The 64360-nt window shown below is 43.0% G+C and overlaps 1 long non-coding RNA gene across 1 annotated transcript; it reads right to left on the reverse strand.

Annotated features, from left to right (window-relative positions):
- Nucleotides 1–24298: 24298 nt before the first annotated feature.
- Nucleotides 24299–59637, reverse strand: LOC147360646 (uncharacterized). The gene is made up of 3 exons (XR_015139308.1): nt 59545–59637; nt 31923–32019; nt 24299–25082 (listed from the first exon to the last, which is right to left on the reverse strand). It is a non-coding gene; the product is annotated as an uncharacterized LOC147360646 (long non-coding RNA).
- Between the last annotated feature and the right edge of the window lie 4723 nt (nt 59638–64360).

A 64360-nucleotide genomic window follows, 5' to 3' on the forward strand; every position in this document is an offset into this window, starting at 1 on the left:
TCTGGCTTGAAGCAAGAGACTCTGGCCTTGGGATTTCCATCTGGAAATCAGGGAGAGGCTGAGTTAAGAGAGAGGTATAATCTGAAGGCAGAGACCTCATTATCCTCTCTTCTCTGAGAATCAGGCTTTTACTCCACCAGGCAGGTAACTGGAAGGTTTCTAATGTGGGAAAAATGAGCAATCCAAGAGAAAAGGCCTCCAAGTACTCAGAGTTGAGGCTTCCCTCAAATAAACAGCCCAGCCAATCAGGATTTTCCCAATCATCACCTTTCTCCTATGCATTTATTTACATATATAATACTTACAACGTGGGCAAGGCTGTAATTATCCACATTGTTCTGACACTTGTTTTCTTAATCTAATTATATACTTTGGACACAGCCTGGGTATGTTGTACACTTAAGCATTTATGTGCAATAGACTTATATGTATGAAGAACAGGATAGTCATGCAGTCTCCAAATGTCACTGCAGAGGTTCCTTATTTACCAAAGTTGGTGGGGGGGGATCTTTTCCAATAAGAAATCTGATGAACCCTGGTTTAACCAAAAGCTCAACTTTGGCATCACTGATACCACGTGTCTTTTTATGTGTTGCACGACCAAGGACATATTACTTCCAAGTCTTTCCTACGGAAAGCACACATCCTGAACCTAACCCAGAGGAAACAGATAAATCCAGAATGTGAGAAAGTCTCCTAGATGCTTCAAAAAAGTCAATATTATGGGAGCAGGGGGGTAAAAAGTTGGAAATCTCTTTAGCTGCTGCCATCTAGATTGAAGGCAACTAAAGAGACTTGGCAACTAAATGTAGGGGAATTTTAGACTGGGAAGAAACTAGCTAAAAAGGAACTCTGAGGGACAATTGGAGAAATTTGAATATGGAATGTAAAGTTGAATATAGAATGTATTAATGTCGAATTTTCTGAGTGTAGCATAAACGGTGAAACCAGGTAAAAGATGAATGGGCATTCATTATACTTTTCTTTCAAGTCTTTAGTAGGCTTGAAAATTTTCAAAATAAAAAGCTGGTAGATAAGGCAGTTGACTCTGGAGTCTGATCTACACGATCCATTTGGGAAGGTGACTCAACTTTTCCAAGAGCTTCTCTGTCACAGGGTGATAATAATAAAACCTACCTCATGAGCCTGTTGAGTTAAATGAGATGATGCCTGCAAAGTGTTTTTCAGAGTTCCTGACATAGTAAATGTTAACTGTCATTATCATCTGCCTCCTTCTTTTTAATGGATACATAATTCCATTGTCTTGAGTTTCTCTTGATTTAGCAGGAAAGTCATCACCCAGCTAAAGAGTGCTGCTTTCTTGTCAGCACAAGGTAAGGTGGTCACAGTTTGTGCTGTGGGGTGGAGCAGAAGGAGGTCTCACTCCAACTGTTGAATCTGGGTGCCTGACTGCTGGACACCTGTGGTTTAGGGCCCCTTCCTCCACCTGTTTTGATTAATAAAAACCCGTTTATAGCTGGGAATCAACTCAATGTGATTTGAGTTGGGTTAACCCTGCTTCCTCTACTGCTACCAGAGCAGCCACCCACCCAGGTTCACATAAAGCTCCTTCCTCCAAGCCACAGTGCTTACTTTAAGGATAAGAAACATCTTACCCAGGGTTCTTCCTGGGAAACCTTTGCCGCCACAATCCAGAAAACACCTACGGTGACCCAGAAATACAGAAGTGGATATATACCAGCCCTGGCCCCAGTATCCCCTTGAGTCTAGAAGTGGAGACTGACAAGCTGCAGATCCAGCTCTCCAGAATCCCAAATCCCCCAAATATCAATGGCTTTCACTTCTTTGTCATTTTTTCAAATGAAGCAACTGGATTTTGAACTTCTCAGAAACGGGCTTTATCGGCAAGGCAGAGATTTAAGGTTCCCTCCAGAAGACCCTGAAGGTAATTTCCTCCCAATTACCATGAGTTTCTCCTCAACACCATTCCCTTGGGAGGCATTACTAAAGGGGAGATGGTACCGGATGATAATGTCAGAGAACCTGCACTATTAAATAACTTCTGAAAATTCCCAAGGTTTAATGGCAATGCTTTTCCTTTGAACTCCTTACTTCTTTTTTTAATGCACTCTTCATTTTATTGTGTTCAGGCCATCCTTTGACGCAAGTGGAACAAATATAGTCATATCCGTTCCTCTGAAAGCAGAGAGGATAGTGCAGTGTCGCAGAGGGAAGCGTGGGCTCTGGCGTCAGACTGCCTGCAATCACTCTTGGTGCTGACAAGTAGCAGCTTTGTAATCTTGGGGACTCTTTCTTTGAGCCTCAGTTCCCTGATCTATCAAGTCAGGTGAAAAGTACTTTCTTCATAGTGTTGTCATAAGCTCAAATGAAATAATGAATGCAATAGCAAAACCTGGCACACAGCAAGGGCTCAATAAACAATAGCTATTACTATTATTGTTCTTACAGACAGTCCTGGGGTGACAGAGGTGGACGAGCAATCGGGGAGATCTGCATGTGGTGTTAGACATGGAGATAGACACAGAGGCAAGAAAACTGTCCTGCTCTTAAGGATCTCACCTTTAGATTAGGGGAAGGGCAAATGCAAATTAGGGCAAAATGCAGCAGGAAGCAAAACAATAATGCAAGCAATTAAAAAGGAGTCCCCTATAAAAGATGTTTTGAGGTAGCACTGATGCTCATGCAAATAGTAGGCGTTGGAGTGAGCTTCACAGAGTGAGAATGGAAACCGCTGCTGCTGCTGCTGCTGCTAAATCGATTCAGTTGTGTCCGACTCTGTGCGACCCCATAGACGGCAGCCCACCAGGCTCTCCCATCCCTGGGATTCTCCAGGCAAGAACACTGGAGTAAGTTGCCATTTCCTTCTCCAATGCATGAAAGTGAAAAGTGAAAGTGAAGTCGCTCAGTCGTGTCCGACTCTTCGAGACCCCATGGACTGTAGCCTCCCAGGCTCCTCCGTCCATGGGATTTTCCAGGCAAGAGTGCTGGAGTGGGGTGCCATTGCCTTCTCCAGAGAATGGAAACTAATTCATCTCTAACTGGGAATCAGCCTAGAATCAATCTCATGCTGATGCTCAGGTGAATACAAAGACATCTGTTACAGACAAACATGTTTTGAGATGTGTCCTGCCGAACTCTCGCAGGAAAGTAATGTTAGAGATCATGGAATTGGCCTGGTCTAGAATTCAGATCTACCTGATGCCAAAGCTCCTAATCTTTCTATGACATCCCATTGTCTTCACTGATTTCTCTCTACATCCTCACAAGTTCTGAAGCATAACAGCTGCCCATCCTATATTGGTGGAGAGGATGGAAGGATGGATAGATGGTGTGTGGTGGGTAGATTGTGAAGAGATGGATGGAACATGAATAGGATGTAGAGGAGAGATGAAGGATGGTAGATAGATGGATGGATGGTGGCTAGATAGACGTAGAGTGGATGGATGGGTGGATGGGGGCTGGAAGAATGGTAGGTGGATGCATAGTAGGGTAGTTGAAAGATAAATTGATGGTGAGGAGATGGATGGATGGAAGATATGTGGACAGAGGCACAGACTTGCTTTGTACTTATAAGCTCATGACAGTAGCCCAGGGTAAAGTGCAACAAAGTGCAGCCAGGTACTTAACAGCTCTGTTGCTCCTCGTTAAAACAACATCTACTTAATGGTAGTTGATAAATACTATAGTTCAGTACTTGCTATGTGCCAAAACCAGTGTTAGGCCCTTTACAGAGATCATTTCACAAACGTCCTGAGGTCATTAATATTATTCGAAAAGGAACTAGAGCTTACAGAGCTGCTCCAAGATATACAGCAAGTAGCTGGCAGAATCAGGACTCAGGCTGCTAAAAACTCCAAGCTTCTGTTCTTAACCTGTGTGGTCAGTTTCTGTGATAGACTTTTTCTTTATGAGGAAGCTCATAACACCGTCTAGGAGTCAGGAAATATCTATCAGAGAAGGAGACACTTGAGCCAAGTCTTAAAGGCCAGGAGAATAAAGGGCTTTCAAGACAGAACAGAGAGCCTAGTGCTGTATCAGTTCCTTCCTACAGGTGATAAGGAAGCAGGAAAAAAGACAAGATAGAAAAGGTAGGCTAGGACCAAGTCATGGAGGGTCTTTGAATGCCATAGACAGAATGATTAATGGTGATATTAGTAGCAATGAATGCTATGAGTCAAGCTCTTTGCTAGCTGCTTTTACTTGTATCCTCTCATCTTAACCTCTCAAATATGTGAGACTAATTGCTACTTTTACCCTAATTTGCAGCTGAGAAAGCTGAGCATGTGATTTAATAACTTACTAAAGGTTACATAGCTAAAATGGCAAAGTCAAGACTTGAACCCAGGTCTCTCTAACTATAGAGTTCATGCTTTTAACCACCATGCTATACTGCCCTGTGTGAAGTTGAACTTTATCCATTCCATAAGAATTTTATTTTCATCCTGTCCAATGGGAAGCCATTGAAAGCTTTTAAACAGGAAACTACCTGAATAATGTATGCATTAGAAATATCCCCTCTGATGACTATGCAGGTTGGACAGAGTAAGACAAAACTGGTCTCTTCTGTAAGTCCACCTTTTCTGCATGCCTGCCTTTGCCTGCTGCTGCTGCTGCTGCTGCTAAGTCGCTTCAGTCCTGTCCGACTCTGTGCAACCCCAGAGATGACAGCCCACCAGGCTCCCCTGTCCCTGGGATTCTCCAGGCAAGACATGCATTTTACCTCCCAGGTCCCTGAGTCTGTTTAGTGACTGGATGAAAAGCCAAGACAGCTAACTTGCTGTGTGACCTTAGATAGCACCTGACCTCACTGGACCTCAGATTTTTCACAGGATAGGAAGGGGCTGGCTCATAGATTCTTAGGGCTCTCTCCAGCTCTGACATTGCACTTCCCTCTGTTCTCTGGGATTATGTGACTAAATGTGCCACATTTTGCCACTCATAACAACCTCAGGAAAGTTGACATCTGCAATTTTTTTCTGCACTATCTTGAAGTTCCAAAGCATAGAAGAGTTATTTTTGGTCACTGTTCAATATAAAGCTTTGTTCTCCTGGCCCTCTGACGTCATTGCCAGCTTGTCTCTACACAATCCTCTTCAAGACACCTTGGCCTTCCAGACCCACTGACTCCAAGGAAGAAGCTATTTATAAACCTCTGACAGGGTATAATTGCTAACTGCATCTAGCTGAGGAGTTACCAACAAGTAGCATTAGACCAGAGATTGGCTCCCCAAATGCCCACAGACGTGTCAACAGTCACTTCCTTGAGAATTGAGGAAAGTTCACACTCCATTTAAATGCAGTCTAGGAACTAAGCTGGAGAAGGCACTGGCGACCCACTCCAGTACTCTTGCCTGGAAACTCCCATGGATGGAGGAGCCTTGTAGGCTGCAGTCCACGGGATCGCTAAGGGTCGGACATGACTGAGCGACTTCACTTTCATGCATTGGAGAAGGAAATGGCAACTCACTCCAGTGTTCTTGCCTGGAGAATCCCAGGGATGTGGGAGCCTGGTGGGCTGCCATCTATGGGGTCGCACAGAGTTGGACACGACTGACGTGACTTAGCAGTAGCAGCAGCATCAGGAACTAAGCAGGGTGGGAGGATAGTTGTAAACCAAATAATGAACACGGCCTCTGGCTTGTGCCCTGAAGAGTACTTGAGTAGGACTGACCCCTCAGTCTTAGTGGAAAGACAGGTACTAATGAGCGTGGGACTAGAGTGTGGGCCTCATGGATGTGGACTTCGGAGTCAGACTGCCTGTATCCCAAGCTTGCTTCCAGTTCTTACAGGTGATACAACCTTGAGCAAGTTACCTAACATAGCTGTACCTCGGTTTCCCCATGTGGATGTGGATGTGGTGTGTTTGAGTGAGTCATTGTGTGTGACATCATAAGAACAGTACATAGTACTTAGTACATAGTACATGGTACTGTACATAGAACTTAGTACATAGTACATAGTACTTAGTACATAGTACAGTACAACAGTACAAGTACATAGTAATTAAAACTCAACATTCAAAAACCTAAGATCATGGCATCCGGTCCCATCACGTCATGGCAAATACATGAGGAAACAATGGAAGCAGTGACAGATTTTATTCTATTGGGCTCCAAAATCACTGTAGATGGTGACTGCAGCCATGAAATTAAAAGATGCTTGCTCCTTGGAAAAAAAGCTATGACAAACCTAGACAGCATATTAAAAAGCAGAGACATTACTTTGCCAACAAATGTCTGTATAGTCAAAGCTATGGTTTTTCCAGGAGTCGTATATGGATGTGAGAGCCGGACCAAAAAGAAGACTGAAGAACTGATGCTTTTGAACTGTGGTGTTTGAGAAGACTCTTGAGAATCCCTTGGACTGCAAGGAGATCAAACAAGTCGATTTGAAATCAACCCTGAATAATCATTGGAAGGACTGATGCTGAAGGTGAAGCTCCAATACTTTGACCACCTGATTCAAAGAACTGACTCATTGGAAAAGACCCCGATGCTGGGAAAGATTGAAGGCAAGAGGAGGATAAGATGGTTGGGTATCATCACCAACTCAGTGGATGTGAGTTTGAGCAAGCTCTGGGAGATGATGAAAGACAGGGAAGTCTGGTGTGTTGCAGTCCATGCAGTTACAAAGAGTCAGACACAACTGAGCAACTGAACAACATAGTAATTGCTAAATAAAATGTTGGATTATCATTATTATTGGGGCTCCAGGGGCCATGAGAGTCCCCACTAGCCTAAAGAAATAAGTATACCATAAGATTGTGATCCTCAAAGTGTGTTCCCATCCCAGCCTTACCAAGCTTGTTTCTAACAAGGCAACTTGTTAGAAATGCAAATTCTCAGGCCCTACCCAGACCCACTAATTAGATGCTCTGAGGGTGGGGACCACAGATTTGGGCTTTAACAGACCCTCTGGGTGACACTGATACATGATAAAATCTGAGAGCTGTAAGCATGCCTCCTAAAACACCCCTCATGGTGACTGCTTTAAGACAGACAAACATAGTTGCAGTGGCGATGACTCAGGTGGGTCTTTCTCTCGCCTGAGCCATTGTAAAGTGTAAAATGGATGAAATGGGTGAAAACACAGGGTTGTTGTGCAGAGCCACCGAAGTCAGGGAAATGACAAGCCTGTTGTTGGCCCATTCTACCTGCTTTGTCTTCCTGGAAGTCCTTAGGAAAATGTCCCTGGGGAGGTAAGGTAGTCCCCTGCTAGTTTAACAGTTTAGTTCACTGGCTTTGGAAACATGCATATCTTTATAGTAAAGGGAACTCCAACAGAGAGGAAAGGCTCTGAGTGACTCCTGCAGGTGGCTTCCTCCTCTCTCAGCTCCGGTTCCTCCCAGCAATTTATAAACCTGGGAGCAGAGGACCTCCAAACCAGATGACTGAGGGGAGAGGAATGGCTTCCACATGACCAGAACTCAAATCTTGGCTCCAGGTGAGTGACTTGGGAGCTTTACCACACCTCTCTGAGCTTTTCCGTAAAGTGATTATCATCATCTTCCCCATTCAAGGTTGTGGAGACAACTAACTGAGATCGCTTGCCCAAGAGACTCTTATTAAGAACCTACTATGTGTAGGCTCTGTTCTAGCCCTTCAGATACAGTGATGACAGTGATCATGATCTGCCCTCATGGGGCTGATGTTTTAAAGAAGAAGATGAATATTCCATGTCTAGCTACAAAGTTAATTTTCTTATTATAATTGTGATGCAAACATGATGACATAAAGGGACCTAGTCTGATATATTGGAGAAGGCAATGGCACCCCACTCCAGTACTCTTGCCTGGAAAATCCCATGGATGGAGGAGCCTGGTAGGCTGCCGTCTGTGGGGTTGCACAGAGTCGGACATGACTGAAACAACTTAGCAGCAGCAGCAGCAGTCTGATATATGGGGTAAAGGGCAGGTGAGGAAGTAACGTTTGGTCTGAGAACAAGCCCGACCTTAGCAAAAATATTCTACAGCAAAAGTATAGAATATTTAAGGCCTCTTTGAGAATTTTGAGTGATAAGCAATAAAAGATTTCAGCAGGAGTGTGAAGTGATCAAATAAGAATTTTTGAAAGAATCCTCTTAATAAAAAAAAACACAATAGACCATTCCAAGAGCTGGTAAGGATGCGGAGCAACTGACCTCTCATACAACTCTGTGCAAATGATCACAACTATTAATACTTTGAAAATCATTACACTGTACACTTGAAATTAATATAATGGTGTATGTCAATTATACTTCAGTGTAAATAAATAAACAAAAAATAAGAAAAGCAGTTTGACAGTTTTATATGAAGATAAAAATACTCTTACTATGAAGCACAGAAATCCCTCTAGGTATTTACCAGGTGAAATTAAACACATGTTCACACACATCAAAAAAATAATAGAGATGAATGTTTGCAGTGGTTTTATGTATATATAATCACCAAACACTGGATGCAATCCAGATGCCCATTTACTGATCAAGGGATTAACTAACCACAGACAGCCTTTCAATGGCATGCTCCTCCACAACAACAATACACATGACAACATGGATGAATCTCATAAGAATTATACTGAATGAAACAGACTCAGAAGAGTACCTACCGTATTATCCTATTTACAGGATACTTCAGAAAAGCCATAACTACATGGATAGAAAAAGGATCAGTGGCTGCCAGAGAGTAAGGGAAGAGGGTGGGGTTGACTGAAAAGGATCATAGGGGAACATATTGGCTTGACAGAACTGTTTTATATCTTGACTATAGTGGCAGTTACCTGACTCTGTGTGTTTGTCAAAATTCACAGAACTGCACACTATTTAGTGTTCAGTGAATTTTATTTTCTATGGATGTGTGTGTGCTCAGTCACTCAGTTGTGTCTGACCCTGCAACCCCATGGACTGTAGCCCAGCAGGCTCCTCTGTCCATGGAATTCTCCAGGCAAGAATACTGGAGTGGGTTGCCATTTCCTTCTCCAGGGCATCTTCCCAAGTCAGGGATCAAACCTGCGTCTCCTGCATTAGCAGGCAGATTCTTTACCACTGAGTCACAAGGGAAACCCTATTTTTTTTAAATGAATAATACCTTTTAAAAATAACACATTTGCTACCAAGAAGGAATAGTTCGGGTTGGAGGACAATTAGAAGGCCTTTACAGGTAAAAGATGAGAAATGATGGTGCCTGTTTTGGCACGTGGTGGTGAGGATAGAGAAGTAGGCAGGTTTAAGAGCCAGTTCAGGCTGCTCCTTCCAGGTCAGCCCACTTCCATGTCACAGGAGTGTACTCTGCTCTTTTTAATAAAGGATTTGTCTGCTTGAGCTGTAACTGAGCTATAACTAGTCTGTTGTTTTGAATCCTTGCTATGATAACACAGGAGCCTAGGAATCCTGTCTGAGCTGTAATTAGTCCATCATTCCAAATCTCTGTTACAATGAGGCAAGAACCCACGGAGAGAAATATACTGACCTGATGATAATAATGTATCAATATTGGTTCATTGACTATAATAGATGTACCATCATTCAGTTCAGTTCAGTCACTCAGTCGTGTCCGACTCTTTGCAACCCCATGAATCACAGCACACCAGGCCTCCCTGTCCATAACCAACTCCCAGAGTTCACTCAGACTCATGTCCATCGAGTTGGTGATGCCATCCAGCCATCTAATCCTCTGTTGTCCCCTTCTCCTCCTGACCCCAATCCCTCCCAGCATCAGAGTCTTTTCCAATGAGTCAACTCTTCACATGAGGTGGCCAAAGTACTGGAGTTTCAGCTTCAGCATCATTCCTTCCAAAGAAATACCAGGGCTATTCTCCTTCAGAATGGACTGGTTGGATCTCCTTGCAGTCCAAGGGACTCTCAAGGTCTTCTCCAACACCACAGTTCAAAAGCATCAATTCTTCAGTGCTCAGCCTTCTTCACAGTCCAACTCTCACATCCATACATGACCACAGGAAAAACCATAGCCTTGACTAAACAGACCTTTGTTGGCAAAGTAATGTCTCTGCTTTTCAATATGCTATCTAGGTTGGACACAACTTTCCTTCCAAGGAGTAAGTGTCTTTTAATTTCGTGGCTGCAGTCACCATCTGCAGTGATTTTGGAGCCTCCCCGCCCCCCCAAAAAAAAAGTCTGACACTGTTTCCACTGTTTAACTAATGTTTAAAAAAAAAAAAAGAGTTAGAAGGGGAGGCAGCTGAAGGCTGGCATCTTGCAGGCTCATTTTTGTTGCTCTCTTTGTATCATATATATGAGCCATAAGCATACAGAGTTGTTTAATTGTTAAGTCACGTCTGACTCTTTTTGACCCCATAGACTCTAGCCCTGCCAGTCTCCTCTGTCCATGGGATTTCCCAGGCAAGAATACTGGAGTGGATTGCCTTTTCCTTCTCCAGATCTTTCTGATCCAGGGATCAAACCTGCATCTCCTGCTTGGCAGGTGAATTCATTACCACTGAGCCACCAGGGAAGCCCGTAAGTAAACATAGGCAGCTTTCAAATGTATACTTACAATTCCTGTAATTTAGAGCATGCTAAGGCCTCATGCTATTTCAAATCCTGAAAGATGATGCTGTGAAAGTGCTGAACTCAACATGCCAGCAAATTTGGAAAACTCAGCAGTGGTCACATGACTGGAAAAGGTCAGTTTTCATTCCAATCCCAAAGAAGGGCAATGCCAAAGAATACTCAAACTAGCACACAATTGCACTCATCTCACACACTAAGAAGGAAATGGCAACCCACTCCAGTGTTCTTGCCTGGAGAATCCCAGGGACAGGGGAGCCTGGTGGGCTGACATCTATGGGGTCGCACAGAGTCGGACACGACTGAAGTGACTTAGCAGTAGCACACACTAGTAAAGTAATTCTCAAAATTCTCCAAGCCAGGCTTCAGCAATACGTGAACTGCAAAATTCCAGATGTTTAAGCTAGTTTTAGAAAAGGCAGAGGAACCAGAGATCAAATTGCTAACATCTGCTGGATCATCGAAAAAGCAAGAAAGTTCCAGAAAAACATCCATTTCTGCTTTATTGACTATGCCAAAGCCTTTGACTGTGTGGATCACAATAAACTGTGGAAAATTCTGAAAGAGATGGGAATACCAGACCACTTGACCTGCCTCTTGAGAAACCTGTATGCAGGTCAGGAAGCAACAGTTAGAAGTGGACATGGAACAATAGACTGGTTCCAAATAGGAAAAGGAGTATGTCAAGGCTGTATATTGTCACCCTGCATATTTAACTTCTATGCAGAGTACATCATGAGAAACGCTGGGCTGGAAGAAGCACAAGCTGGAATTAAGATTGCTGGGAGAAATATCAATAACCTCAGATAGAAAGTGAAGAGGAACTCAAAAGCCTCTTGATGAAAGTGAAAGAGGAGAGTGAAAAGGTTGGCTGAAAACTCAACACTCAGAAAACTAAGATCATGGCATCTGGTCCCTTCACTTCATGGGGAAATAGATGGGGAAACAGTGGAAACAGTGGGAGACTTTATTTTTGGGGGCTCCAAAATCACTTCAGATGGTGATTGTAGCCATGAAATTAAAAGACACTTACTCCTTGGAAGGAAAGTTATGACCAACCTAGATAATATATTCAAAAGCAGAGACATTACTTTGCCAACAAAGGTTCGTCTAGTCAAGGCTATGGTTTTTCCTGTGGTCATGTATGGATGTGAGAGTTGGACTGTGAAGAAGGATGAGTGCTGAAGAATTGATGCTTTTTAATTTTGGTGTTGGAGAAGACTCTTGAGAGTCCCTTGGACTGCAAGGAGATCCAACCAGTCCATTCCAAAGGAGATTAGTCCTGGATGTTCATTGGAAGGACTGATGCTAAAGCTGAAACTCCAGTACTTTGGCCACCTCATGCAAAGAGCTGACTCATTGGAAAAGACTCTGATACTGGGAGGGATTGGGGGCAGAAGGAGAAGGGGACAACAGAAGATGAGATGGTTGGATGGCATCATCAACTCGATGGAACATGAGTTTGAGTGAACTCCGGGAGTTGGTGATGGACAGGGAGGCCTGGTGTGCTTCGATTCATGGGGTCTCAAAGAGTCGGACATGACTGAGCGACTGAACTGAACTGAAGGCCTCATAGGTTCACAAGGGGAAGGAGACAGGGCCAGTCAGGTGAATGGGCAGAGGCATCGTTGGGAACCCAGTGGAACAGAAATTCACATATGATCTCACTTGTATGTGGAATTGAAATGGTAATCATTTCACAATACATATAAATAGCAAATAACTATATTGTATACAATATATGTTGTATGTCAATTATACCACAATATATGTTGTATTAGAGAAGGCAATGGCACCCCACTCCAGCACTCTTGCCTGGAAAATCCTATGGACGCAGGAGCCTGGTGGGCCGCAGTCCATGGGGTCGCTAAGAGTCAGACACGACTGAGTGACTTCCGTTCACTTTTCACTTTCATGCATTTGAGAAGGAAATGGCAACCCACTCCAGTATTCTTGCCTGGAGAATCCCAGGGATGGGGGAGCCTGGTGGGCTGCCGTCTATAGGGTCGCACAGAGTCGGACACGACTGAAGCGACTTAGTAGTAGTAGTAGTTGTAGTAGTAGTAGTAGTAGTAGTAGTAGTAGTAGTATATGTTGTATATCAATTATATCTCAAAAAATTTATTATTTTTTAAAAGACACAACTAGGGTATGAACAGGGTCCCAAGTAATAGCTAGAGAGGGATAACCAGCCCCTGTCCATGAGTAAGGACCCCAAGAATAGTGAAATATAATGCCATAGTGAGCAAATTCATTGACATAGTTGATCTTAATAGAGACTCCAGATATGTGTCATCTCATGCCCCTGGAGATGTCTCTGCTTACTTGGTGATTGACTAAAACAAACCAAGAGCGAGCGTCATTGAATGAGACTGGGATGCCAGAGCTGGGTTTATATGCCAGAATTATATGGAGGAAGAAATTCAGAGGCACAGGGACGTGAGAAGTTTGACTGGATTTATCATGTGCAGCTGTCACACCCACCCACCAACTGTGTTCATGAGAAGGCCTAGGAGACACTGCCTTGACTAAGGCCTTGAGACGGGAGCACCTGTGTCCCTGAAAGCTCTGTGGTTGATCTCTTTGAATGATAGGTTGAATCATGGGGAATGTCACTATTGATACAGCCTCCTTGATTTCAGTCAAAATGATGGAATCCTAAAGTAGCAGAAGACAAATGGTAAGACTTAATGAGGACCAGGTGGACACATCTATCTTAAAGGGAAGGAGGGAATGTTCCAGTTATTAGACTGTCTTGGTCCACAGAGGGCTTTGATAATGTTTAATTGATCATAGAGTCCTAGGAATGAAATAGATGGGTACCCTACTAGAAAACTATTTGATTTCTGTAACTGGAAAAAGTCTAGATCCAGTAGCCAAAAATCTGACAGTCTCCACCACGAAGAATCATGGCTTTCACTCAGTTTTGAAACCTACATCAATTTACACACCAGCAGTGCTTCAATTGTAAGGGAGGCTCGGTGTTATTGAAGAGCTGTTCTGTGCCATTGTCTCAAGAGCACACAGTAAATCTTCCTCTAAGCATTCCCCAAAAGGACCTGCAGCCATCTGCTAGAGTGACTATGTTGGGAGGAAAAAGAAATTTTCAGAGATTACATGAGCTCTGAACTGATGCTAATTCCTGAGGTTCCAAAATGTTCCTGTGGCCTCAAGTGGGGGTTGTAGTGTCAAGTGATAGCCATTCAGCTCAAGTCAGACTCGTGGGAGACCCAGCTTGTTCACATCTCCACCCTGAGCTCTGTTCTCGGTTTCTAAATTTATCATTTAAGTTGACACACTTGAAAACTCACAGAACCCGCATGTTGGCTCTCTGAGTAATAGGGTGAGGATCATTATGAAAGGGAAGACTACAAAGAAGTCCTTGCAACTTTCCCTTTTATTATTGTGGTGAACCTGAAGCAGTATCACATCACTGAGGAAACTGCAAAGATGAATGTCTTCGAAAAAGTAGGAATATTGTTACTTATTTTATCTCCCATTTAGCTCTCCAGTTTCTCTTAGGCAGAAGTCATATGGATCTGGAAAAAAAAGAGTGTGAACTATTATAAAACTAATCAGGTGGTGATTCCCATTGAAGTTGCTATTTCAGATGTAGTATCTTTACTGGAACAAACCAACATTGCCCTGGCACTCAATAAGCAGCTACTGAATTGCCTAATGCCTCCCTACCCCCCATACCAAAGTACAAGGACAATCAGAAGCAGCTTTCCCTACCTAGTAGGGAAAACAGTCTACCTTCTCAGTCAAGCTTCAATACATCAATTCTCCTGTTCTCTGCCATGGTCACGTAACCAACCATAGAGATCTTTATTTGTCTTAACATTCCATGAAACATTACACTGGGCTACTCCATTTTGCTCACTGGATCTCATGAGCAGAAAGTAGCAGGTACTTTAGATGCCTTAGAAAAACTTATATGAATAAAGAGTGGGAGATAAAGTGTTGAGGAGTCAATAGATTATCAAGGAGTCAAGAAGATTATCTCCTCTAAAGTGAAAAACAGGTTACTCTACCTTACCACTTACAATGAAAATAGATACGATACTTAGTAGGCCTTTTTTGGATTTTGGAGGTGATATATATCATATTTCAGAGTCAGACATGACTGAGCAACTAAGCACAACACACAGCACAGCGTATATCACCTTTAAGTATGAGATTAGACCCCTCTAAGAGTTGCCTGTAAATCAGCTTCAAGTGAAAGCCAGAGCACAAGAAGGCTCTACAGCAAGTCTAGGCTGCAATACAAGCCACTCAACCACTTTGGCCTTGTGATCTAGCATATCCAGTAATATCTGAAGTGCAAATAGGGATGCTCTGTGGAGCCTCTGGAAAGTACCAACAGGAGAATCACAGCCCAGACCCCTAGGATTATGGAGCAAATCTATGACCTTTTCCACAGATAACTATTCTCCTTTTAGAAATAGCTTCTGACTTGCCACTGAGCCTTAGTAGAGACTGAACATTTAATTGCAGGACATGAGAAGCTGAGCTTCTCATCATGAACTGGGTGTTGCCTAACCCATCTAAACATAAAATTGTGCTGCTGCTGCTGCTAAGTCGCTTCAGTCGTGTCCGACTCTGTGAGACCCCATAGACGGCAGCCCATCAGGCTCCCCCGTCCCTGGGATTCTCCAGGCAAGAACACTGGAGTGGGTTGCCATTTCCTTCTCCGATGCATGAAAGTGAAAAGTGAAAGTGAAGTCGCTCAGTCGTGTCTGACTCTTAGCAACCCCATGGACTGCAGCCTAATTGTGCATATGCAATATAAATCTACCATAAAATGAAAATGGCATATATGAAGCCAAACTCACACATGTCCAGAAGGTACAAGTAAGGTACATGAGCAGATGGCTCAGACTCCTTTGACATAAACTTTTATTGCATCACCTCCCCTCTCTTAATCAATGTCTTTGGCTTCTTGAGTGTTTTTTTTTTTTTTTTTTTAATAATCAGTTGACTAAGGACGAAAAACCCAAATCTGTTTTACAGAGAGTATGAACAAAATTCTGGTACTTCCTGAATGTAGATAGTCATAGGACTGCAGCCCTACTCATGAGTGATCCTGAACAGCAATAATAAAGAAAAATCTTCCCAATGGGCAAAATTTCCAGTAGTACATCTGGTTGTCTACTATGTCTAGAGTGAGAGAAGGTAGACCATATGGTTTGGCCATATGGTCATGAACTTGGAAGGAACATAATTGGAAGATTGGTGACAAAGAAGTCTGAGGAAGGAACATATGAATAGACCCCCTCAGAATGGGCACGCACTATAAGGACATTGGTGCCCATAGGAAACTCTCCACAAAGAGGATCCACTGCAGAGAAGGTTCTTAATGATCAGGTAGACCAAATGATGCATTCAGTGAATGTTAGTCATTCCCTTTCCCAAAGCATCCCGTGCATGCTTAACGAGTCCATTAACAAAATTGCCATGGCAACAGAAATGGAGGCTATACATGGGATCAACAACTTGAATTTCCCCACAAGGTCAACTTGGCTAAAGCTCCTGCTGAGTGCCTGATCTATCAAGAGAAGAGATCACCACTGAGTTCCCAACGAGCATCATTCCTGGGGAAACCAGCCAAACAGCTGGTAGCAGGTTGATTACATTGAGTCTCTTTGATCTCGGAGGGAGCAGAGATCCAGCCTCCCTGGAAAAGGCACATTTTCTGAAGACACGTGTGCCTTCTCTAGCCATATTGCATCCGCTAGAACCATCATCTGTGGACTCACTGAGGGCTTTAGCTACCATTTTGGCATTCCCTGTAATATTAATTCTGATCAAGGAACTCATTTTACAGCAAAGAAAGTGCAGAAATGGAATCATACCCATGGAATTAATTGTTCTTGCCACACATCCTATCTCCTGCAAGTGGCTGGACTAATCAGAAGGTGGAATAACTTGCTGAGGGCTCAGTTACTGCACCCGTTGTGAGTCAACATCCTGAAAGGACTGGGTTCTGTCTTACAGGATACTGTATGTGCTTTGAATCAGAGACCACTGATCCTGGTTATGAAGAACCGTAATAATAAAGGGATAGACACAGAAGTGTCTCCTCTCACTATTATACCCAACAACCCACTTCCCGTCTGAGGAAACTTGAACTCTGCTGGGTTGGAGGTCTTAGTCTCCAGGTGGGAACACTTCAACCAGAGGACACAAGAACAGCTCCACTGAATTGGAAGATGAGACTGTCAACCTGGCAGTTTTGAGCTCCTTATGACACTGAAGCAATCAACACAAAGGAGGTTGTTTACAGGATGGAATGATTGATCTCGATTACCAAGAGGAAAGTAGATTGCAGCTAAAAAATGGGGACAAGAAGAACTATGTCTGCAATGCAGTGGATTTTCCAGATCATCACTTACTGTGTCCACGCCCAATAGTCAATGTTAAGAAAAAACTATAGAAAATGAACAGACAAAACGTAGTATAATTGGGGACCCAGACCCTTTGAGAGGGATGGCTTGGGTCACTCCATTAAATAAAAGAACTTTAATTAGCTCAGGCTTTGTCTGAGAGTAAGGAAAACACAGAATGTATAGCAAAGAAGGAAGCCACAGACATCAACCATGAGCCCCCGACCAAATACAGAGTGAAAGATTGTAATATGTGCAACTCTGCATATATTCTCTTTGCTTATTACACGCCTGTGCTTATTTTTATGTGCTACTTTCTTCTTATTTTTATTCCTATGTACAAAATTTTAACTTTAATTTTATATTTGGTCTTTAGGTAACAGACTTTTCAGTGGGATTGTGAAGAACAATTAATATAACTAGCAATGGACATGGAACTCTGCTCAGTAATCTATAATAATGAAAATGGGAAAAGAATTAACACATGTATATGTATAACTAAATTGTCTTGCTGTACACCCGAAACTAACACAACACTGTAATCAACTATACTCCAATATAAAAATTTAGAAAAGCAAACTAGCAGTGGATACCATGACCACAAGGCTGGTGCTTCTCCTCACCTTAGGGAGAAGGTGCGAACTTCTTCACTTGTAACAGGGATAACTATGTCTGATTAGATGAAAAGCTTAATCCTATTGGGAATTTTTGGGAGACAGTGCAGCCCTCATGTCTCAGGGTATTTCTGCACAAATTCCCATCAGTCAGTGGTTGAAAGCTGCTGGGAAGGGGGTTGTTAATGTCCCCATCCTCCCAGACAATCAGCCTGACAGCAACAGGAAATCCTTGGGCAAAGCAATGCAGGTGCCATCAGAAGTCAGTGAGGTAGCGAGAGCAGAAGGATACAGGCGAGGCCCTGAAACTGTCCACTGCACCCAAGTTTCCCTCTCTACAAAAGGTGAGGAGAATTTCTGCCTCACAGAGTTGCCTCTGTGCTGCTGAACTGCAAAGTCCAGGGGTTACTGTTGGTGACTTGGAGGCCCTAAGTGGCTGTGAAGATTAAAGGAGAACAAGCAAATATCTGACACAGAGGAGGCCCTCAGTATGAGTCCACTCCTTCCCCCTTTTCATTGAATAATTGTTTCACCATATCTGCTGGCTCAGAAGGTAAAGAATCTGCCTGCAATGTTCCCCTAGGTGGGGAACATCCCCTGAAGAAGGGAATGGCAACCTACTCCAATATTCTTGCCTGGAGAATTCCATGGACAGAGGAGCCTCAGGCTACAGTCCACGGGGTCACAAAGAACCAGACATGATTTTCACTTTTACTCTATGGAGGACTTACTTGGTGCCACGCACTATATCAATGCTACCCTCACCCATGATACAGTATTAACCAATACAGTATTAACTCTTCTGTCATATGCAGAAGAGAAACAAAGGCTCAGAGAGCTTAAGTCACTTTGGCCCCTCCCTGAGCACATAAGCACCGTGTCTGTCTGACTCCAGGCCCCTGCTCTTAAGCTCTACCTTGCCCCACGCTGCCAAGGGCTGATTCTGACACGCTGCTCAATTGCACTTATTTGAGAGCATGGATGCCAGATGTCTCAGTCAGCACCCTCCCTTGTCAGACATGACCCAGATTAGCTTTGGGAGAAGCGGCTGCCAGGAACTGGCATGTCTGCTGCTGCTCTGCCTTCTTAATTGGTGTCCCACCAAGATAGCTCAGGTGGGTGGGAGAAAGTCTTCCTCCCTTCTGCCTCAGGCTTTGCCTCTTTGGCCCACACATGTCCCAGAGGCAGGGGCATCTCGAAGCACCTGCTTGGGGGAATGAATTTTGAATCTAGGCCTCAAAGCTTGCAGAGACGAGCGACATGGCAAGGCTCTTTGTTCTGTCAAACTAGTTCATCCAAGCACAGAAGGAATTGACATCCTGCCCACTTTCTGTCTGTCTGCCTTGGAAGACCCAAGCCGTGGCTGCTCATCTTCTCCTCTTTGGGTTCTTGGTCTAGCAGGAGCAGGCATACTTAGGGTACCAGCAAAGCAGGGCACCCAAAAGACAGTAAATAGGTGCAAAGCATGGGCACTAAGCAGGACAAGTGATTCCTATATTTGGTGTGTTTCTGACATCACAGTTTGGCCCACTCATCTCCACTGGTACATGCTTTCAGTTCAGTTCAGTTCAGTCACTCAGTTCTGTCCGACTCTTTGCGACCCCATGAATCGCAGCACACCAGGCCTCCCTGTCCATCACCAACTTCTGGAGTTCACCCAGACTCATGTGCATCAAGTCCATGATGCCATCCAGCCATCTCATCCTCTGTCGTCCCCTTCTCCTCCTGCCCCCAATCCCTCCCAATATCAGGGTCTTTTCCAGTGAGTCAACTTTTCGCATTAGGTGGCCAGAGTATTGGAGTTTCAGCCTCAGCATCAGTCCTTCCAATGAACACCCAGGACTGGTTTCCTTTAGGATGGACTGGTTGGATCTCCTTGCAGTCCAAGGGACTCACAAGAGTCTTCTCCAACACCACAGTTCAAAACCATCAATTCTTCAGTGCTCAGCTTTCTTCACAGTCCAACTCTCATATCCATACATGACTACTAGAAAAACCATGGCCTTGACTAGACGGACCTTTGTTGGCAAAGTAATGTCTCTGCTTTTGAATATGCTATCTAGGTTGGTCATAACTTTCCTTCCAAGGAGTAAGCGTCTTTTAATTTCATGGCTGCAATCACCATCTGCAGTGATTTTGGAGTCCCAAAAAATAAAGTCTCCCACTGTTTCCACTGTTTCTCCATCTATTTCCCATGAAGTGATGGAACCAGATGCCATGATCTTTGTTTTCTGAAGGTTGAGCTTTAAGCCAACCTTTTCACTCTCCACTTTCACTTTCATCAAGAAGCTTTTGAGTTCTTCTTCACTTTTTGCCATAAGGGTGGTGTCATCTGCATATCTGAGGTTATTGATATTTCTCCCGGCAATCTTAATTCCAGCTTGTGCTTCTTCCAGCCCAGCGTTTCTCATGATGTACTCTGCATAGAAGTTAAATAAGCAGGGTGACAATATACTGCCTTGATGTACTCCTTTTCCTATTTGGAACCAGTCTGTTGTTCCATGTCCAGTTCTAACTTGCTTCCTGATCTGCATACAGGTTTCTCAAGAGGCAGGTCAAGTGGTCTGGTATTCCCATCTCTTTCAGAATTTTCCACAGTTTGTTGTGATCCACACAGTCAAAAGCTTTGGCATAGTCAATAAAGCAGAAATCGATGTTTTTCTGGAACTCTCTTGCTTTTTTGATGATCCAGCAAATGTTGGCAATTTGATCTCTGGTTCCTCTGTCTTTCCTAAAACCAGATTGAACATCTGGAAGTTCATAGTTCACATATTGCTGAAGCCTGGCTTAGAGAATTTTGAGCATTACTTTACTAGGATATGAGATGAGTGCAATTGTGTAGTAGTTTGAGCATTCTTTGGCATTTCCTTTCTTTGGGATTGGAATGAAAACTGACCTTTTCCAGTCCTGTGGCCACTGCTGCATTTTCCAAATTTGCTGGCATATTGAGTGCAGCACTTTCACAGCATCATCATTTAGGATTTGAAATAGCTCAACTGGAATTCCATCACCTCCATTAGCTTTGTTTGTAGTGATGCTTTCTAAGGCTCACTTGATTTCAAATTCCAGGATGTCTGGCTCTAGGTGAGTGATCACACCATCATGATTATCTGGGTCACGAGGATCTTTTTTGTACAGTTCTTCTGTGTATTCTTGCCACCTCTTCTTAATATCTTCTGCTTCTGTTAGGTCCATACCATTTCTGTCCTTTATTGAGCCCATCTTTGCAGGAAATGTTCCCTTAGTATCTCTAACTTTCTTGAAGAGATCTCTAGTCTTTCCCATTCTGTTGTTTTCCTCTATTTCTTTGCATTGATCGCTGAGGAAGGCTTTCTTATCTCTCCTTGCTATTCTTTGGAACTCTGCATTCAGATGCTTATATCTTTCCTTTTCTCCTTTTCACTTCTCTTCTTTTCACAGCTATTTGTAAGGCCTCCCCAGACAGCCATTTTGCTTTTTTGCATTTCTTTTCCATGGGGATGGTCTTGATCCCTGTCTCCTGTACAATGTCACGAACCTCCATGTGTAGTTCATCAGGTACTCTATCTATCAGATCTAGGCCCTTAAATCTATTTCTCACTTCCACTGTATAATCATAAGGGATTTGATTTAGGTCATACCTGAATGGTCTAGTGGTTTTCCCTACTTTCTTCAATTTAATTCTGAATTTGACAATAAGGAATTCATGAGCCACTGTCAGCTCCCAGGCTTGTTTTTGCTGACTGTATAGAGCTTCTCCATCTTTGGCTGCAAAGAATATAATCAATCTGATTTCGGTGTTGACCATCTGGTGATGTCCATGTGTAGAGTCTTCTCTTGTGTTGTTGGAAGAGGGTGTTTGCTATGACCAGTGCGTTTTCTTGGCAAAACTCTATTAGCCTTTGCCCTGCTTCATTCTGTATTCCAAGGCCAAATTTGCCTGTTACTCCAGGTGTTTCTTGACTTCCTACTTTTGCATTCCAGTCCCCTGTAATGAAAAGGACATCTTTTTGGGGTGTTAGTTCTAGAAGGTTTTGTAGGTCTTCATAGAACCATTCAACCTCAGCTTCTTCAGTGTTACTGGTCAGGACATATACTTGGATTACCGTGATATTGAATGTTTGCCTTGGAAATGGACAGAGATCATTCTGTCATTTTTGAGACTGCATCCAAGTACTGCATTTTGGACTCTTTTGTTATGGCTACTCCATTTCTTCTAAGGGATTCCTGCCCACAGTAGTAGATATAATGGTCATCTGAGTTAAATTCATCCATTCCAGTCCATTTAAATTTGCTGATTCCTAGAATGTCAACGTTCACTCTTGTCATCTCCTGTTTGACCACTTCCCATTTGCCTTGATTCATGGACCTAACATTCCAGGTTCCTATGCAATAGTGCTCTTTACAGCATCGGACCTTGCTTCTATCACCAGTCACTTCCACAACTGGGTATTGTTCTTGCTTTGGCTCCATCCCTTTATTCTTTCTGGAGTTGTTTCTCCACTGATCTCCTGTAGCATATTGGGCACCTACCAATCTGGGGAGTTCCTCTTTCAGTATCCTATCATTTTGCCTTTTCATACTGTTCATAGGGTTCTCAAGGCAAGAATACTGAAATGGTTTGCCATTCCCTTCTCCAGTGGACCACATTCTGTCAGACCTCTCCACCATGACCCATCCATCTTGGGTGGCCCCACACAGCATGGATTAGTTTCATTGAGTTAGACAAGGCTGTGGTCCGTGTGATCAGATTGGCTAGTTTTCTGTCATTATGGTTTCAGTGTGTCTGCCCTCTGATGCCCTCTCACAACACCTACCGTCTTACTTGGCTTTCTCTTACCTTGGGTGTGGGGTTATCTCTTCACGGCTGCTCCAACAAAGCACAGCTGCTGCTCCTTACCTTGGACGAGGTCGCCCCTCCTGACCTTGAACGTGGAGTATCTCCTCTCGGCCCTCCTGCGCCCCTGCAGCCGCTGCTCCTTGGATGGAGTACATGCTTTGCTGCTGCTGCTGCTAAGTCGCTTTAGTCATGTCCGACTCTGTGCGATTCCATAGATGGTAGCCCATCAGGCCCCACAGTCCCTGGGATTCTCCAGGCAAGAACACTGGAGTGGGTTGCCATTTCCTCCTCCAATGCATGAAAGTGCAAAGTGAAAGTGAAGTCGCTCAGTCGTGTCCGACTCTTCGTGATCCCATGGACTGCAGCCTACCAGGCTCCTCCGTCCATGGGATTTTCCAGGCAAGAGTACTGGAGTGGGGTGCAGACTAAAAACCTGGCAAGTTCAAGTCAAGGGTGCCTGATACACCTGTCTTTCAAAAATGGATGCACTGTTGCAAAGCCGGAAGTGCAGTAGAGAATGTATTTCCGTTCTCCGCTTTAGCAAGCATATGCTGTAAGCATTTGTTTTTTCCTGTAGTGGTGATAACAGAGGTCCAGCGATGGATGTTTCGTTCTGTATTACTGAGAGGAAGGTCATGCACATATGTTCTCTTGCCATCAACCAAGGCAGAGGCAGTGTGGCCCTGGAAACAACAGCAGTAACACAATTTCCTGATCTGTGCCTCTCAGCTGAGGCAACATGGTCATGGAGCCAGCAATAGGGACAGAGACTTCTTGAAATCCATCCTCCTCATCATAGAAAATTTAGAAGCTCCCTTGGTGCACCAATCTTGTTGATATATTCTGGGAGACATTCCTGAAAGTTCTTCCTAGAATTTGTTCATCCAACACGTCCAACAATCCTGCAAGCACCTAATCCCCTGTATTAAGTCTCTCTCAGCTTAACCGAGTCTGAGTTATCTGCTGCAGAATCTGACTAATACTGGGTGCTTGTGATATACCCCACCTGTGCTAAGTCTTTGTATTTAATCTTCACAGTGGCCTGAGTTCACTATAGTCCAGGACTTGGTGGCAAGCACAAGAACCAACTTTGACTAATTTAAGCAGAAAATGAACTTACTAAAAAGATATTGATTAACTCAGTGAAGTCACTGGGAAGGGGAAGCCTGGAGAATGAGGCTTGGAAACTCTACAACCAAAAATTGTGCCATAGAACTAGTCAAATGAGAACACGCTTCCATGTGGTTCCCCGTCCTGCACACTACTGCACCTGACAGAACTGCTCACAGGACACACTGCAGTCTTGGAATGCTCCACTTTCCCCAGAAACACGGCACTGTAGTCATGGCTGCCTCTGCCCCTCAGCAAGTTCGCCACCCCTCCCTCATCTCTGTGTTCCTAGCCCCTGATTCGAAGCGTAGCACACATCTTATTTCTGAGCCAGTGCAGATGCTCAAACTCAGCTCCAAAGTGCCTGAGACCCAGACACCAGTCTTTCTGGCTTCCTAGGCCATTCACAAGGTAAGCCCTGCTCTCCTTTGCTCTCTTCCACTCTACACTGCCTCATGTATCTTCATTCAGTGAGGACTGTTGTTCCCATCTGGGTTAAGCACTGCCCTTGCCTGTTGGTTCTGTAGAAATGAAAATATGCTAGATTTCCTGTTGGCAACTCAGCACCGCTTCCCCACTTCCATGCTCTCCCCCCGTGGCAGGGACTAGATGCGTAGAAGGGACATTCCCAGGACTCCCTGGCCAGCAGGTTTGTAGGTTGGATGTGCCAACAAAAGGCACTCACAGCAGTGCTGGGAGGCAGAAGAGAAGCAGAAAGCATGTGCTCCTCTGTACTAGTGGACAGAAACGTGGGCTCCAGTGATGGCCTCGCAGGGGCCTGCAGCAGCCTCTAGACTTTCTCTCACAAGTGTGGGAGCTACGGGCAGTTGTGGACCGACAGGCAAACAGGCAAGAAGGCTTACTCTGAAGGGAGTCCCGAGAAACACATACACTGCCTCATTTAATCCTCACGACAACCTGACGAGGAAAAGGTTATTCAAAACCCCATTTTACAGGTAAGTAAGTAAGGATTCAGAGAGGTTAAGTAGTTGCCCTAGGGCACATGCCTGTGTGACAGTAGAGCTCATGGTCACTTTCTCTTATCCCTGACATTCTGCCCAGCTCACCCCCATTCCTCATTTGCAAAGCAGACGGAGGAAGGTGCAGGAAAGGCCAGGGACCAGCAGGAAGGGCGAGAGGTCTAGAGCCAGGCTGTGCTCAAAGCACAGAGTATCTTTGGAATGTTGGAAAGTTCTACTGGAAAGTCCTTCTGAGCCTGAGGCACATTCTTCTAAAGAATTTTCTTGATTGGAAAAATCCTGTGCTTTGAGGATGGAATTAAATGTGTGGGAACAGCCAAAGGTCACTGGGGACCACAGCTGCAGAGTAAGGACGCAGATCAAGCTAAGGGACACCAACGAAGATTGAGAGACAGCCGTGTCTCATACAGACGTAAGCCCAAAAGGGCAGGCAGTGCTGTCAGGGCAATTGCAGCTTCAATGGAGGAACCCAGAGAATAAGTGGTTCAAAATCTCCCATTAGCTGTGCAGCCTTGGGGAAGTCACTTCGCCTCTATGAGGGGTCTTCTCATCAATCTTCTGTCAGAGGCAAACAATTACAGTGATTGGATTGCTGGCTTTCAAATCTGGTTATTGAGTCCTTGGCTCTACCACCTTCTGCATGGTTTGGGGCAAGTTCTTCCATTTCTCTGTTCCTGTTTATCTGTAAAAGGAGGATAAGAGTACTTATAAAAAAGAGTTATTAGAACAACAAAATTAAATGAATTGCAAAAGGATTTTGAATTGCAGTAGGCATATAGCATGCACTCAGTAAATGTTAGCTATTGTCTTTCTTACCTTGGTGAGAAGTATGAGGATTAAAGGAGGCAGCATGTGTAAAAGGTTTCACATATAATTTGGCTTATTAGATCAGCTCAGAAAACAATGGTGTTCTGGTTATCTAATACTGCATAATAAACCATTTCAAAATGTAGCGGCTTAAAATAACAATAGTCAATTACTTTGCCCACAAATCTGTGATTTGGGCAGGGATTAGCAGAGTTGGCTCATCTCTGCTCCATGAAGCATGAGCTGGAGTGGTTAGAATAGAACTGAAGGATTCACTTCCAAGATGCCTCACTCCCGTGGGTAGCAGGTTGGTGCTGGCTGATGGTTAGGAGTTCAGCTGGGGCTATAGACCAGTGGCCCACATTATCTCTACCTGGGTCTCTCTACACGACTGCTTGGGCTTCCTCACAGCATGGCAGCTGCGTTCTAAGGGCAAGTGCAAACGAATGTGGAGCTTCCAGTCTCTTTCGGTCTCGGCCCACAAACAGACACAATTTCACTTCTACTGCATTCTGTTAGTCAAGTAGTCATTGAACCTGCCAGACTCCAGGGGAAGCACATAGATCCCTCCTCTTGAATGGAAAGAATGTCAAAGAATTTTCAGCCATCTTTAATTTATTACAGATAGTTTGTGTTTTCACTCCAGTACTGGCCCCAGGCACACGTACACAGACGTAAATGGGTGAACTCTGCTTTCCTAAACCATGCTCCAACAGAGATTAGATGACCAAAAGGGGAAAGAGAGAGACACACACACACACCCAAAAAACTGGATAAGTCCTACTTGCTCTTTAGGATTCCCCAGAAGAGAGTCTGGGAGTCTCTCATTTTCCAAGAACCCTGGGTGAAGAGTCTGCTCTGCATCCCCAGTATTCCTGTCTCCCCCTCCTCAGAGCTGGTCAGGGAGCCCATCATTGTATTAGGGGCTGTACGTCAGGGTAGAGAAGCTCATAGTTTATGGAACCTCTAGCTAGCTTCCTGCACTCCCTCAGCCTTAGATGTCTCACCTGGAAAATAGCATGATAAACTCTACATCATAAAGTCTCCCTGAGGATTAATTGAGGTCACAAATAGTTGCTGCTGCTGCTGCTAAGGCACTTCAGTCATGTCCGACTCTGTGCAACCCCAGAGACAGCAGCCCACCAGGCTTTGCTGTCCTTGGGATTCTCCAGGCAAGAACACTGGAGTGGGTTGCTATTTCCTTCTCCAATGCATGAAAAGTGAAAAGTGAAAGTGAAGTCGCTCAATCGTGTCTGACTCTATGCGACCCCATAGACAGCAGCCTACCAGGCTCCTCTATCCATGGGATTTTCCAGGCAATAGTTAGAGTAGGGTAAATTAACAAGCCACCAATCAGGCTCATCAGGGCTTCCCTGGTAGCTCAGGTGGTAAAGAATCTGCCTGCAGTGCAGAAGACCTGGGTTTGATCCCTGGGTTTGGAAGATCTCCTAGAGGAGGAAATGGCAACCCACTCCAGTATTTTTGCCTGGAGAATCCCCATGGTCAGAAGAGCCTGGCAGGCAATGGTCCCTGGGGTCACTAAAAGTAGGACAGGACTGAGCGACTAAGCACAATCAGGCTCATTATTTAAAATGTGGCATATTGTTCATTTCAGAAACAGATCTCTTACTCTCCAGGCCCTCAACCTACTAGGTGGTGTGAGTGGACAGGAGTCAGGAGACTTTTGATAGAAGTCTAAGATAGAAACTGAATATGTATGATCTCATCAAACATGGTTTGATCTCAACTATGTAAAAAGATAGAGGCTAGAAGGAAATAAGGCCAAGTGTTCACTGTGGTTGATCCTGGAGGGTAGGATTATAGCTGATTTTTTTCCTGCTGTTTCTTTATAATCTTGTTGAATGTATGTCCTCATGTCTTAGAGCACCTTCCTTGGTGGCTCTTCTTGGTAAAGAATCTGTCTGCAATGCAGGAGACCCGGGTTTGATCCCTGGGTTGGGAGGGTCCCCTGGAGAAGGGAATGACAACCCACTCCAGTGTTCTTGCCTGGAGAATTCCACGGAGAGAGGAGCCTGGAGGGCTATGGTCCATGGGGTCGCAAAGAGTCAGGCATTACTGAGCGACTAACACACACACAAAAAAAACATACACACACACCTAATATTTTATCAGTTTGTGTGTGACTTTTATGAATAAATATAGGATAGCACCCGTCCTACCTGCGCCGCTCCCTCCCACACACACACTGCCACACAAGTGTGTCTTTCCGTGGAGCAGGCTTTCCACAAGGTGACGCTGTCCGAGTTTTGGGTAGACAATTCTTCCCTGAGCTGAGGTGAACCCAGCACTGCCCCTCGCCCATGTTGCCTCCAGGAGCACTCTCCACTGTCGTCCAAGAATACCCCCGCATTATGCAGAAAAATGTCCTTATTTTTCAGAGATGTATTTGGGGTGAAATGTCAAACTGTTTGTAATTTACTGTAAACTACTTCAGAGAAAATAGATAAAACAATTATGGCCCCCCAAATCCCCATAACAATTGAGAGATCTAAGTGATGGATGTATGTGCATTTGTTCAATTATTCTTTTTACATTTCTGTTTGAAAATTTTCAGGACAAAAAGTTGTGGGGGGCGGGAATGCCCCACCTATTTCCAAATGTCCCTTATTGGTGTGTTAACATCTCTGGTTGAAAACCTATATTTTTATTTTGTATCAGCTTCATTTTCATAAATGTTGTGGTCTGGTTTTTAATTTTAAACTGCCACGGGGCTGCTATTTTTTCTTCAAATTGTTTCCTCTTTGGCTTCCTTCTCCTGAAGACATCTGGATGTAGGGTAATGTCCTCATGGCAATGGGGAGAGGTGGCCCTCCTCTTGCTTTTGAGTCCTTGCTGGTTTCATGAGGTACCCCTTGCCCTGCCTGCTTGTCATGAGTTGTTACAGCCCGCAGCCACTAAAACTTATGATCTGTTCTCACTGACCTTGACTCAATGCCACCGCCTCTCTCCTGGGCACCTGAGCACCTCTGAGTCTCAGCTGCATCCTCCATCCAGCTCTGCCTTGGCTGGCTACCATACAGTAGCTCTTCACACTCACTGCTGTTTATGCCTCTCAGCAATCTCCTTCATTCCTCACTGTGAGCATATAAGGTCTTCCAGACCTCTTTCATGCTGTGTGCAACCTGAGATGATCCCTAACACAGGTGACAAAAGTGGGATGGGATAAGATGCAGTAACGGGGATTCCAGCCGTCCATCCTTACCTTACATGTATATGGCGTTTTACAGACTTCAGGTACACTCTCCTTTCAACACCAAACTCTTTCTGATGCCTACTCTATGCCAGACACTGTTCTGAGGGTCTAGGACTCCCCCACCCTACTACACATACACACCAAGTATCTGTTGATATATGAAAGGGCAAACAAGTCACAATGCAGCTGTACCAGTGAATATATCAGATCAGATCAGATCAGTCGCTCAGTCATGTCCGACTCTTCTCAACCCCATGAATCTCAGCACGCCAGGCTTCCCTGTCCATCACCAACTCCTGGAGTTCACTCAGACTCACGTCCATCGAGTCAGTGATGCCATCCAGCCATCTCATCCTCTGTCATCCCCTTCTCCTCCTGCCCCCAATCCCTCCCAGCATCAGAGTCTTTTCCAATGAATCAACTCTTCGCATGAGATGGCCAAAGTACAGGAGTTTCAGCTTTAGCATCATTCCTTCCAAAGAAATCCCAGGGCTGATCTCCTTCAGAGCAGATGTTAAAAAGAATGAAATTAATTGGCAATTGGCAACCCACTCCAGTATTCTTGCCTGGAAAATCCCGTGGGCGGAGGAGCCTGGTATGCTGCACTCCATGGGGTCGCTAAGAGTTGGACACGACTGAGCGACTTCACTTTCACTTTTCACTTTCATGCATTGGAGAAGGAAATGGCAACCCACTCCAGTGTTCTTGCCTTGAGAATCCCAGGGACGGGGGAGCCTGGTGGGCTGCCGTCTATGGGGTTGCACAGAGTTGGACACGACTGAAGCGACTTAGCAGCAGCAGCAGCAAGGAAAGATATCCAAGATATGTTGTTCAATGAAAAGGAACGTTTCAATGTAATGAGTTGGGAAGACTATGATCCCTTTTCCATGAAAAAAAGTAATTATATTAATGAGAACTGAAAGCAACACACTTTTCTGTTCCACTGTTAAATAATACTAAGACCAAGTAATAGTTAAGGGGTTTGCTCCAAGAAGTATCCATTCTTTGAAGATAAGACAGAGAAAAATTAAACACTTTACTTATCAAAACAGAAAACTTGCTCATCTAGACTCACTTTAAGTGAGTCTAGGGGGCAAGTCTCCCTTGCCCTACTGTGTTCACCAATCTGAAGCTCTTATGTCACAAATTCTGCCCAAGCCCAACCAGTTACTTGCCTTGTATGACCCACCTTAAAACCATCCAGTGCAGCCTTCAAAACCCTGTAAGTATCATTCCTTAACATTTTCACTTGGAGATACTACTGAGACTTTTTTCATGATGTTATTCTCCCTTTCTGTGGTAAGTTTAATATACTTAGTTTTGTTCTATCATCAAGTTTTTTCTGGTGGTCTTTGAGGGAATTGGTGATCAATAATTATAATTTAATATGTGCTGAGAACTAAGCTGATTGTTTTGTAGACCAATCCAACTCTGTAAGACTTTTAATATTATTCCCATTTTACAGATGAAGAAACCGAGGATTTGAATTCGAGCAAGTTGCCAAATATTACCCAGGGAATAAGTGACAGAGGTCACATTGAAACCAAGAAGTCTAGTGCCACAGCATGAGATCACAACTTTCTAATATTGCCTCTATTCTAGTTATTATTACTATGTAACAAAGCACTCAAAATCTCAGTGGCTTAGAAAACACACACAACATTTACTGTGCTCACAAACCTTCCATCTGAGCTGGGCTTGATGGGGGTACATGCCTTGGCCCCATGCAGCATCAGCTGAAGTGGCTCAAAGCCTGGAAGCTGGGGTCATCTAGAGGCCCATTCTTTCGCTCATCCAGCAATTAACGCTGAATGTCAGCTGGGGCCTCAGCTGGCAACCGGCCAGAATACTTGCACGTGGCTTTTCATGTGCCCTGGGCTTCCTCACAACGTGGTGGTGTGTTCACGTGGTAAGCATCCCGAGAGAAAGAGATTTCTGGGCAAATCCATTTCGCCTTTTATGACCTGGCCTTTGAAGCCATGCAGCATCATTTCTGCCTCATCCCATCTGTCAAGTCCATCACAAGGCCCTCCCCAGGCTCAAAGAGAGAGCATACACATTGACTTCGTGATGGGGAGTGCCAGTATCAGAAAGACCACACAAGATCAGAAATATTGCTGTGGTAATTTTTGGACATACAATCTTCCACAGACCCACATATTCAGTGTGCATGCTAAGCCACTTCAGTCATGTGCAACTCTTTGCAACCCCATGGACTGTAGCCCACCAGTCTTCTCTGTCCATGGGATTCTCTGGGCAAGAATACTTGAATGGGTTGCCATTCCCTTTGCCAGGGGATTTTCCCCACCCAGGGACTGAACCCACGTCTCTTACATCTCCTGCATTGGCAGGCAGGTTCTTTACACTAGGGCCGCCTGGGAAGTGTGCATGTACATTAAGTCTGAAATGGTATATAACAAATAGGTAGCTATTGTTAGTTCTCAGCATTATAAAGAAAGAAAGAGCACTAAGTCGTGTCTTTGTGACCCTATGGACTGTAGTCTGCCAGGCCCCTCTGTCCATGGGATTCTCCAGGCAAGAACACTGGAGTGGGTTGCCATTTCCTTCTCTAGAGGAACTTCCTGACCCAGGAAGTGAACCCAGGTCTCTAGCATTGCAGGCAGATACTTTACCGACTGAGCTACGCGGGAAGTAAGGGCCTTTTATTTTCTATGATATGTTCAGATTTTTGTTAACAGGTGTATGAAAAACTATGGCAACATTATTTTTCTGTCCTTTCTCAAGAAGCTTATTCTGAAGATGAGTATACTAATCAGTACCTGTTTCTTCTCCTATATCCATTCTCTGCCTCTTGCTGCTTTATTTTGTGCCCCAGGAGGCTGATCTCTACAACCATATCACTTGGACTCTTTTGCCTTCTCTCTCTGGTTGGGTTGACCGAATGAGAGCTGAAGGAAATTGGAGGATGACAGAGGGGATGGGGTATTTATTCTCCCCTCTCTAACTGCCCGTGGTTCTCCCAACAGCTATGTTCCCCTATAGCTCATAGCACCTGTCAGACAGCCCCTCCCCCATAGCTACAGGTCTCACTGTGTTCCAATAATACTTCCTTTATCTCAATCCTTCAGACCCAAGAATGGTAATGACTTGCCTCTGTGGCTAGTCCCTGGGGTTCCTCATCATCCTGTGCGGATTTCCTTAATCCTGTCTATTCCTCTATAATTGTCCCTTCATTAAACTCTCTTCAATTAAGCCCTTTAAGCGCACCCTCTGTTCCCTGATTAGTAAGGTACTGATGGAGACAAGTATGCAAGCAATGATATTACAGTGTACTGATCGCTTTGAAAGGCATGCATAGAAAAAAATATCTAGGAAGTTTTACTGGAAGAATCAAAAGAGACATCCCAAAGAAAATGATACTTAAATTGAGACAAAAAATATGAGTCAGAATTCACTAGTTTGTGAAAAAGAGAAGAACTTTCCAACCCTATGAGATTTCCATGGATAAGGAAATAGGCCCAGAGAGGTTAGGTGACTTACCATGGCCACACAGGGAGTAGCACTGATTCGAGCCTTCTACTTAATCAATCCATCACACCACAGAGCAAGAATGTTATATCACTTGGGATGTTTTTAGCTGCAAGTAACCAGAAAAAATGCCTTAAGCAGTAATGAAAAAATATATATTACATTTATATAATCTTGTTTATAATAAGAAGAAAAAGGTAAGGTAACTCCATGGTTGAGTAAATAAAATCAGATGTTCAACAAAGCCATAGAGAAGATCTAAATAAATGGATTGGAAGACAATCTTGTTAGATCAGTCCTCCTTACATTGACTTATAGATTTATTACAATCACAATCAAATTTCCTAAGTTTATATTAGAAATTATCAAGTCAATTCTAAAACTTATATCAGAATACAAAGGACCTAGAGCAACCTATACAATCTTGAAGAAGAATATACATCACCAGATATGAATGCTTAATATCAAGCTATAATTAAACCAGGGTGGTATTGATACAAGCATAGATAAACAGACCAATGGAACAGAATTGGGAGTCCAGGAATAGAGCAAAACATGCGTGTTCATTTGATTTACAGCAAGGGTGCCACTGCTATCCATACAGAAAATAATATGTATTAGAAAAATTAATCTTTACCCAACACTGTACCTAAAAATTAATGTGGTAGGGATCACCAACCTAAATATAAATGTTAAAACGAATCAGGCTTGCAGAGGAAATGAGGAAACTATCTCTATGATCTTAAGAGTAAGCAAATACCTCCAAAACAGAGCACAAAAAACACCATACTAAAAACATGGATCATTTGAACTTCATTAAATATAAGAACTTATACTCATCAGAACACATTATTAAGCAACTGAAGAAGCAATCTACAGACTGACAGAAGATACTTGCATTTCCTGTATATGACCAAAGACTTATACGCAGAATGTAAACAAATTCCTACAAATTGATAGCAGAAGACAAAATTTTAAGAAGAGGAAAAGACTTAAACAGGCACCTCTTAGGAGAGTAAATGACCAAAAGGCACTTGAAAAGGTCTTCAGAGAAATGCAAACTAAAACTATAATCAGATGAATCAGATTCATCCACCAGAACGGACAAAATCAAAGACTGACTATACCAAGTGTTGCTGAGATAGTAGAACAATTGAATTGAAAAATCCCACACATCTGGTGGAAATGTAAATTGGTTAAATGACTCTGGAAAACTGTTTGGCTGTATCTAACTAAAGCTAAATAAATAGCTGTTTACCCCAAGTCCTAGCAATTTCACTCCCACATATATGCACAAGAGAAACAAGGACAAAGATTCACTCAAAGACAGGTGCATAGATGTTCATAGCACCTTTAAAAAAAATAACAGCCAAAACCTGGAAATAAATGCCCATCCACAGGAAATGGAGAAATTGTGGTACCAATGGAATATCACACAGTGGTTTGATAAGCTATTGACATACATAAAAACATGAACGAACCTCAAAGAAAACATTGAGCAAAGAAGCCCTGTGCAGAATAATATGTACTGTATGAATCCATTCATGTGAAGTTCAAGAACAGTTAGATAATGTATGAAGATAGGAATCAGTACAGTAGGTGTTGGCTATTTACTGTTGGCTGGGAAGGGGCAGGAGAGAGCTCTCTGGGGTGCTAGAGATGTTCTGAATCTTGATCTTGTAGTGGTTACATGGATGTGTACAAACATAAAATTTCACCAAACTGTACACTTAAGATTTTTGTAATTTATTGTATGAAATTATATTTAAGGTTTAAAAATGTTACCAAGGATTTTCACCCTGTTATCCCTGCATATGGACTTTGTCCCCACATAACCATAAGATGATGGCTGCAATATCCAGGCATCATATATAGTCAAGAATATGTTTGGGGGAAGAAGAGACCCTTTTCTCATGAGTCTTTTTGAAAAGTAAAGAAATGTTTCCTAGAAACACACACCATACCCCCAGCTGATGCCTCCTGACATTTTATTGGCTACAACTGCATCATAGGTCGTGGCTTAACCCAATTACTGGCAAGGGAAATGAGACTGTCCAGATGAGAGTTTATTTTTCTCCTGGTCAGGTGGGAAAGAGAAGTATCCTTACTGGGTCAGTAATAAATTCTAAGCTCCTAGCAACAAGTTGCTGAACAAGAAACAGGGCTTGCTCCATAGCAGTTATCCCATAGAGGAAAAAACAGCATTTCATTCCTTACAATGGCTTTTTTTTTTTTCCCTTAAAAAAAAAAAAATGTTTTCCCCAAAATGCATGTATCTTCATTGTTTTCCTGATTGTGATTAATGTTCATGGTAAAAGTTCAACTAAGTAGAAATCAGCTATAATTAATTCTCTCCCTCATCACACCATGATAGTAACTATTAAAAGTTTGATCCATGGTCTTCCACAATTTTTTCTTGGCATATAGGACATATTATACACGAAATAGGGGCACACCCTAAATGTCAAACACTATTATTTGCCTACACAACAAACACTTTCCATCATTTTCCTTGCTAACAACCTTACTATTCTCCAGGTGTCTAATGCCACGTGCTTCAGGGAAAATACCCCTTCCCTAGCTCCAGAAGGTGAATTATGTTTAGTGTAAAAGAGTGGTTCTGACCCCTGCTGCCCATCAAAAATACCTAGGGAATTAAAAATACTAATATATACAAAGCCCCAGGTCCAATCCTCAGAGATACTACTCAAAACTGGCCTGCTAGGAGCTCGGGGTACTGCTAATATGCCCCAGGCATTGAGAACTACTGGACTCATTCCCCTTGCCACTGATTGGCTTAAGAGTGGGACACACGACCCAGTTCTTGCCATGAGCAATGATGGGAAAGCTTATGGAGGTTCTGGGGAAGTTTTCTTCAATCTTAGAAAAGGATATGCTTAAGGTTTCTGTTGCCTGTATGCACTAACAGCAGAATGACAATCCTTGTACATGACAGTCATCCTGAGATCATGAGGGGAATGAAACGAAGAGGATGAGGCAATGACCTGGAGATGGCAGAGCAGGACTATGGAAAGGATCTGAGTTCTTTATGATGTCGTTTTGTGGTGCCAGCTCAGCCAACTGCGGAAACACTCTACTTCTCAACTTGAGTGAGATAATCAGTTCAGTTCAGTTCAGTTCAGTTCAGACACTCAGTCATGACAGACTCCCTGAGACCCCATGGACTGCAGCACGCCAGGACTCCCTGTCCATCACCAGCTCCCAGAGCTTACTCAAACTCATGTCTATTGAGTCGGTGATGCCATCCAACCATCTCATCCTCTCTCGTCTCCTTCTCCTCCCACCTTCAATCATTCCCAGCATCAGCGTCTTTTCAAATAAGTCAGTTCTTCACATCAGGTGGCCAAAGTATTGGAGTTTCAGCTTCAACATCAGTCCTTCCAATTAATATTCATGGCTGATTTCCTGTAGGATGGACTGGTTGGATCTTCTTGCAGTCCAAGGGACTCTCAAAAGTCTTCTCCAACACCACAGTTCAAAACCATCAATTCTACGGTGCTCACCTTTCTTTATAGTCCAACTCTCACATCCATACATGACTACTGAAAAACCATAGCCTTCACTAGACGGACCTTTGTTGGCAAAGTAATGCCTCTGCTTTTCAATATGCTGTCTAGGCTGGTCATAACTTTCCTTCCAAGGAATAAGCATCATTTAATTTCATGGCTGCAATCACCATCTGCAGTGATTTTGGAGTCCCAAAAAATAAAGTCTCCCACTGTTCCCACTGTTTCCCCATCTATTTGCCATGAAGTGATGGGACCAGATGCCATGATCTTCGTTTTCTGAAAGTGGAGCTTTAAGCCAACTTTTTCACTCTCCTCTTTCACTTTCACCAAGAGGCTCTTTAGTTCTTCTTCACTTTCTGCCATAAGGGTGGTGTCATCTGCATATCTGAGGTTATTGATATTTCTCCCAGCAATCTTGATTCCAGCTTGTGCTTCATCCAGCTCAGCGTTTCTCATGATGTGCTCTGCATATAAGTTAAATAAGCAGGGTGACAATATACAGCCTTGAAGTACTCCTTTTCCTATTTGGAACCAGTCTGTTGTTCCATGTCCAGTTCTAACTGTTGCTTCCTGACTTGCATACAGGTTTCTCAAGAGGCAGGTCAAGTGGTCTGGTATTCCCATCTCTTTCAGAATTTTCCACAGCTTGTTGTGATCCACGCAGTCAAAGGCTTTGGCATAGTCAATAAAAGCAGAAATAGATGTTTTTCCTAGAACTCTCTTGCTTTTTCAATGATCCAGCAGATGTTGGCAATTTGATCTCTGGTTCCTCTGTCTTTCCTAAAACCAGCTTGAACATCTGGAAGTTCACGGTTCATGTACTGTTGAAGCCTGGCTTGGAGAATTTTGAACATTACTTTACTAGCGTGTGAGATGAGTGCAATTGTGCAGTAGTTTGAGCATTCTTTGGCATTGCCTTTATTTGGGACTGGAGTGAAAACTGATCTTTTCCAGTCCTGTGGTCACTGCTGCATTTTCCAAATTTGCTGGCATATTGAGTGCAGCACTTTCACAGCATCATCTTTCAGGATTTGAAATAGCTCAACTGGAATTCCATCACTTCCACTAGCTTTGTTTGTAGTGATGCTTTCTAAGGCCCACTTGACTTCACATTCCAGGATATCTGGCTCTAGATGAGTGATCACAGCATCATGATTATCTGGGTCGTGAAGATCTTTTTTGTATAGTTCTTTTGTCTATTCTTGCCACTTCTTCTTAATATCTTCTGTTTCTGTTAGGTCCATACCATTTCTGTCCTTTACTGAGCCCATCTTTGCAGGAAATGTTCCCTTGGTATCTCTAATTTTCTTGAAGAGATCTCTGGTCTTTCACATTCCATTGTTTTCCTCTATTTCTTTGCACTGATCACTGAGGAAGGCCTGCTTACCTCTCCTTGCTATTCTTTGAAACTCTTTATCCAAATGGGTATATCTTTCTTTTTCTCTTTTGCTTTTTGCTTCTCTTCACAGCTATTTGTAAGGCCTCCTCAGACAGCCATTTTGCTTTTTTGCATTTCTTATCCATGGGGATGGTCTTGATCCTTGTCTCCTGTACAATGTCAGGAACCTCTGTCAATAGTTCATCAGGCACTCTGTCTATCAGATCTAATCCCATAAATCTATTTCTCACTTCCACTGTATAATCATAAGGGATTTGATTTAGGGCATACCTGAGTGTTCTAGTGGCTTTCCCTACTTTCTTCAATTTAAGTCTGAATTTGACAATAAGGAGTTCATGATCTGAGCCACAGTCAGCTCCCGGTCTTGTTTTTGCTGACTGTATAGAGCTTCTCCATCATTGGCTGCAAAGTATATAATCAATCTGGTTTCAGTGTTGACCATCTGGTGATGTCCATGTGTAGAGTCTTCTCTTGTGTTGTTAGAAGAGGGTGTTTGCTATGACCAGTGCATTCTCTTGGCAAAACTCTATTAGTCTTTGCCCTGCTTCATTCTGTCCTCCAAGGCCAAATTTGCCTGTTACTCCAGGTGTTTCTTGACTTCCTACTTTTGCATTCCAGTCCCCTATAATGAAAAGGACATCTTTTTGGGGTGTTAGTACTAGAAGGTCTTGTAGGTCTTCATAGAACTGTTCATCTTCAGCTTCTTCAGCATTACTGGTCAGGACATATACTTGGATTACCATGATATTGAATGTTTGCCTTGGAAATGGACAGAGATCATTCTGTCGTTTTTGAGGCTGCATCCAAGTACTGCATTTTGGACTCTTGTGTTACAGCTACTCCATTTCTTCTAAGGGATTCTTGCTCACAGCAATAGATATAATGGTCATCTGAGTTAAATTCACCCATTCCAGTCCATTTTAGTTTGCTGATTCCTAAAATGTCGATGTTCACTCTTGCCATCTCCTGTTTGACCACTTCCAATTTGCCCTGATTCATGGACCTAACATTCCTGGTTCCTATGCAATATTGCTCTTTACAGCATCAGAATTTACTTCCATCTCAGTCACATCCATGACTGGGTGTTCTTTTTGCTTTGGCTCTGCCTCTTCATTCTTTCTGGAGCTATTTCTCCACTGATCTCCAGTAGCATATTGGGCACCTACTGACCTGGGGAATTCATCGTTCAGTGTCCTATCTTTTTGCCTTTTCATACTGCTAATGGGGTTCCCAAGGCAAGAATACTGAAGTGGTTTGCCATTCCCTTCTCCTGTGGACCACATTTTGTCAGAACTCTCCACCGTGACCTGTCGCCTTGCGTGGCCCTACACGGCATGGCTCATAGTTTTGTTGAGTTAGACAAGGCTGTGGTCCATGTGATCAGATTGGTTAGTTTTCTGTGATTGTGGTTTTCAGTCTGTCTGCCCTCTGATGGAGAAGGATTTGAGGGTTATGGAAGCTTCCTGATGGGAGAGACTGACTGAGGGGGTAAATGGGTCTTGTTCTGATGGGTGGAGCCATGCTCAGTAAATCTTTAATCCAATTTCCTATTGATCAGTGGAGCTGTGTTCCCTCCCTGCTATTTACCTAGGGTGAAACTATGGTGGAGGTAATGAAGATAACCTCCTTCAAAAGATCCCATGCATGTACTGCTACATTCAGTGCCCCAACCCTGCAACAGGTCACCACTGACCCACGCCTCTGCTATGAAGTGAGATAATAAGATTTCATTAATGTTTCTACCATTTTAAGTTGGGCTTCCCTGGTGGCTCAGAGGTTAAAGTGTCTGCCTGGAATGCGGGAGACCCAGGTTTGATTCCTGGGTCGGGAAGATCCCCTGGAGAAGGAAATGGCAACCCACTCCAGTACTCTTGCCTGGAGAATCCCATGGAGGGAGGAGCCTGGTAGGCTACAGTCCATGAGGTCGCAAAGAGTCGGACACGACTGAGTGACTTCACTTTTACATACAGCCAAAAGTCCATACAGCCAAAAGTCCATACAGCCATACAGCCACTCGATCATTGAAAAAAGCAAGAGAATATCAGAAAAACATCTATTTCTGCTTTATTGACTATGCCAAAGCCTTTGACTGTGTGGATCACAACAAACTGTAGAAAATTCTGAAAGAGATGGGAATACCAGACCACCTGATCTGCCTCTTGAGAAACCTGTATGCAGGTCAGGAAGCAACAGTTAGAACTGGACATGGAACAACAGACTGGTTCCAAATAGGAAAAGGAGTACTTCAAGGCTGTATATTGTCACCCTGCTTATTTAACTTATATGCAGAATACATCATGAGAAACGCTGGGCTGGAAGAAGCACAAGCTGGAATTAAGATTGCCAGGAGAAATATCAATAACCTCAGATATGCAGATGACACCACCCTTATGGCAGAAGGTGAAGAAGAATTAAAGAGCCTCTTGATGAAAGTGAAAGAGGAGAGTGAAAAAGTTGGCTTAAAGCTCCACTTTCAGAAAACGAAGATCATGGCATCTGGTCCCATCACTTCATGGCAAATAGATGGGGAAACAGTGGGAACAGTGGGAGACTTTATTTTTTGGGACTCCAAAATCACTGCAGATGGTGATTGCAGCCATGAAATTAAAAGATGCTTACTCCTTGGAAGGAAAGTTATGACCAACCTAGACAGCATATTAAAAAACAGAGACATTACTTTGTCAACAAAGGTCCGTCTAGTGAAGGCTATGGTTTTTCAGTAGTCATGTATGGATGTGAAAGTCGGACTATAAAGAAAGCTGAGCACCGTAAAATTGATGCTTTTGAACTGTGGTGTTGGAGAAGACTCTTGAGAGTTCCTTGGACTGCAAGAAGACCCAACCAGTCCATCCTACAGGAAATCAGTCCTGAATATTCATTGGAAGGACTGATGTTGAAGCTGAAACTCCAATACTTTGGCCACTTAATGTGAAGAACTGACTCATTTGAAAAGACCCTGATGCTGGGAAAGATTGAGGGCGGGAGGAGAAGGGGATGACAGAGGATGAGATGGTTGGATGGCATCACCGACTCAATGGACATGAGTTTGAGTAAACTCCAGGAGTTGGTGATGGACAGGGAGCCCTCACGTGCTGCAGTTCATGGGGTCGCAAAGAGTCAGACTCGACTGAGACTGAACTGAACTGAACTGAACAGCCAAAAGCTTCCTGACTGGTTCAGTATAAAAGTTGTCTATAACCTGCTTTTTAACTTAGTTTTTAAAAAACTGTTATTGCAGTTTTGCATTTCTTACTCATTTGCTCCCAGCCCCCCATTCTGGGGGTCATCCATTAGAAGGGAGGATTAATAACTGGTCAGGTAGGGACTTCCCTGGGTTCCAGTGACTAAAACTCCACACTCCCAATGCAGGGAGCCTCGATTCTTTCCCTGGTCAGGGAACTAGATCCCACGTGGTGCAACTAAAGATCCTGCGCACTACAACTAAGGCCTGGCACAGCCAAATTAATTAATTAAAAAAAAAACAAAACAAAAACTGGTCAGGCAACTGCCGGGCTCCAGCAGGGAATCTGGAAAGTAGCTACTCTCCCCAGATTAGGGCCACTGGAGGGCAGAAGGGAGAGATCCTAGAAAGGGGAAGGCCCCGCACAGCTGCAGGAGCAAGTGCCAGATGAGGTCAGGGTCTAGAGAGCACCTGCAAAGGCCAGCAGGTAGGCAGATCCAAGGCCCTGAGGGAGGGAAAGGGTGAAACTGGAACTGGGGACAAGAGAGCCTATGCAGATAGGAATTGGCTTCAGGGCAGCAGGGTCCCCTCCAGACCTGGCATGTCTCACTTAGTATCAGTAATCAGGTCCTAAAAAAAAAGGTATTCTTAATGACAATGCTGAAAGGAAACCTATTTCCATTATATTGAATAGGAAAAATCATACACATATTAGCTCAAACACTCAACCAATTGCCTGAAATTTTACTAAAACTCAGTAAAATGTATACACACACACACACACACACACACACACACACCACATACATTTTTTTGAACCTTTTATTTCGTATTGGGTACAGCCGATTAACAAAATGTGATGGTTTCAGGCGAACAGTGACACATGTTTTTTTAAAACTATACACATTAGGTTGTAAGACGCGTAGCATTACTTCCAGATCATGAACAAACTTGTTGTTAGACATTTGTTAAGGGTATGGTAACATGGCCTCCCTCTCTGCTAATGACAGCCAAGGTGCACAAAATGCTTTGTTATCACTCCGTTGACTTTTAAAATTATATCTTCTTTTATTTCATTAGCCAGATATATTTACTGGTGCATGATTTTTATCATCTGTTGTTAGAAAGGGAAAGAGGGAACTGGAAACAAGTGTATCGGGATCGTGTTTGGAAGTGTACGACAGAAGATAAGAAAAAAGAGGAACGGGGACTTCCTTGGTGGTCCAGTGGCTAAGACTCTTGGCTCCCAATGCAGGGGGCTGGAGTCCAACCCTTGGTCAGAGAACTAGATGCCACATGCACAGCTAAGACCCAGCTCAGCCAAATAAATAAATATTAGAAAGTAAATAAACAAGGTGAAGATTTTTTAAAAAGAAAAAAAGAGGAATGAACGACTGCAGCCTTGTATGTCTCATGTAACAAGGAGCCCTGGGTATGCCTCTCTTTCCTTCTTTCCCCTCTGTCAGAGTGCAAAGACTTTCGTCTTCAGCATTGTAGCCTCAGAATTATTCGATGTTTGCTGTACCTCTAGGCGTCATGTCAGTGTTCCAGGCAGGAAGAATGGCCAAAGGGCTCAAGAAAGTGGGGTCTGTTCCTCTACAAAGGCCTTCCTGGGAGTCTCACCCAGTGACCTCTGCACTCATCAACCAGAATCTTCCGGTACTAGAGGTTCTGGGTCACTTGTCTAATTTTTCAATACTTCTACATGTAATTCTGAGCTATCAGTTTTATTTGGGATAAAACACAAGACATTTTTCTCCCAAGTAATTTGGTTTAAAATGCTCTATTGAGTTAGAGGGATGTCAATAGATATGCTTTCCTATAAAAACATTTGCCAAAAAAAGTTGCTATAAAGAGACACATACACACTAAGTTTGTGTGCTATAAATGAACAGTCATTCTACTGGGCAAACATTAACCAGGAAAATGTTCTGCAGGATAAGCCTTAATACTGTGGAGGTTTCCCCTTACATACAATTCTACGTCAACTTTGGTAACAGTTCCAGAGTAAATATGTCATTGTTTATGCCATAATGGATATAAACTGTTCTCTATTGCTGGACATTTAGAATGTTTCCAATTTTTTACAATTATAAACACAACCTCATTTGAACATCTTTGTGCAAACATCCTTACCCATTTATCCAATTACTTCTTTGAGATAAATTAAATCCTTGAAATGAAATGGCTGGGCCAAAGTTTCTGCAAATTAATATTTTTGATCCATATTGCCAAACTGTCCTCCAGAAAGGTGGTACCAACTCCACTACATCTCCACTGCTGGAGCAATGAAAATGCATCACAGTGGCAGGCTGGCCCACCTAGATGGGCAAGAGGATGGGTGGCTCTGTAAACACAGCATTTGGAAGCAGAGAGCTTCCTAGTTACTTGTCAATTACATTTGGAAATGAGATTAGTACATGGAATCTTCCCACTCATCTCTCTGGAGTTTCAAGGTTCCATTCCTGGGCAGATGAAACAATAAAACAAAACTGCTGGAATGAAGTTAATGTGAACCTACCACATTTACACTCATAAATGTTTCCATTTAGGACAGACTTAGGGCAGATTCCTCAGCTCTGACTTGAAGAAGCATCAACATCACAGTCCCCAGTTTTTCCTGATCACTGACCCTTCCTTCTTCAAACATGTTGATCTCATCAGCTCCCTTCAAAAAGTATGTTATGATCAGTTCAGTTCAGTTCAGTGTCTCAGTCATGTCCAACTCTTGTTGACCCCATGGACTGCAGAATGCCAGGCTTCTCTGTCCACCACCATCTCCTGGAGCTTGCTCAAACTCATGTCCATCGAGTTGGTGATGCCATCCAACCATCTCATCCTCTGTCATCCCCTTCTCCTGCCTTCAATCTTTCCCAGCATCAATCTTTGCCAATGAGTCAGATCTTCACATCAGGTGGCCAAGGAATTGGAGCTTCAGCTTCAGCATCAGTCCTTTCAATGAATATTCAAGGTTGATTTCCTTTAGGATTGACTGGCTTGATCTGCTTGCAGTCCAAGGGAATCTCAAGAGTCTTCTCCAACACCACAGTTCAAAAGTGATCTATTCTTTGGTGCTCAGCTTTCTTTATGGTCCAACTCTCACATCCATACTAGATGGACCTTTATCGGTAATGTCAGGTCTCAGCTTTCTAATATGCTGTCTAGCTTTGTCATAGCTTTTCTTTCAAGCTTTTCCATAAAGTGATGGGACCGGATGCCATGATCTTAGTTTTTTTAATGTTGAGCTCTAAGCCAGCTTTTTCACTCTCCTCTTTCACCTTCATCAAGAGGCTCTTTAGTTCCTCTTTGTTTTCTGCCGTAAGAGTGGTGTCATCTGCATATCTGAGATTATTGATATTTCTCCCTGCAAACTTGATTCCAGCTTGTGCTTCATCTAGCCCAGCATTTTGCATATGTACTCTGCATATAAGTTAAATAAGCAGGGTGACAATATACAGCCTTGACATACTCCTTTCTCTATTTGGAACCAGTCTGTTGTTCCATGTCCGGTTCTAAATGTTGCTTCTTGACCTGCATACAGATTTCTCAGGAGGCAGGTAAGGTGGGTTGGTATTCCCATCTCTTTAAATTATGATGCCCCATTCCAAATGTTCTTGAGAACGATGCCTAACAACCTAATAGAACAATTGCTGTTTCACTACATAATCTGACGAAGGTGAAAGAGGAGAGTGAAAAAGCTGGCTTAGAGCTAAACATTCAAAAAACTGAGATCATGGCATCCAGTCCCATCACTTTATAGAAAATAGGTGGGGAAACGATGGAAACATTGTAAAGTGACAGACTTTATTTTGGGGGGCTCCAAAATCACTGCAGATGGTGACTGCAGCCATGAAATTAGAAGATACTCGCTCCTTGGAAGAAAAGCTATGACAAACCTAGACAGCATATTACAAAGCAAAGACATTGCTGACAAAGGTCCATATAGTCAAAGCTATGGATTTTCCAGTAGTCATGTATGGATGTGAGAGCTGGACTATAAAAAAGGCTGAGTGCTGAAAAATTGATGCTTAAAGTGTGGTATTAGAGAAGACTCTTGAGAGTCCCTTGGACTGCAAGCAGATCAAACCAGTCAATCCAAAAGGAAATCAACCCTAAATATTCTCAGAAGCACTGATGCTAAAGCTGAAGCTCCAATACTTTGGCCACCTGATGCAAAGAGCTGACTCATTGGAAAAGACCCTGATGCTAGGAAAGATTGAAGGCAGGAGGGGAGGGGGATGACAGAGGACCAGATGGTTGGATGGCATCATCGACTCGAAGGACATGAGTTTGAGCAAGCTCCAGGAGATGGTGATGGACAGGGAGGCCTGGCATGCTGCAGTCCATGGGGTCACAAAGGTCACGCTCAGACACGACTGAGCAACTGAACAACAACACTACATAATGACAACAATAGCATCAAGACTAATATAAAAGCCAGCACTTTATATAACAGGGAGTCATTGCTTAATGAAAACAGGGTTTCAGTTTGGGATGATGAGAAAGTTCTGAGGATGAATGGTGGTGACGGTTGCACAACACTGTGACTGTACTGAACGCCTCTGAATGGGTCACTTGAGAATAGTTCAAATGATAAGTTTTATGCTACGTGTTTTTTACCACAATGAAAACAATGTAAAAAAAAAAAAATCACTGATTTCGTTTCCAGTCTAGCACACAAGTAACTCAGAAGTTGTCACTGTCCTAACAGAAAGTAAAAAGCCAAAAAATCAACATGTCTTCTTAGGTCTGTACGAGAAATGAGGCCACAGGGAAAATTTCAGCCCCCAGAATTGAAGAGACAGGCAGATACAGAGGGTTAGACTTACTGGAGCAGAAACCTCCACAGAAACCTTGGGTAGGAAAACCTGAACTGTAATCGACAGATAGCTGGAGACTCCGCATGGATGAGACTGAGAGATACAAACTCTAGTGGAATCTAGTCATCAGGAAATCCCTCACTTTTGTGAACTTCACCTCTGGGAGCCTGACCAAGCTTTCACAGTGAATACTGGAACTTCAATGAATGTGAGAGAGAAATTCCTTAACGCCTCTGACAGGGGAAGAGGAAATATATGGTATTTTTAAATATGCTAGAGCATTCTGTTCTTCTTAAAAAGACCTGCCTTCAGGAGAAACTATTTTACCAGAGCCTAAAGGGATTGGATCATGGAAAAAGCAAGAGAGTTCCAGAAAAGCATCTATTTCTGCTTTATTGACTATGCCAAAGCCTTTGACTGTGTGGATCACAATAAACTGTGGAAAATTCTGAAAGAGATGGGAATACCAGACCACCTCATCTGCCTCTTGAGAAATTTGTATGCAGGTCAGGAAGCAACAGTTAGAACTGGACATGGAACAATAGACTGGTCCCAAATTGGAAAAGGAGTTCGTCAAGGCTGTATATTGTCACCCTGCTTATTTAACTTATATGCAGAGTACGTCATGAGAAACGCTGGGCTGGAAGAAGCACAAGCTGGAATTAAGATTGCCGGGAGAAATATCAATAACCTCAGATATGCAGATGACACCACCCTTATGGCAGAAAGTGAAGAGGAACTAAAAAGCCTCTTGATGAAAGTGAAAGAGGAGAGTGAAAAAGTTGGCTTAAAGCTCAACAGTCAGAAAATGAAGATCATGGCACCTGGTCCTATCACTTCATGGGAAATAGATGGGGAAACAGTGGAAACAGTGTCAGACTTTATTTTTCTGGGCTCCAAAATCACTGCAGATGGTGACTGCAGCCATGAAATTAAAAGACACTTACTCCTTGGAAGGAAAGCTATGACCAACCTAGATAGCATATTGAAAAGCAGAGACATTACTTTGCCAACAAAGGTTCGTCTAGTCAAGGCTATGGTTTTTCCAGTGGTCATGTATGGATGTGAGAGTTGGACTGTGAAGAAGGCTGAGCGCCGAAGAATTGATGCTTTTGAACTGTGGTGTTGGAGAAGACTCTTGAGAGTCCCTTGGACTGCAAGGAGATCCAACCAGTCCATTCTGAAGGAGATCAGCCCTGGGATTTCTTTGGAAGGAATGATGCTAAAGCTGAAACTCCAGTACTTTGGCCACCTCATGCAAGGAGTTGACTCATTGGAAAAGACTCTGATGCTGGGAGGGATTAGGGGCAAGAGGAGAAGGGGACGACAGAGGATTAGACGGCTGGATGGCATCACTGACTCAATGGACATGAGTCTGAGTGAACTCTGGGAGTTGGTGACAGACAGGGAGGCCTGGCGTGCTGCGATTCATGGGGTCGCAAAGAGTTGGACACAACTGAGCAAATGATCTGATCTAAAGGGATTGGGGGCAAGAGGAGAAGGGGATGACAGAGGATGAGATGGCTGGATGGCATCACTGACTCGATGGACGTGAGTCTGAGTGAACTCCAGGAGTTGGTGATAGACAGGGAGGCCTGGCGTGCTGCAATTCATGGGGTCGCAACGAGTTGGACATGACTGAGCGACTGAACTGAACTGAACTGAACCTATTGTGGTTTTATCAGAGTCTAATTGGCCTGGGGGAAGGAAAATACCCAACTCCAGTCCTCTCTACCCATTCTGCCCCATCTAAGGGAGGGAAAAACAGACATGCTTATGAAGCTCATGGCCCAGAGACACAGGCTCACTAGAAGACTGAGACCCATTCATAAGACTGTGGAATGCTTCCCCTCACCCTACACCTTATCACCACTTCACTAAAAACCTGTTTACTAGAGTTCCTTTTATGCAGCTTGGCTTTCAACCAAAAAAACTACAAGGCATACTAAAAGGCAAAAACACAGTTTGATGATACAGGCAAAACATCAGAACCAGACTCAGAAAGAGCAGGGATGTTGGAACGACCAGACTGGGAACACAAAATAACTTTGATTAATATGCTAAGGATTCTAATGGGAAAAGTAGACAACCTGCAAGAATAGATGGGCAATGTAAGAAAAGAGATGGAAATTCTAAGAAAGAATGAAACAGAAACGTTAGGGATAAAAAAGTCTGTAACAGAAATGAAGTGGTCTCTGCCCTCCATGAAGACGCATAACATAAGAAACTTTCCAAATAGAACAAAAGAGTTCAGATAGAGGGCAACCCCCCGATAAAATGTCTGTTCCACATATCATGTGGGTTCAGGCTGGACCAACTCAGACACGTCTCACCCTTCTCCTGACAGATGCTAGAAGGGCTGAATCAGAGGATGGAGGTATTGCCTTGACCTTGATTTTCCTTCACCAAGTTTAAGTTCATGTTCACAGTATTCAAAAGAGGCTCAGTAAGCCCAGCCTAGTAGGTAACCTAAGGACAGAGGCAAAAAGAGTTTTAATAATTGTCCTATCTTTCCCTGTTCCTTTTTCCAGTCAGTTCACTCTGCCTTCTGCTGCACTTTGAAGTGTATCACAAAGGCTGGAGCTGATTTACTCCTGAGCATCCATCCAGTCCAGCTCTCAACCCAATTAACAAGTGCTTTGCCCTGGGACTGGGCAGGCGGGTGCTGCTAGGATATTATTACTCAGCTCTCCAGCCAGGCTCTTGAGAGAAGAGCAACCTTTGCATCCAGAAGCAGCAGACACATCTCTTTAAGGGAGATGAGGACAGTGTACAGAGGTCTGAGGAAACCCAAGGGGTCGGTCACCCAACCCAGAAGGGAGGCTAAAGTCAAGGAAGACTTCCTAGAAAACCCAATATTTCTGATAAGTCTAGAAGAAAGAATAGGAATTAACTCCATTGTGAAGGAAAAGGTACTCCATTCAAAGTACCCGTGTGTGCAGAGTTCCCGAGGTGTGAGAGGGCAAAATATACTCAAGGAATAAGTGCTGGGAGAGAGCTCAGAAATCCAGTCAATAGGTGGCTTATCACTTCTTAGTGCATCTCAGACCCCCTGGGGACCTGGTGAGTGCTACCTCAGATTTGAGCTCATACGCACACACACAGAAACTGACATCCACTGTCCAAGGATCTCCAGTTAAGAATTCTTTATGTAAGTCAATTCTTCATTCACAGATGCCCAAATAGGCCAAGAGAATGTCAAGGTGGCAGTCACAGCAAAGCATTGCCTCTGCAGCAGTATTTTCTTTGGTCTCTCTTGTTCAGACTCGAAACTCACCTTAAGTGACTAATGATCTTTATTTCAAAGCGAAGCAGGTGAAAGCTGACTGCAAGCTTGGCAAGCATGGAGACAGCTTGACAGCTGATGTGCTTCACTGCGGGGTAATTAAGTGCCAAGTCAGATTTTTCTGAGAAGCCCCAAACACCACAATAGCCAGTCTTTTCTCTGAGGCTGTTGGTTTTCTTCATATAGGGAAGCTCAAATGCCCTCCTTGTGGCAAGGGGGTGGGGGTGGGGGTGGGCAGGGCATGTTGCAGAATAAGCTTAGGAGTAAATATTCTGGAGCTTGTCTGGGAATGAACTCAGTGTGTCATCATTCAGGGTGCAGATTTCCAGTTAATCCCTAAGTCGCAGTCCAGCCTCTACCACACCCTCACCTTTTCCCTATACTGTGGCCACTAAATCTGGGCCCTCGCAGGTGCAGTTTCTGTAGATATTCGATCCCGGGTATCCTCTGAGGGGTGAGTGCCTGACTGCAATGGGTCAAAATGCCACAGAGGCTTGGGGTCAATCCTCTGCCTCGTCTTCACTTCCTCCACTACCTGGTTCTCCCAGCGCCTGAGCCCTCCGGGGTTCCGGGGTGAATGAGCTGTTCCTGGATACATGCCCCTCCTTAGGTAGGACGGTTGACTCTCCTCCATTTTGCCAAATCGTTTGCCACTCCCCAGCCAACTTACTGTCTCCATTTGCTGTCTCAGGGTTGGAGCTGTCTCCTGGTTTCATCAAAGATAGAGAGGGTGCTTGCACGTTCTCCCTGTGGTCTGGAATGGCTTTTATATTTTATAAAGAGAGAACAGCATAGACATAAGACTCAGCTACTCTTAAATATGCTTAACAATACTGAACTGCACACTGAAGAATGGTGAAGATGCTAAATTTAACGTTATTTGGTCTTTTGCCAAAATTAAAAACAAAACAAAACTCAGCCATCTTAAAACCAGAAGTCTCCCTGTTCGGTTTTCTATGAATTTTGAAAAACAAAAACAACAAGCCATTTCCTTGACCATCTACTTACGTGTAGAATGTGGATACTTTTATTCCTTCTATACAATTTATTGAGATAATTACAGGGAATATCTAAAGCTGTGGTTCTCAAAGTGTGGTCTTCAGACCAGCTACATCAGCATCACCTAGAAATTTGTTGAAATGCAAATTCTCTGGTTCTACCATAGACCTACTAAATCAGAAATTCTACAGTCTGTGTTTTAAAAGCCTCTCCACAACTAAATATTGAGTGTTAGCTTTGTGACTGCTGATAAATAGTTAAATTGTGAGAATCACTCATCTAGAGCAATATGGGGGGAAAGAATGAAATTAAGCATAGGTTGAACATCAAAGGGAGGATATAACTCCATCACATGGAGAAAAGGTAAAGGAAATCATGAAAGTGGGGTAGTAGGTAATTCATAGACTGGCAACCATGTGTCAGGCACCATGCTTGCCCATTTACATATTTATGTAATCTTCAGCTTCCTTGAAAAGAATTATTCCCCCACTTTGCAGATAAGAAAACTGAGGCTTAAGGAAGGTAACTTAGCTTCTTAAGAAGGATTTCAACCAAGATCTGCCTGATTTCTTAGGTCCTTCTCTTTATTTTCCACATCTCCCTCTTTTAAAATTAACCCCAACACTGAGAATATCTCTGGATATGGGAGACAGAGAAAACCAATAACCCTATCCATCCTTCAAAGTAGAACTCAAATGTCACCTCTTTGGGGAAGTCTTCCAATACTACCTTGCTCAAAGTTAACCTTCCCATAGCTCTTTGCACTTACGTGTTTCAGAGTATCTTATATACCTTATTGTAGAAGTTCTCAAATCTTTGGTCCCAGGATCCCTTATGAATTATTGACATTCATAGCAAATGAAGCTTCACCTAAACCCCACAACTTATGCAAAAATTAACTCAAAATGTATGAAAGATTGGATGTAAAATGTTACACTACAAAACTTTTAGAGGAAAAAAAAAAAAATCTTGAGGACCTAGGGCTGAGTAAAGAGTTCTTAGATTTAACACCAAAAGCATGATTCATTAAGAAAAAAAAAAAAGATAAATTGGATCATTCAAAATTAAAACTTTTTGTTCTGAGAAAGAGACTGTGAAGGGGATAAAAACACTAGGAGAAAATATTTGCTGATCACATAACTGAAAAGGTCTGGTATCTAGAATATATAAAGGACTCTCAAAACTCAAGAGTGAAAACAAATAATCCAACCAATTAGAAAATGAGCAAAAGACATGAACAGATATAGCAATGAAAAGGATATACAGTTGGCAAATAAACTCCTTCCTGGATCATAGCCTTGTTGTGGCAAAGGGGCTTGCATAACCCAATGAAGCTATGAGCCATGCCGTGCAGGGCCACCCAAGACAGTACCAGAGCACCTTACCTGTGTCCTGAGAAACCTGTATGCAGGACAAGAAGCAACAGTTAGAACTGGATATGGAACAACAGACTAGTTCAAAATTGAGAAAGAAGCACAGGAAGGGTATATAGTGTCATCCTAATTATTTAACTTATATGCAGAATATATCATGTGAAATGCTGGACTGGATGAATCACAAACTGGAATCAAGATTGCCAGGAGAAATATCAACAACCTCAGATATTCAGATGATACCACTCTAATGGCAGAAAGTGAAGAGTAACTAGAGCCTCTTGATGAAGGTGAAAGAGGAGAGAAAAAGCTGGCTTAAAACTCAACATTCAAAAATCTAAGATCATGGCATCCAGTCCCATCATTTCATGGCAAATAGAAGGGGAAAAAGTGGAAGCACTGACATTTTATTTTCTTGGGCTCCAAAATCACTGCAGACAGGGATTGCAGGCATGAACAATAACGCTTGCTCCTTGGAAGAAAAGCAATGACCAACCTAGACAGAATATTAAAACGCAGAGACATCACTTTGCTGACAAAGGTCCCTATAGTCAAAGCTATGATTTTTCCAATAGTCACATATGAATGTAAGAACTGAATGTAAAGGCTGAGCACTAAAGAAATGATGTTTCCAAACTGTGGTGCTGGAGAAGACTCTTGAGAGTCCTTTGGACAGCAAGGAGATCAAATCAGTCAATCCTAAAGGAAATTAACCCTGAGTATTCATTGGAAGCAGTGATGCTAAAGCTGAAGCTCCAATACTTTGGCCACCTGATGCGAAGAGCAGCCTCACTGGAAAAGACCCTGATGCTGTTGCCAAAATCTTGGCTCCCTGTCCACCAATGCCAAATTGAAATATGGAGACAGAGTTTGGAGGAAATAGAAAAGAATAGGTTTATTATTTTTACCAGGCAAAAGGGAAACATAGCAGGATAACACCTCAAGAACTGTGCCCTCCTTTCTCAGGAAAAGGAAGAGGTTTTATATCCTCTTGAAGGTCTTGCTTAATTTTCTCTCCTGCAAAATTTCTGAATGGCCACAGCTGGCATCAGGCAACTCAGCAACTGGTTCTTGTGTCCCTGAAGTTATTGGCCCATGACCTTGCCAAAATGCAGAATGCTACAAGAGAGTGTATGGAGGAAAGTATGCCAGGGACAGAGTATAATATATATGGAATCAGAGAGTAATTAGCTTTGTGAAGGACAAATCCAACTACAAGTATTTGTTTGTAGTAACAGTTAAAGAATAACCAAGATTGTTTAACTCTCTTAGGCCTGTTTGACTTGTATGTGCCAAAGATTGTTCACTCATTTCTGTTTTGCTGCAACAAATTCCCCCCGTTAGTTATTGCCTCTGTTATCAGTGGAGGAAAGGAAACAGGCATTGTTCTTGTCTGACTGCAGACAAAAACTTCAGTTTTGCTCCATTTGACAAACATCAGCTGCCTGGCCCAGGGGTCCATCCATCTCCTACAACAATGCTGAGAAAGATTGAAGGCAAAAGGAGAAGGGGGAGGTAGAGAAAGAGATGGTTGGATAGCATCACTGACTCAATGGACATGAATTCGAGTAAACTTTGGAATATAGTGAGGGACAGGAAAGCCTGGTGTGCTGCAATCTATGGGGTGGCCAGAAGCCAGACACAACTTAGGGAAGGAACAACATGTGAAGGTATTTTCAACATTATTACCATCAGGAAATACAAATTAATATCACAATGAAATATCCCTACACGACTATCAGAATGGCTAAAATAAAAAATACCAATGACACTATATGCTGGTAAGGATGCAGAGAAATCAGATCACTCATAAATTTCTGGTAGGAATGTAAATGGTATAGCCACTCAGGAAAAGTTGCTGTGATCTGTTACAAAATTAAGCATGTGCTTACCATACCACCCAGTAACTGTACTTTGGGGCATTTATCCCAGAGAAGAGAACTTAAGTTCATACAAAAGTCTGTACATGAATTATGAACATTCAGGTACTTTATTCATAATAAAGCAACTTTATTCATAATAGCCAGAAATCAGAAACAACCCTAATGTAGAACAATTAAACAAACGGTGGCCCATCTGTGCCTGGAACAGTCCTAAGCTGTAGCAGGAAACACGCTATTAACACTTGCAACAACATGGATAGGTTGCAAAGGAATTATACTGAGAAGACCAACCTCAAAACGTTACATGATGTAAATGAATTATTCCATTTATATAATATTCTTGAACTGACAGAACTACAGAGTGGGAGAATAGGGGTTAGGGAGGGAGGGAAGGAGGTGGCTGTGTCTGCAAAAGGGCACTGAGGCACCCTTGTCACGGAACTGTTCTGTGTCTTGACTCTGGGGGTGGTCACACCAATCCCCACACACGATAGAGCCGCACAGTACTGAACACACTCACAAATACAAGGAAAATGGGTGAAATCTGGAAAAGATGGGTGCAGGGGCCAGTTTCCCATTTGTGATACTGTACTGAAGTTATACAAGACATTACCATTCAGGGAAACTGGACGAAGGGTACTCAGACCTCGCCATATTATTTCTCATGATTGCATGTGAACCTACAATGATCTCAAAATTAAAAGTTTAAAAAAAGAACTAAAAGCCATAAGAGTCTTTTGTTTATTTAGGCTCTGCTCTGCTGTGCTTAATCGTGTCTGACTTTGTGTTACCCCGTGGACTGTAGCCCACCAGGTTTCTCTATCCATGGGATTCTCCAGGCAAGAATACTGGAATGGGTTGCCATTTCCTCCTCCAGGGGATTTTCCCAACCCAGGGATCCAACCCAGGTCTCCTACATTGCAGGCAGATTCTTTACCGTCTGAGCCACCAGGAAGCAATATTTAGGCTATATTACCAAATTTGAAGTTAAAAAGGGGGACATTTTAACAGTATTTATTTAGTGACTTATCTTTGAAACAATAATGTGCATAAATTTAAAATGTATAAATACATAACAAACATTCTTGTAAAATACAAGTCTATTTTCAAAAATATTGAGAATGACCATATTTTACAAGTTGACAAACCACTTAAAAGTCTGACTTCAGAGACAACTGGATTCTCATGTCCATTTCTATATGCTGTGATATCACTTATCATGCAGCTTCTGGAAAATTCCATTGTACACACATGGAAAATTGAGAGTAAAAGGGGCAAACAGAGTCAATATTCTTATGAAAATAATACAGATCCCCTAAAAGGGTCTCAGGGACCACAGCTGAGAAACCCCTGCACTTGTGTGACACATGTGTTCCTGGACGGAGTGAGGACCAGAGAACATCTTCATCTCTATGTCCAAGCACCTTGCACGGTGACTGGCACAAGGCTGACACTGAACAACTATTTGATGAACCAATGGAATGGTAACGATTTGTTAGCCCTGCAGGGCGTGGGGGACGGGGTAGGGAGGGGGTGGGGAAGAGAGGAGGGGAAGGAGAAAGGAGGGGCCAGGGGACAGATATCGCCAATCTGGTCGACCGTGTATTACTTCAGACATTCAGTTGAGTCAGAATAAAGGTCAGCATGTTCTGGTGTAGCTTGGCCCCACGGAACAAACATTGCTCTGAGAAATCAGTTGGCTTCTGGAGCATGAAACCTGGGTCTACAATGACTGATTGGCCTTTTGAGAAAGGTCTCGCAGTGTCAGTTTCTCACAGTCTTGAACTTGAGGTCTCTCCACGCTGCTTAGCCTTAGCATGAGGACATGGCTAAATGGGCTGTGCAGAGACACAGTAAACACTTCTCTCTTGCCTTCTTTCTTTCCCCTCGTGCTCCTGACTCCCTAGGTCACCCCCCCACCCCCACCAGCATCCTCAGTGGCCCGTCTCGGTCCACTTGGTCCACAGCTGCTCTGGGGAGAGGAAAACAGCTTCTAGTCACTAGGCTGCCAATTGTTCTCAGTCTCATCCAAGGTATTCACCAAAGCACAGTTTATCAGAGAACGTAGAAAAGGCACAGGCTGGCTTAAAACTGCCTCTAAAAAATGCTTTTTGGTATCTGCTTTGTGCCAGACACTCAATCAGATGGTGGGATAGTTTCAGATGATGACCCTTGCCCCCATTTCAGGAAGCCCCGGCTCTAGTGGGGATATGACTTGACTCCACACTGGCTGGGAACAGGGACTCTGAAGTGAAACGAGTTCCTGGTGAGGAGAAATCACCTCTCATAGGATCCAGGAGAGAGGTGGATTGTGTCCTTGAAAGGAAAGAGAAGACTGTTGCCAGGCAGGTGGAGGAACAGCACACCAGAAAGCATTGTATTAGGGAAGATGGTCGATGGTGATCAAGCCAACCTCAGGGAACAGTGGGGTAAGTAAAATGAAAGTCTATCCCTTTCTACCATCACAGTCTAGGCTTAAGTGGTCTTCTGGCCCCGATAGTGACCCCACAGGGTCAGGGACCCAGGCCTATCCCTCCTGATGCCCCCAACACCTGAGGCCTGGCCCTCATCTGTTTTGTGGTTCAGAACCATCAAGTCAGCCAGTGGGAGTGCACAAGCAGAAGGTAGGCACGCTCCTTCCTTCTGAAGGCACAATTCGGAAGTTGTACACTTTACTTCCCATTTGCCAGAGCATAGTTACAAAGGAGTCTGGGAAATGCAATTTTAAAATGCAACCGTCTATTGCTCTATAAGAAATTGGGAGACAACTAGAGGTTCCTGCCCCAAGCACAGAGGTGAGAAAGTGGAGGGAGTTTTGAGAAGCCAATAACTAGGTGTGTTTAGAAGTTGTAGGACAGAATAGGAAAGGTAGGCTTGAGTCACAAGTTAGAAAGGGGCCACTTCATTCTGTAAGTCAGGGGTTTCAAACTTGAGCTCACAGCAGCATCACTTGTTGGAGCTTAGCCCCTCTTCCAGAGTGTCTAATTTAGTAGGTCTGCAGAGGAGTCTGAAAATGTACATTTCCAACAAGTTCAAGGGCACTGCTGGTTCAAGAACTTTGGTAAATGTGGAGCCACGGTAAGTTTAGACAGAAGAGCAAGAGAAGAGCAAGAAGAGCAAGTCTGTATTTCAGAAAGCTGATTCTGTTACAGTGACAGGGAACAAACTGTACCAGAACTTCCCAGAGTACTAGAGCTTCTCACCCTCTTGATCCTTAATGTTCCCGAGAAATTTCATTCAAGAAAAATGGAGATGACAAAGAGCCTGCAAAGCAGAGTTCATGGAACTCCAGTGCCCAAGTGCCACTCCCACACCTAAGTTTTTCCATCAATAATAATAATGAGGACCATTTATGTGCCCAGGTTGCCAGATGAAACAGATCAAAAAGTTGGACAATGTCCCGAGGCTGTAGGGATTCGCACTTATCTATCCCATAGGTTGGAGAGAAAAGCGGTACAACTCTTGAAAGGCAGTTGACAATCAAACCAGAATTCTAAACGCCTATACTCTTTGACCCAATGGTTCCATTTCCAGGAATTGAGCATATAGATACACTCAAGTTTATGTGCAAAAGACAGGTTATTTAATGCTCATTGTACTGGCAAGAGATGAGAAACAATCTGAATATCACCCACAGAAGGTTGGTTAAATAACCCATGGTGCATCTAAAAATGGAATAATGGCAACCCTTAAAAATAACGTTAGGGCTTCCCTGGTGGCTCAGTGATAAAGAATCCGCCTATCAATGCAGGAGACATGGGTTCAATCCCTGCTCTGGGAAGACCCCACAAGCCACGTGGCAACTAAGCCTGTGTGCCATAACCACTGACCCTGTGGTCTAGAGCCCGTGAGCTGAAGCAAGAGAAGCCACCGCAACTAGAAGCCCATGCACTGCAATTAGAGAGTAGTCTCCCCTACTCAAAGAAACTATAGAAAAGCTGGAGCAGCAATGAAGACCCAAATAAAAAATAATTAAAAAAAAACAAACAAAAAACAGATCTTAGAAGCCAGTTTAGAATAATCACAGTTAGAGATAAAACATATGTCTCAGTATGTGTGTCAAGGGGCAGAACACACACACACTGAGACATATATTTTATCTCTGTCTGTCTGTGATTATTCTAAACTGGCTTATAGATCTACATTTGTATACATGTCTATATGCTTATGGGCTTCCCTGGTGGCTCAGATGGTAAAGCATCTGCCTGCAATGCAGGAGACGTGGGTTCGATCCCTGGGTCGGGAAAATCCCCTGGAGAAGGAAATGGCAACCCACTCCTGTACTCTTGACTGGAAAATTTCATGGACGGAGGAATCTGGTAGGCTACAGTCCATGGGATTGCAAAGAATTGAACACAACTGAGCGACTTCACTTTCCTTTTTCACTATATGCTTATAAATGCAGAGTACATTTCTGAAAGGATTTCAAGAAACAGTCTGCCTCTTAGGATAGGAATTGGAATGGAAGTCCAGGTTGGGAAGGAAACTTACTTTTCACTGTAGCCTTTTTGTTTGATTATTTCAACCCTGCATATGCATTATTTATCTAAATAAATAAACATAGAAGCACTGCCATGTTTTATTTCACTAAATCTTCAGAAAACCTGGAAAGAAAGTACTCTTACTATTCACAATGTACAGGGAGCTTAAATCATTTGGGGAAGGGGCAGAGGGGGAATGGAAGGACTTCCTTTGTAAATATTCCCCCTGGCTGATTTCCAGCTGCCACCCTGACGTCACTGTGCAGAGCTTGGGAGAGATGTGCATGAACAGCTCTCATGAGCCTTGAGGAAACAGCTCCAGCACAGCCTTGTAGGGGAACTTGCACCCCCAAACCAGGCACCATTGACTCTTCCCACTTCATACCTGAAGTGATTATTTTACAACAACAAAACAAATGTAAGCAAATAAACCATTTCGGGACCTAAGAGCAGCTTCCAGGGATCTTTATAGACACTAGGGCATTTACTTACAGTATAAACAACCTGCTTGCACTAAATTTGAAACAGAAACCCAGAAATTAAAATTAAGCATCTGGGTTTTATATTTGCAAATTGCTTTGCCATTCTCTTTATGAAATACTGCACACAGCTATATAAACATAAGGCAATAAGAGAACAATAAATAAATCAGTGTTAGTATTCTGTCAACACAGCCCCACATTCTTACCAGGGCCAGCCATCTAAATTAGGAAGTTGGTTTAGAAACTCTCCCGGTGGCTTTATTTTTTTTTCTTCTCCGGTGGCTTTAATGGGAGAGGGTGAGTGAGAGGATCAGACAGACTCTGGTTTGAGTTGTGTTTCAGCTCTGCCATTTGTGAGGTCCCTCGGGCAAGTCACCTCACCTCTGAGTCTCAGATTACTCATGTGTTAAGTGAGGACAGGGCCCACTATACAGATTTGTACAGGCAAGTTTGCCAAGTTTAATAGATAAGGTTAATGTGTGGTCTACACCTGGATATAAGGCAAGTGGTTTTCACCATAAATTATCCCTCAGAGGAAAGTGGGAATTGCTTTGTATTTCATTTTTTACAAAGCCTCACAGTCTTTCGTATTACCTAGACTATCTCACGGAGAAGGCAATGGCACCCCACTCCAGTACTCTTGCCTGGAAAATCCCATGGACGGAGGAGCCTGGTAGGCTGCAGTCCATGAGGTCGCTAAGAGTCGGACACGACTGAGCAACTTCACTTTCACTTTTCACTTTCATGCATTGGAGAAGGAAATGGCAACCCACTCCAGTGTTCTTGCCTGGAGAATCCCAGGGACAGAGGAGCCTGGTAGGAGGCCGTCTATGGGGTCTCACAGAGTCGGACACGACTGAAGCGACTTAGCAGCAGCAACAGCAACAGCAGCAGCAGACTATCTCAACTACTATATTTTTTAAGTTATTTTCTATGTATTTGTTTGTTCAGCTTCACCAGGTCTTAGTTGTGGCACGCAGAATCTTTAGCTGCAGCATGCGAACTCTTAGCTGTGGCAGGTGGGATCTATTTCCCTGACCAGAGAGTCTTAGCCATTGGACCATCAAGGAAGTCCCTCTTCAATTACTTTAAACAACAAAGTATTGTTTGCAAAAGACCAATTTACAGAAGTCACCTGACGAAGGGGTTTAAAAAGAGTTTTTGACACAGATGTAGTCATTATACTAGAGAAGGCAATGGCAACCAACTCTGGTACTCTTGCCTGAAAAGTCCCATGGACGGAGGAGCCTGGTGGGCCACAATCCATGGGGTCACTAAGAGTTGGACACAACTGAGCGACTTCACTTTCACTTTTCACTTTCATGCATTGGAGAAGGAAATGGCAACCCACTCCAGTGTTCTTGCCTGGAGAATCCCAGGGATGGGGGTAACCCTAGTGGGCTGCCGTCTATGGGGTCACACAGAGTCGGACACGACTGAAGCGACTTAGCAAAGATGCAAGCCTCATAAAGAGGACTTTAAAAAGGATGTTGTGATCACAAATATCAACCAATAGGACACACACAAAAAAATACTGTGCTAAGATTAAGTGAACTGGGACTTTAAGTATAAAATATCTCAGTGACAACATCATATAAAGCTCAGAAAGTTCTGGATAACAAACAAATTATATAGGAGTGAAATGTATGTCATCTAGAAAGTGAGTTGGGTGATTCAGAAACCATCTGCCCATGAAATTTTCCAGGTAAGAATACTGGAGTGGGTTGCTATTTCCTATTCCAGGGGTAATAAAGATATGAGGTCAAAGATGCACAGGATGAGATGCAATAAAGATGTTTTGTAAAGTGTCAGATTGGGGGAAAAAACAGTATTTCTAAATTAATATATAATCTATGTAAATAACATTTAAGTATATTAACAATATTTAAAACATGTACATACCTAAAATAATACATATTATACATAGACATTTGATAATTTCATCGATGTCTTAAGAATTTATACATTCAAGATGGGCCTCCAAATATTTTCTTTTTTGCAAACTTCTCATTGTGAAAAATGGGAGGATCATTTTATATTGGGGATCACCTATCATGGAGACATGTATTCAGAAGCACTTAAAACTCACAAAGCTCTGTGTGGTTGTGACAGGTACTATTAGGGCTGATAATACAATTTTTTAATCATGATTGTTCTCCCACACATTGGGTTCTTTAGTTGTGCTCTTCTAAGCACTTACCTGGATTGGAATTTCCTAGTCTTCAGTGGAATTTCTTAGTTGTGTGATCTTGGGTAAGTTGCCTAAACTCTTCTGCCTCAGTTTCCTCATCTGTAAAATAGAGATAAAGACAGTATCTCAGAGGGTTAAGAATTCAGCAAATTAGTATATGTAAGAAATGTATGGGGAGTATGGAGCATAGGTGCAAGTTATTACACATAAAATGGATGGACAACAAGGTCCTACTGGGAACTACAGGTCCTACAGAGAACTATATTCAGTGTCCTGGGACAAACCATAATGAAAAAGACTACAAAAAAGAACGCATATATAACTGAGTCACTGTGCTATGCAACAGAAATTAGCACAACATTGTAAATCAACTATACTTCAATTTAACAAGTGGTGCTGGGAAATCTGGTCAACCACTTGTAAAAGAATGAAACTAGAACACTTTCTAACACCATACACAAAAATAAACTCAAAATGGATTAAAGATCTCAATGTAAGACCAGAAACTATAAAACTCCTAGAGGAGAACATAGGCAAAACACTCTCCGACATACATCACAGCAGGATCCTCTATGACCCACCTCCCAGAATATTGGAAATAAAAGCAAAAATAAACAAATGGGACCTAATTAAACTTAAAAGCTTCTGCACATCAAAGGAAACTATTAGCAAGGTGAAAAGGCAGCCTTCAGAATGGGAGAAAATAATAGCAAATGAAGCAACTGACAAACAACTAACCTCAAAAATATACAAGCAACTCCTACAGCTCAACTCCAGAAAAATAAATGACCCAATCAAAAAATGGGCCAAAGAACTAAATAGACATTTCTCCAAAGAAGACATACAGATGGCTAACAAAGACATGAAAAGATGCTCAACATCACTCATTATCAGAGAAATGCAAATCAAAACCACTATGAGGTACCATTTCACGCCAGTCAGAATGGCTGCGATCCAAAAGTCTACAAGCAATAAATGCTGGAGAGGGTGTGGAGAAAAGGGAACCCTCTTACACTGTTGGTGGGAATGCAAACTAGTACAGCCATTATGGAGAACAGTGTGGAGATTCCTTAAAAAACTGGAAATAGAACTGCCTTATGATTCAGCAATCCCACTGCTGGGCATACACACTGAGGAAACCAGAAGGGAAAGAGACACGTGTACCCCAATGTTCATCACAGCACTGTTTATAATAGCCAGGACATGGAAGCAACCTAGATGTCCATCAGCAGATGAATGGATAAGAAAGCTACGGTACATATACACAATGGAGTATTACTCAGTCACTAAAAAGAATACATTTGAATCAGTTCTAATGAGGTGGATGAAACTGGAGCCTATTATACAGAGTGAAGTAAGCCAGAAAGAAAAACACCAATACAGTATACCAACGCATATATATGGAATTTAGAAAGATGGTAACAATAACCCTGTGTACGAGACAGCAAAAGAGACACTGATGTATAGAACAGTCTTATGGACTCTGTCGGAGAGGGAGAGGGTGGGAAAATTTGGGAGAATGGCATTGAAACATGTATAATATCATGTATGAAACGAGTTGCCAGTCCAGGTTCGATGCACGATACTGGGTGCTTGGGGCTGGTGCACTGGGACAATCCAGAGGGATGGTATGGGGAGGGAGGAGGGAAGAGGGTTTAGGATGGGGAACAAATGTATACCTGTGGCGGATTCATTTCGATATTTGGCAAAACTAATACAATATTGTAAAGTTTAAAAATAAAAAAAAATAAAAAAAAAAACCACCTAAAAATGTATATGAACCAGTGTCTAGTGAGTACTTCTTAAGTGTTAGTTATTATCATTATTTTCACCAGTGGGGAACTGTAACTATTTAGAAAAATAGCAGTTTTCCTCACAATACCAGATTTTGCCAGCAGAAAGTGTGCCTTATTCATAACAAGATCCTGAAAGTGTATTATGTTCAGGTCTCCGCACAGTACCTGGTACCATAAGTTGAAAGAGGCAACACTTTGAATGTTGATACCAACGCTGCAACCTCATTGCTCTCTGGCCAACGAAAGTCTCCAGGAAAGTCTCAGTGCAATACAGCCGGAAGACTGAGGACCCAGTGCTTCTTTCTGGTCCTCCCGAGATCCTATGTTCCTCCATGACAGGAACTGGGTTTCATTCATCTCAGTCCCTAATCCAGCAGACAGTAGGAGCTTAATCAATATTCACTAAGCAAGTGAGCAAGGAAGTGCAGTCTACATTATTGCACATTCTAGTAAACTGAATTTTATTTCTTTTTATATCTACAAAAAAGTACTTAAAAACTAATACCAAAGATTAAATGCATAAAAAGTTCAAATAATACAGAAATGTTGAAAGAATCACCTAGAGAGAATTCTTTTTGGCATGTAGAGTATTATTTATCCAAATGTTTCCTTTATGTATGTAGAAACTAACATGAGTACATATAAGTACCACCAGCTTTGGAATCAGATATACCTCAGTTTGAAATCAAGCTCCATCACTTCTTAGTGCTATGGCTTTGAGAAAGTAACCTAACCTCTCTGAGCCTCAGTTTCTATGGAAAATGGAGATAATAATGAAAAAACCTATAGATGTATTGGAATAAATTAGTATTTATTTATAGCACCTACTGCTGCTTCTGCTAAGTCTCTTCAGTCGTGTCCGACTCTGTGAGACCCCATAGATGGCAGCCCACCAGGCTCCCCCATCCCTGGGATTCTCCAGGCAAGAATACTGGAGTGGGTTGCCATTTCCTTCTCCAATGAATAAAAGTGAAAAGTGAAAGTGAAGTCGCTCAGTCGTGTCCAACTCTTAGCGACTCCATGGACTGAAGCCTACCAGGCTCCTCCATCCGTGGGATTTTCCAGGCAAGAGTACTGGAGTGGGGTGCCATTGCCTTCTCCATTATAGCACCGAGGACAGTCCCAAATACAGAGAAAAACTCAGTGAGGGCTAGCAGCCATATATATATATTTCAACAAAATTTGAGGCTATGCTAGTTTCCAGTTTATATTTGCATTTTATGTAACAATATGTTCAGTTTCCTGATAGCTCAGTTGGTAAAGAATCTGCCTGCAATGCGGGAGACCTGGGTTCTATCCCTGGGATGGGAAAATCCCCTGGAGAAGGGAAAGGCTACCCACTCAAGTATTCTGGCCTGGAGAATTCCATGGACTGTATAGTGCAAGAGATCGCAAAGAGTCAGACACAACTGACCGACGTTTCTTCTTTCTATGTTCAGTTCAGCCACTCAGTCCTGTCCAACTCTTCGCGACCCCATGGACTGTAGAATACCAGGCCTCCCTGTCCATCACCAACTCCCAGAGCTTACTCAAACTCATGTCCATCGAGTCGGTGATGCCATCTAATCACCTCATCCTCCGTCCCACCTTCTCCTCCTGCCTTCAATCTTTCCCAGCATCAGGTGAGTCAGTTCTTCACATCAGGTGGCCCAAGTATTGGAGCTTCAGCTTCAGCATCAGTCCTTCCAGTGAATATCAGGGTTGATTTCCTTTAGGATTGACTGGTTTGATCTGCTTGCAGTCCAAGGGACTCTCAAGAGTCTTCTCCAATACCACATTTCAAAAGCATCAATTCTTTAGCACTCAACTTTCTTTATCGTTCAACTCTCACATCCATACATGACTACTGGAAAAACCATAGCTTTGATTAGATGGACCTTCATAGGCAAAGTAATGTGTCTGTTTTTTAATATATTGTCTAGGTTGGTCATAGCTTTTCTTCCAAGGAGCAAGTGTCTTTTAATTTCATGGCTGCAGTCACCATCTGCAGTGATTTTGGAGCCCAATAAAGTCTCTTACTGTTTCCATTGTTCCCCCATTTATTTGGCATGAAGTGATGGGACCAGATGCCATGATCTTTGTTTTCTGAATGTTGAGTTTTAAGCCAGCTTTTTCACTCTTCTTTCACTTTCATCAAGAAGCTCTTTAGTTCCTCTTCACTTTCTTCCATGAGGGTGGTGTTATCTGCACATCTAAGGTTATTAATATTTCTCCCAGCAGTATTGATTCCAGCTCATGTTTTATCCAGCCCAGCATTTTGCATGATGTACTCTGCATATAAGTTAAATAAGCAGAGTGACAATATACAGCCTTGACATACTCCTTTCCCAATTTGGAACCAGTCTGTTGTTCCACGTCCAGTTCTAACTGTTGCTTCCTGACCTGCATACAGGTATCTCAGGAGGCAGGGAAGGTGGTCTGGTATTTCCACCTCTTGAAGAATGTTTCACAGTTTGTTGTGATACACACAGTCAAGGGCTTTGACATAGTCAGTAAAAGCAGAAGTAGATGTTTTTCTGGAACTCTCTTGCTTTTGCTATGATCCATTGGATGTTGGCAATTTGATCTCTGGTTCCTCTGCCTTTTCAAATCCAGCTTGAACATCTGGAAGTTTTCAGTTTATATACTATTGAAGCCTAGCTTGGAGAATTTTAAGCATTACTTTGCTAGTGTGTAAGATAAGTGCAGTTGTGCAGTAGTTTGAACATTCCTTGGCATTGCCTTTCTTTGGGATTGGAATGAAAACTGACCTTTTCCAGTCCTGTGGCCACTGCTGCATTTTCCAAATTTGCTGGCATATTGAGTGCAGCACTTTCACAGCATCATCTTTTAGGATTTGAAATTGCTCAGCTATTTGTTGTGAATTCTTATTCTGTGACAGCATATAGGAGATAACTCATACATTTTGGGCTACATTATATTCAAATGTGTGGCTGTATGTAAGTAATCCCCTGTCTCTGGCCCTTGAATATTTCTAATATTTTACTATTACAAATGACCAGAATAAAAATCCTTGTAGCATACATACT

The sequence above is a fragment of the Bos grunniens genome, chromosome 13 (genome assembly GCF_055505025.1).
Source record: "Bos grunniens cultivar Pamir isolate PY7600 chromosome 13, Bosgru_T2T1.0, whole genome shotgun sequence".
NCBI lineage: Eukaryota > Metazoa > Chordata > Mammalia > Artiodactyla > Bovidae > Bos > Bos grunniens.